This window comes from Lolium rigidum, chromosome 4 (assembly GCF_022539505.1).
Source record: "Lolium rigidum isolate FL_2022 chromosome 4, APGP_CSIRO_Lrig_0.1, whole genome shotgun sequence".
Classification (NCBI taxonomy): Eukaryota; Viridiplantae; Streptophyta; class Magnoliopsida; order Poales; family Poaceae; genus Lolium; species Lolium rigidum.
Genome location: NC_061511.1, coordinates 43,379,663 through 43,451,751, shown reverse-complemented (window position 1 = coordinate 43,451,751; position 72,089 = coordinate 43,379,663). Strand labels below are relative to the sequence as shown.

The window sequence follows — 72,089 nt, the reverse complement described above, 5'->3', positions numbered from 1 at the left end:
GGATTCGGTTAGCCATGGCTTGTGTAAGCAAAGGTTGGGGGGAGTGTCATCCATAATGAAACTAAAATACATGTGTAAACAAAAGAGAAGAGGAATTATTTACCTTGCTGGTAGAGATAACGTCCTTCATGGGAGCCGCTCTTGAAAGTCTGGTTGACGAGGTAGTTAGAGTGCCCACTACCATTCGTTGACAACAACAAACACCTCTCAAAACAATTTTACTCCTGTTTTTAAAATGAAAAAGCTCTAGCACATGTTAATCCCTGCTTCCCTCTGCGATGGGTCAATCTTTTACTTTTATGATTGAGTCACCTTCCTTTCCTTGAGCACCTTCTTGAGAGCATAATTGTCATTCTTAGTGTAATATGCTTGCCCCAGAATATGGTTAACTGTGGTATAACTTTGATGCTTTTATCTTTGATAATCTTTACTTCTAGTCTTTCCATGAAATTCAGAGGTGCCTGGGCATTTATGTTTTGCCAGTACAAATACGGGCAAGCGAGATACCACTTTATCATATCTTTTTATGAACATTGCAATCCTGTCGATAGATATGATTCATGATGCTTATTATTAGTTTGTTGGTATCTTTTTCATGATTGACATAACTATTAGATGACTTTATTTGCATGTATCTTATTGTGAATTGCCTAAGTACTCGTCCATATCATGAGAATATTTACATCATATGAACAAATGTGTTCGTGAAAGTTCTTTTATCGCACTCGCTTGTTAATCGAATTGCTTGAGGACAAGCAATAAGCTAAGCTTGGGGGGAGTTGATACGTCCAAAACGTATCTACTTTCCCGAACACTTTTGCTATTGTTTTGCCTCTAATTTGTGTGTTTTGGACACGACTAACACGGACTAACGATGTTTTCAACAGAATTGCCCTGGTGTCTTATTTTTGTGCAGAAACTCAACTTTCAGGAAAATCCCCGGAAATAATTGCAATGGGCCTATTTTCATAGAAGACCTACGGAGCCAGAAGACGAGACGGAGGGGGGCCACGAGGCGCCCACACCACCAGGCGGCGCGGTGGGCCCCTGGGCTGCGCCGCCCTATGGTGGCGACGCCTCGGGCAGCCCCCGACGCTCCCCTTTGGATTACTTAAAGCCCTTGACCTAAAAACGCACGGGGGTTCGACCAATTTTCCAGAAGACATCCAGAACTCCGCCGCCGTCGCGAAACTCAATCTCGGGATCAGAAACTCCGTTCTAGCACCCTGCCGGGACGGGGAATTGGAGGAGATCATCGCCATCATCGCCACCGACGCCTCTCCATCAACCATCCATGTTTCCCCCATCCATGTGTGAGTAATTACCCCGCTGTAGGCTGAAGGGGATGGTAGGGATTGGATGAGATTGTTCATGTAATAGCCATAAGATTGTTAGGGCATGGTGCCTAGTATCCGTGTTGGTACTTTTATGATATTGTTGCAACTTGTTATGCTTAATGCTTGTCACTAGGGCCCGAGTGCCATGATTTCAGATCTGAACATGTTATTGATTCATGATGATATTCATTGTTTTATGATCTTACCTGCAAGTTGTATACACATATTGCTGTCCGGAACCCGAGGCCCCAAAGTGACATAAATTGGGACAACCGAAGGGGAAGGCTGTGATATGAGGATCACATGTGTTCACGGAGTGTTAATGCTTTGCTCCGGTACTCTATTAAAAGGAGTACCTTAATTACCAGTAGTTTCCCTAGAGGCCCGGCTGCCACCGGCTGATAGGACAAAAGATGTTGTGCAAGTTTCTCATTGCGAGGACGTACGACTATATACGGAACACATGCCTATGGTTATTTAGTACTTGGATACTGTTTTATTACTATCTGCAAATGCCCTGCCTTGATTGTTACATGAGTTCTCTTATCCATGCAGCGCCCGTTCATCCATCCCTGTGCCTACAGTATTTTAATCCTGTTGTTTACTATAATCACTACTGCTGTCTTTATTACACTGCTGCTTATATTTCACTATTGCTACTGCTATAAAACTGTTGCTACTGATAAACTCTTGCGAGCAAGTCTGTTTCCAGGTGCAGCTGAATTGACAACTCCGCTGTTAAGGCTTACAAATATTCTTTGGCTCCCCTTGTGTCGAATCAATAAATTGGGTTTTACTTCCCTCGAAGACTGTTGCGATCCCCTATACTTGTGGGTCATCATTCCTCTCAGGGTTGAAACCCCCAGCAAGGCAGGCGGGACGGCCATGCGGCTGGCCGGACCCCGCCAGCATCATCGCCACCTCATCGACCGGCTCGCTCATAGGGTCCTCCACCTCTGGATGGAGCTTGGCGTACTCCTCGCAGTATTTTTCCTTGTTCTCTTTGGCCTTGCCGAAGTAGTTGGCAGGCACGGGCCGAGGCTCGTTCGGACCGGGTGTCACCAGCTTCATGTGCTCCCACGCTTCCATCTCACCAAGTTGCCTCCCGAGCTTCTTCCCCTGCATCACAAAACAAATGTTATGCATATCATCGAAAAACAAATAAATGCAGCTTGTTCCATTTTTATATGTACCAGATGGTCTCGATAGCGATCGGTGCTGCTGCTCCCCGCAGGGTGTGTTCCCTGATGCCCGCGGTTGACCTTGTTCCGATCGCTCACGGCCTTGAAATCGGGGTTTTCGCCGACCCAATTCCTGACCAACTCCATGAAGGCGGCCCTCTTATTATTATCAGCCCAATGTGGTACAACCTGCAAAATCAAAACTCATTTGAAGAACAAACAATATAATTGCAAATTAGCCGCAGTACATAGAATCGCATTGACAATTACTTACCGACATGAAGTCCTCTATCTTCATAGGCGGGGAGAGTCCCTGCACAATCTCAGGTTTTGTGTACAAGAGGAGAAGACAACCATCTAGCTACTGCTATGGACCCATAGTCCAAGGATGAACTACTCACGCATCAGTCCGGAGGCGGGCATGGTGATGTAGAGCCCTCCGGTGATGATTCCCCTCTCCGGCAGGGTGCCGAGGCGATCTCCTGAATCCCCCGAGATGGGATTGGCGGCGATGGCGTCTCCGTAACTTTTCTCGTATCGTGGCTCTTGGTAATAGGGTTTTCGCGACGGAGAGTTTAAGTAGGCGAAGGGGCAGAGTTGGGGGGCACTCGAGGGGCCCACCCCATAGGGCGGCGCGCCCCCCCTCTTGGCCGCGCCGCCAGGTGGGGTGGCCACCTCGTGGCCCCTCTTCGTCTCCTCTTCGGTCTTCTGGAAGGCTCCGTGTAAAATAAGACCGTGGGCTTTTGTTTCGTCCAATTCCGAGAATATTTCCTGTGTAGGATTTCTGAAACCAAAAACAGCAGAAAACAGGAATTGGCGCTTCGGCATCTTGTTAATAGGTTAGTGCCGGAAAATGCATAAAAATGATGTAAAGTGTATATAAAACATGTGAGTATTGTCATAAAACTAGCATGGAACATAAGAAATTATAGATACGTTTGAGACGTATCACATCCACAAGTGGTTGCATTAAGACACTCAAATTCTTCCCTGGATATTCAGGCCCTGGAAGGATCATCGACAAGAATATGTTCTTCCTTTGCATTACGACTCCAGGAGGGAGATTGAGCGGAATAACAAACACGGGCCAGCAGCTGTACGAGGCAGTCGACATACCATATGGGTTGAATCCATCGGTTGCTATCGCAATTCTAACATTCCGAGCCTCACTTGCCTCATTTGGGTGCTTTTCATCGAAGTGCTTCCATGATTGACCATCAGATGGATGTACCATGGGTACCCGTTTGAACTCGTCATCCAATCTTCTCCCGGTCTTATGCCATGTCATCTGTTTGGCAGTCTCCTCGAACATGTAAAGCCGCTGGATTCTTTTGATGAATGGGAGATAACGAAGAATCTTCATGGCTACTTTTGTCTGCCTCTTCTGACCATTGCCTACATCTACCTCATGATACCTAGAGGCCCCACACTTGGCACAGTACTTGTCATCCGCATAGTCTTTCCAAAACAAAAGGCAATGTTTTGGACAGACATCATATGTTACATAATCCATTTTCAACGCTTTCAAGATTTTCTTCGTTTCGTACATGGTCTTAGGCAAGCAATGATCTTCAGGCAACATGTTACCTATTGTGTTCAGAGTCTTATCAAAGGATGCTCGGGTACTCTCAAACATGCACTTGTCGGCTGGCAACTGCGTGATGCCATCAAGCTGAGACATTTTTGCACCCCGGTATAGAGGCCTCCTAGCTGAGGCCATCATATCAATGAAGGCCCTCGAGGTTGGCTCAGGTTCCTCCTCTGGAAGTTCCTCCGGTTGTGGCGGTCCCTCCGGTTCAGGCGGTTCCTCCTGTTCAGGTGGTTCCTCCGGTTCAGACTGTTCGTCCCATGGTAAATCTGGCATGTCAGCATCCCGAAGATCATCTAGCAAGTTTAAGATCCCATCGTTCTCATTGCCATCGATCCGCTGCCGCATCACCTCACCTCTGTCACGTTCGTGCCCAGAAAAGTCGACCGGCGGGTCGTAGTCACGCATATACCCATTCCACCAAAGGTGTTTAGTCATCTCTACAATGTCCTTATGATGACGCCTCCTGCAGACACTGCAAGGGCAACGGGGACGAACGACCCCCTTCGAACCACGAGCTAACTCCTTCACTAAGAAATTGGTCTTCCATTTCCAGTCATCTGTCACTTGAGTCGAACTAACACGGCCACTGTACATCCACTCATTATCAGCCATCCTACTTTATTGCGAGACAAACAACAAATAGTATCATGAAATTGAATGCATCATCTTTTTATTTTTCTACTGGCGAAAACGCGTGCATCAACCTACATCTCTTCTAGGTGGGCTCCTAGCAGCCGTCGGACCCGTAGTTGGGTACGTTTTCCACGTTCTGCTCGTTTGCGAGATAGAATTTCGGCAGCACCTCCCCGCTGCTCTCCCAATACACGTCTCGGCAAAAAACCGAGAGGATGTGCATCCGGAGAACAACAGGGAGGCGCTGACGAAATCCTGTCTCGCACCCGAGCAGAACGTGGAAAATGTACCCAACTACGGGTCCGGCGACTGTCCCGTAAATGCCACAAGCGTTACGGTTCAAAATATGTTGACCACTAATGCATATTTATCCGCGTAACGCTTGCGGACGGGAATTGACACCTAGGTTACGCGACTTGACGGAGAAATTAAATCTAGTGACATAAAAAATGCGGAGGGAGAATCGGCAATTCAGCTCACCCTCGGCTGTAGAGGAAGTAGTCGAACAACCGGCGATGTCGACGGCCGTAGAGATGCGCCGCAAGATCCGGGGTCAGCACGCGGGGTGCTCACTACGGGGCCTAGTTAAAATAATAAAACAAAATGTCAATGCAAATTCAATTTATAATGCGGGGTCGTCACGTGGGGTAATTCCTAATACTAAACACGTTGCTAATACTAACGCAGGGTCATTCCCCCTCCCTACATCTGCCAAACACGCTGCTAATTCCTAATACTAAAAAGCTTAAAAAAAAGAAACAAAAAGAGGGCCCGGGGCTTACCATATGGACGGGGGTGGCAGTGGCGGGGCGGTGCTACGCGCACGACGGGGCTTGGCCGGGTCGAGGGCCAGGCAGTGGCATGGCGGTGCGGCGCGCGCGACGGGCAGCTGCGGGCGCGGCGGGGCCGGCGTCGTGCAGCTGCGGGCGCGGCCGGGCCGGCGACGGATGGCTGCAGGCGGCGATGGGGAGCAGAGGAGCGGGAGGCGACGGGGCTTGGGGCTGTTGGCGGCGATGGGGAGGAGGCCGGAGCGGGCAGCGATGGGGCTGCGGGCGGCGATGGGTAGGAGGAGCGGGCGGCGGTGCGGGGGCAGCGCGGCAGCGCGGGGGCAGCTCGAGTTGGGGATAGAAAGGATCTGTGGGTGGCGGCCCGCGCGTGTGTGGTCGCGCGTGATTTGACCGGGTCGGTCAGTTTGCTGTGCCGACGGTGACAACTGTGCCGACGGTCACCGTCGGCACAGTTAGGGTTTTTTTTGCTTTTTCATTTTTTCTGTTTTTTTTCTTTTTACGTTTTTCAAAAGCTGATTCTTTTTAGACCCGATATTTTAAAATTATTTTAGTTTTTTCGAAATTTAAATATTTCCAAAATTTGAACATTTTTCACATTGGAACAATTTTCAAATTAAAACAAATTTTAAATTGGCACAAATTTTAGATTGGAACAAACTTAAATTGGAACAACATTTTATCACTTCTTATATATGAACAATTTTCGAATTTGAACAACTTTTATACTTGAACAATTTTCGCATTTGAACAATTTATATACTTGAAAAAATTTTGAATTTGAAATTTTCTCGAATTTTTTTAGATAGAACATTTTACATTTAAAAATATATTTAAATTTAAAAATTAAATCTTAAAAACGAAAAAATAAACAGAAAAGAAAAAGAAACAGAAAAGAAAAAATAGAAATAAAAAAGAAACAAAAATGAAAAAGAAACAGAAATGAAAAAGAAAAAGAAACCAATTCGTTTCACCTCCGAGGGAGTTCCCCCCTATACATCCAGAATCTGGTAGAACCCCCTGTCCGAGAAGCCGGACACAACTGGGAGGGTAGCCTTGGATATAAAACCATCTCAAATCACTTTTGTGCATGCCATGTGGACACACACAAGTTTTGGGGCCATTCCCACCCTCCGATGCTCGATTTCTGACGAAACCCTAGTTCTGTGGACCACGCGGTCTACCCCTTTGACTGCATCCCATCGTGGGTCCCCCGGTGGGCATATGCCTCCATTTGAGCTTGGCTAGGTCATAGGTACATGTGGTAACAAGGATCATCCCATATGATCCCAAGGTTCTCTCCGGTTCACCTCCGAGGGAGCTCCCCCCTATACATCCAGAATCTGCCTAAGTGTAGAACCCCCTGTCCGAGAAGCCGGACACACCTGGGAGGGTAGCCTTGGATATAAAACCATCTCAAATCACTTTTGTGCATGCCATGTGGACACACACAAGTTTTGGGGCCATTCCCACCCTCCGATGCTCGATTTCTGACGAAACCCTAGTTCTGTGGACTGCGCGGTCTACCCCTTTGACTGCATCCCATCCAGGGTCCCCCGGTGGGCATATGCCTCCATTTGAGCTTGGCTAGGTCATAGGTACATGTGGTAACAAGGATCATCCCATATGATCCCAAGGTTCTCTCCGGTTCACCTCCGAGGAGTTCCCCTATACATCCAGCATCCGCCTAAGTGTAGCACCTCCTGTCCGAGAAGCCGGACACACCTGGGAGGGTAGCCTTGGATATAAAACCATCTCAAATCACTTTTGTGCATGCCATGTGGACACACACAAGTTTTGGGGCCATTCCCACCCTCCGATGCTCGATTTTTGACGAAACCCTAGTTCTGTGGACCGCGCGGTCTACCCCTTTGACTGCATCCCATCGGGGTCCTCTGGTGGGCATATGCCTCCATTTGAGCTTGGCTAGGTCATAGGTACATGTGGTAACAAGGATCATCCCATATGATCCCAAGGTTCTCTCTCGGTTCACCTCCGAGGAGTTCCCCCTATACATCCAGAATCTGCCTAAGTGTAGAACCCCCTGTCCGAGAAACCGGACACACCTGGGAGGGTAGCCTTGGATATAAAACCATCTCAAATCACTTTTGTGCATGCCATGTGGACACACACAAGTTTTGGGGCCATTCCCACCCTTTGATGCTCGATTTCTGACGAAACCCTAGTTCTGTTGACCGCGCGGTCTACCCCTTTGACTGCATCCCATCGGGGGTCCCCCGGTGGGCATATGCCTCCATTTGAGCTTGGTTAGGTCATATGTACATGTGGTAACAAGGATCATCCCATATGATCCCAATGTTCTCTCCGGTTCACCTCCGAGGGAGTTTCCCCCTATACATCCAGAATCTGCCTAAGTGTAGAACCCCCTGTCCGAGAAGCCGGACACACCTGGGAGGGTAGCCTTGGATATAAAACCATCTCAAATCACTTTTGTGCATGACATGTGGACACACACAAGTTTTGGGGCCATTCCCACCCGCCGATGCTCGATTTCTGACGAAACCCTAGTTCTGTTGATCGCGCTGTCTACCCCTTTGACTGCATCCCATCGGGGGTCCCCCGGTGGGCATATGCCTCAATTTGAGCTTGGTTAGGTCATATGTACATGTGGTAACAAGGATCATCCCATATGATCCCAAGGTTCTCTCCGGTTCACCTCCGAGGGAGTTCCCCCCTATACATCCGAGATCCGCCTAAGTGTAGAACCCCCGTCCGAGAAGCCGAACACACCTGGGAGGGTAGCCTTGGATATAAAACCATCTCAAATCACTTTTGTGCATGCCATGTGGACACACACAAGTTTTGGGGCCATTCCCACCCTCCGATGCTCGATTTCTGACGAAACCCTAGTTCTGTGGACCGCGCGGTCTACCCCTTTGACTGCATCCCATCGGGGGTCCCCCGGTGGGCATATGCCTCCATTTGAGCTTGGCTAGGTCATAGGTACATGTGGTAAAAGTAAAAAAGGTGCTTAAGTTGCTAACCCTTTCCTGCTACTTCTCTCCCGCCCTTTTTTTCCCGCCCACCCTTTCCCGCTGCTTCTCTCCCGCCCTTTTTTCCCCGCCCACCCTTTCCCGCAGCTTCTCTCCCGCCCTTTTTTCCTGCCATGATTTCCCGCCATTATTCTCATGCCCATTCTCTCCCGCCAAGTTTTCCCGCCGTTTCAGCCCCTCGTCGGCCTATATATAGCCATGTCTTCTCCACTAACAGCACCAGCAACATTTCTCCCCTCATCACTTCTCTCATCCAACAGCACCACAGAATCCTCTGAGCTTAGCTACTGTTGAGATGGCTCCTCGTCGCCGTAGCAACATGGGCTTCATCGGCGTTCGCCTGCGGCCTGCGGGCCATTTCGCGGCTGAAATCACCGCCGGAGGTGCGCGTGTGTGGCTCGGCACCTTCTACACCAAGGAGGCTGCTGCCCGCGCATACGACGTTGCGGCTTGGAGGTTTGGCCGGCGGCGCCACGAAATGAACTTCCCGGAGGTCAGGTCTCTGACGGAAGCCCAGAGTCTATCTACTGGGCCGCTACTTCGCTCACAGGGTGAAGCGCGGCGGTACAGGTCTGGCCAGCGGCGGATTGATACCACCGAGGCGGACGAGCAGTTCATGGCACAGTGGCGCAGAGACCATCCCGGAGACATCGAGGCCACGCGCGCATTCTGGAAGGAGAAGCAGACGTACAGGAGAGAGCGGAGGGCGGGAAAGCGGCAGAGGAGGGCCGAATATGAAGCGGAGTATGCCAAAGGAGAGGCGTCGACATGGGGGGAGGATGATGAACGGTGGTTGTGGAACCTCTCAAGTACCGCTTCAGAGGACACCCCCAGCGAGGACGAAGATTTCGACAACTGATTAGTATGTGTGTGTCTCGAGTCCGTGTGTCTATCGGGTCATGTGTCGACCCAGTGTTAAGTGCTTTGTTCGTGTGTGGGTGTAGTTCTTTAAATGTTTTGGTTCGTGTGTGGGTGTAGTTCTTTAAGTGTTTTGGTTCCTGTGTGGGTGTAGTTCTTTAAGTGTTTCGGTTCGTGTGTGGGTCTAGCTCTTTAAGCGCTTTGGTATGTGTGTGGGTCTAGTTATTTAAGTGTTTTGTATCCTGTCTGGGTCTTAAGTTCTTAAGTGTATCATTCTTGTGGGTCCCCCGGTGGGCATATGCCTCCGAGGGAGTTCCCCCTATGCCTAAGTGTAGGAACCCCATGTCCGAGAAGCCGGACACACCTGGGGGGTAGCCTTGGTTATAAAACCATCTCAAATCACTTTTGTACATGCCATGTGGACACACACAGGTTTTGGGGCCATAACCCCCTCCGAGGCTCGATTTCTGACGAAACCCTAGTTCTGTTGACCGCGCGGTCTACCCCTTTGACTACATCCCATCGGGGGTCCCCCGGTGGGCATATGCCTCCATTTGAGCTTGGTTACGTCATAGGTACATGTGGTAACAAGGATCATCCCATATGATCTCAAGTTTCTCTCCGGTTCACCTCCGAGGGAGTTCCCCCTGTACATCCAGAATCTGCGTAAGTGTAGGAACCCCATGTCCGAGAAGCCTAGGATGTAAAACCATCTCAAATCACTCTCCGATCCTCGATTTCTGGGAAACCCCTAGACCGGGGTCCCGGCGGGGGATCTATACCGCCCTTATACATATATAGGTTTCCCGCAAAGGGGTTCACCAAAATAGCAGTGAGAAATAAATAAACAAATAAAAATGATTGGGATTAACAATTATATGGGTAATAATTATCTTTGTAGTAAAAAAAATGTAAAAATAAAAAAGTTGCATAAGTTGTGCCGACGGCCGCTGTTGTGCCGTGGGTAGCCGTCGGCACAACAGGAGAGGGGCCCAGCAGTCAGTTGCTGTGCCGACGGCCGTTGTTGCGCCGTGGGCTACCGTCGGCACAGCATGGACGGCACCGTGACGGCCTAACGGCTGGGCCCACCTGTCAGTTCTTGTGCCGACGGCTTCATCTGTGCCGAGGGTGACCGTCGGGCTCCACCTAGCTGTGCCGACGGCCGTGCTGTGCCGACGACGAGCCCCGTCGCCGGTATCTGGAGGCCTCTGTGCCGACGGCCCCGACATTTGGCCGTCGGCACATCCGCTGGCCGTCGGCACACGCCGTTTCTCCCGTAGTGTAGGCGCATGCACGCACACACGATGCCCACTTCGCTCCCGCTGTGCTCGCTCTGCCGCGCGCAAGGCACGCACCCATGCGCACGACGCGGCCAGCCTCCAACAGCTAGAACGCGATCACCTCCGCTCATGTCGCCAACGGCCCAGTCCCACTCGGCGGGCACCGCACGCACTCACGCGCCACCTACAGACACACGCACACACGTACGCGCTGGTAAACACCGACGTGGCTTATTCCTAACATTTTGGACGCTTTGCTTTGTGCAAGTAGGACTGAACATGATCTTACAATCATCTAATTAGCTTTCACACTTCTAGATTGGACTAACTACCAGTGTATTTTTCAGAGAGAACAATAACTTTCGAGCATAATATATTATCTCTCTAAAGATATTTTATTTGATTATTCGCAGGCATTATATTAGGAATCACTCTTGTGATGGTACTTTGGGCCCTTGGTCCTGACCGTGAAATTGACTACGACGGGGATGATTATATTGTGCCTGTGAGGTTGCCTGTCCTATGAAACCAGTGTAGAACTATGTTGAACTTAACTTCACTGGAGTGATTTGTGTACCGAGGTTAGATGCTTCCTGACAAGTTTTTCTTCCTTCTTCACACAGGTTTGCTGTCAATCTGTAAATCATTAATAAAGCCTTGCAATTGTTTCATTCCATGCTAATAAATATGTTCTTTTCTAACCATTGGTGAACCCTTTGGAAGTAGCACCGATATGTTCCGAGCTCTGATTGTTGAGGGTCATATCGAATCTTTAGCTGCAGCTGAGCCGAGGTACCATCCATTTAGCCTGGATGCACTTCTGCTTTTCATAATCTAAAAGGCAAAATGGAAAGCCTGAAAATGTGATTTTATAGCAGTAGATCACATTACACAGTGGGCTTTCATAGAGTAATTATCTCAACCAGAACAACAATTTGCATAGGAACGTCAGGTTGGACATACTCCTGGATTTCAACACGGTAGTACCTTAGTTCTTAATGCAAGTGTAACTAACCAGAGTAGTCGCGCATCAATAGATACTTAGGCTAGATGAAATACTTGCTCTACACCCTTGTCTTCCTGTACTTGTGCGGGCACCCTCCCAGTTTCAAGGTAATCTAGCGGTTATTGCCTTTACCTGAAAGATTGCATCCCTTTGTTGAGGATGCATTGACAAAAGATATAGTTATGCTCTTTCAGAATTATGGTGCATTTGCTCAGCTTGTGTTTGACAAAATGATGATGCACTTCCTCCACTGATAGGGTAATAACATCATATCATTTCTGAATGAATTCGAGTTGTCTCAGTTTCTGGTTGACTCGATAAATTTCTGCTCTTTTGCATATGGTGACATCCCATTGTAAATGGATAATTAGGTTTGTTATGTGCACTACCATGACCTCCGTCGATAATGCTACGATCTTCTACAATTTTACTGTTGTAAGTCGAGTTCTGCACACAAATCAGCAATGAAGGTGCAGTGCCAGAGCTGAAGTTTGAGGTGAGTGGCAAACAGAGGAGGAACGAATAGAAATGGAGGCGAAGCTGGTATATATATATTTTTTTAATTTGGGATAATGCTAGAGTGACTAGATCTAGGTTATGTTGAGCCTCCGTGTCTGCTATATATATGTATAGTACAGACGTTGGAATATCTTTCGTAAAATTGATTGAGATATGTTCAAATTTATGAATTCCTTTGTGTCATGAACTTTGCGCCAGTTGATATGGAATTTTGTTTCTTCACTACGATTTTGAATCTGTTCCTAATCTGGTCTGCTGGTGTTGTGTAACACCCCAAATTTCAAATCAATGAGAAATGGGGGTTTCCAAAATTTCAAATTTTAGACCTAACAAAAACTTTTATTTGCATATAGTGCTATGCATAAGGTTTGTGCATTATTGTATGAGATTGCCATGATGTTTGTTTGTGTGCTTATGCTTACCACATAAAACCCTAACTTTGATCCTTTGAAGGTCACAAAGAAAATCAAAGAGGAAGAAAAGAAAGAAAATAGAAAAATCACAAAACCCTCACATATGGTTTATGCCATTTTTGAAAATCTTCAACCTATACCATTTTGGCTTGCACCACTGGTTGGAGAATGTTACTAAACACTTATAAACACTTTTGGAATCAAAGAAACTCAAATCAAATCAAATTTGAAATCAATTTGTGCTCACATGCACTAATGGTCAAAACTGTAATTTTTAACCTGATGCCTACTTTAAGCCTCTGTATTAAGAGATTTTCAAACCAAACAAATCCAACTCTTTGCACCTCATCCAAGACCACATTAAGGTGAACAACTTTGGTAAAAGCACACCCCTGCAAATTCATGCTAGATTCAAAGTTATGCTCAAGCAAAGTTGGAACTTTTTAACAGATTCAAGATCATACCCATTTTGAAATTTCACAAACCAATTCAATTTTGCACACCACCACCACCATTGTGTGCCAAATATTATCCAAATCAACTCCACCAAAATTCATTTCAAAATTTGAAATTTTCCTTCTTGCGGCCATTGTGTCGAACACTTGGTGGGCAGGAATCAAATAAAACCAAAATCACTATTTGAAATAGTGCTCTGGCCAAATTTGGATCTCCACTTGATCAAACCTTGTCCCCTGGTCCCCTTCAACACAATGCCTCTAGCTTGCACCCCTAGAAATGGCTAGACATGGCAATGCCATGCCCATGCCGGCCATGCCTCACATGCACCTTGCCATCTCTCACTCCTCTCACCTCTAGCCTTGCCAGCCATGTCCTTCTGCTCCCCCTTGCTCTACTGAACCTAACTGGACTAGCCTTGGTCGGAGAGGAACGCCACAGCATCGGGAACACGTCGTGCCCACGACGTACAGGGCATGCCAGGGTTGGCATGGGCGCCGCCCACGGGCGCGCCAGAGCACGCGTCGCCCCGTCGACTCGCACCTCACCTGGACCCCGTCTTCCGCCCTGAGCTTCACCACGGTACCAGGAGCCCACCAGACATCCACTTGTCCCCGATCATCGCCCGCCATCGCCGGAGAAGAAACCGCACCCCGCCACTGCCGCGCAGAATGTTGCACGCGCTCGACAGCATTAGGCATCGCCCAGCCGTGCCATTGCCGCTAGGAGGACCGCCAGGAACAACTGAACAGTGCCATGCCCTCGCCTAGCTCGCTAGCACGCTGTAACCACGTCGCCGCGGTCGACTTCGCTGCAGTACACGGCCTCGATCCGCCGCTATAAAAAGGGAGCTCCCCCGCTCGATTTCTCCACACCAGCTCACTTCCCTCTCATCACTCAACCTCCTCGACCACCTCCCCTCTTTGATTGTCCACCGTAGCCACTCAATTTGATCACCGGAGCCCGTGACGCCGCCGCGGAAGGAGGAGACGCCAGAAGCCACCCCCGGACCTGCCGTTTGTTCCTGGAGCTTCGCCGTCGTCCACAACGCCACCGCAGCACCTCTCCGACGATCATCGCGCCGCCGGTGAGCCTCCGACCCCCCACCTGCGCCGCGCCAGTACCCCTCTCTCGTCGTCGATGACGATGGCTGTGAGCCGTCAGATCATCGTCTGATCGTGCGCCCCACACCGCGCGTACCGCTTCGCCGTTTATGAGGCGCTGACAGTGGCGCCCACTGTCAGGCGGCCCGCTCGCGCGAGACGCGTAGCTGGACCGGCCAGTTTTCCTTTTCTCTCGCGGGCCCGTTATTTTTCCCGCGCTGGCCCAGAAATTCAAATTCGATTTTTCAGTTTTAATTCAAATCCTTTTCAGATGCCAACTTCAAATTTAAATCTAGGGAGATCTACTGGGCCAAATTTGATGGATTTGGTGTTGTTGGAAAGCTTGTGAAAAGCTCTACCCAACCCCACTGGTCTCAACCCAAAATTTGTTGTAGAATTAATGTGACAAAAATAACAAGGCAGGGCCTTTTCAAACTTCAAACTTTTATTAAAAATCAACCAAAAATGCTTTTGAGTTGATTCCAACTCTCAAATTTCACATTTCATATTGTCTATCTGAATATGTAAAAATATGACATAGTTACTTTGTATGATCATGAGCTAGAATAAGTAATGTCTCTATGGCTATTTCTAGTCCATTTAAAATTTCCAAAACTATTTATTAAATATTATGAGGGGTGCTCCCTCATTTAAATCTTGTCTCAAGTAACTCAACATGAGGTAGTGACCATGGTCTACATAATCTCATATTGAATTATTTGGAGATATTAAATTATGATTAGGGTAGTGTTAAATTGCATGAGGTACCTTACCTCACTTAAATCTTTTTCCCAAATGATAATGATGAATTGTTGACCTTGGTCAACATGGATTCATACATTACTTATTTGAGGAGATTAAATCTTCACAAGATTCAATGAGAGGAAATTATTTCTCCGAGAACTAAAGAGAAGCCCTAATCAATAATTGTAATGAGAGGAAATTATTTTTCTTAAAAAGGAAACCAAGTCAACCAACATGTACCAGTATTGTGATGCTAGAATAGCTTGTGTGAACCAATTGTGTGCTTAGTCCAGCTCTTAAACCTTGTATGGTGATTGTTACCTCGTATCCGTTTTTAGACGCTAGTACCGAGGAGTACCAGGAGGAGGAGGTCTACTTCCAGGAAGAAGAAGAGCACTTTGATCAGTACGCCAACCAAGGCAAGCTATACTCTTGCAAGTCACTCTAATGCAAAGCTCTACTGGAGCAAGGCACCTTTGCACTCTTACTTTGATTATTAAAGCTTACTTTTATAGTTAACTTTGGTCTAAGTATAGAGTGTTACAAGAGTATCAAACTTAGCCTAGATAGCTAAAACTTAGTTAGCACCTCTCATGACTAGTGGCTAGTGCTAAAACTAAAATTGACTACCCTAGGTGGAGCTTGTGTTTTCAACTGAATTGAAAACCTTGGAATGATGAGTCATTCTATTGAAAAGTTTTGAAGGTGAATATGACCACTGAATGACAAGGTTATTTTGACAAAAACTGATGGTTGGGTTCGGATGCGATACCTTTCCAATTTTAGAGTACCCCCACAATACCTGATTATGGGTAGGGCTTAACTGGAAGTTTATGTACTTTAGTATGGGTTCCCTCTGAACAAGCGTCATAGGGGTTATGCCGAGGCTGCCTCCATGGAATGTGAAATGACGTGAAATTGAGGTGAATGTCCGGCCCAAGCCCTGTGCAGTTCCCAGGCTGACGGTTTGTCTTCACTGGGAGGCCAAGCTCATGGGGAGAGGTGCCTATACAAGGGTATGTAAGTGAAAGGTTATGGTTGATGCTCCGCGTACTGAGTTACGATTATTCAGGGTTATCCCTGACGGAGGTAATCAAAAGTTGTGGCACAAGTGTACAACCTCTGCAGAGTGTAAACCTATTCGAATAGCCGTGTCCGCGGTTATGGACGATTGGAAAGGCCATACTGTTCCGTTGTCAGATGTTTTCTCAGAAAGAAATGATGATTTGAAAGGTGACTTGATTTGAATCACAACTGAGTTGTGGGAATGACACTAATGTTCCCCCTTGAGTTAGTTAGCCATTGAAGAGTCTTTTACTAAATGCTTATGAACTAAAATTGGCTTTATGCAAATAAACCTAGAGCTTAGCACCCCCTTTACTAAAATTGATAGTACTTACACTACTACTAGTTTGCGAGTACTTTAAAGTACTCACGGCTGTGTCCCTGGCTATTCAAATGGCCAGGCTATGAAGAGGAGCAGCGGTACCAAGACGACGGCCAGCAGGACGTCTACGACCACTAGGAGTATCTTCTGACGTCAAGCGTTGGCCTGTGGATTAGATAGTCCACTACTACTACGCTTCTGCTATGTAATGTGTTCGTTGATCATTAGATCAACTACTTGTGTAATATTGGATCATGTGATCTCTACTTGTAAGACGACTATGGTTTGTAATGAATGATGACTTATGATATCAACTGTTATGTCTCGCAACAACAATCTTCCTGGGATTGCGATGTATGGCATAATAGGCATCTGGACTTAAAAATCCGGGTGTTGACAAGTTGGTATCAGAGCCATTGTTTGACCTTAGGAGACCCTAGTTAGAATAGACGTTCAGAAAAACTTAGTTTCAAAAACAAATGAAGTGAATATGTCTAGCAAAAATTATTCACTCTCTTTTCCTGGAGATCTTTTCAAAATGATAAGTCATGCTCTTCCTTATGAATCTACATAAAATTTTGACACACTTATTCACTCCTCGAACTTACTCACCCAATTCACTTTCAGATGGAGCCAAACAACACCAAGTTTTACTAGCTAGGCAATGGTGGGAGCTTGGTTTTCGAGAGGGACTTGGACGCCCTGTCTGACTTTCTCGGTCGCCCGCACCCGGAGTTTCACGGAATCGAAGTCAACGACCAGCCCGGAGGGGAACTTCAGTGGATTATCACCGCTGATCTGAGGGGCAAGATGGAGCCTCCTACCTCTGAGAGGATCCTCTTTTCCATCAGAGATAGCAACTGGCTGGATGGACTCGCTCTTGCTCTTCAGGAAGCACTTGCCCGTTTGTGCGGGCAGAATGTGATTAGGATCCAGGACTCTCGCTTTGCTCACTTTGCGAGGCATGATTCCACTGGAGGACCTATGTCACTATCATCACACCCGGTGCTGAAGTACCACGTGGAGCATCTGGACTTTATGCTGCACGAGACTCAAAAGGAGCTGGACAACGCTCGTGTCTACGCCAACCAGACCCACCTCCACCTGGCTCAGCATGCCGATGCTATCAAGATGCTTGCAAAGGACCGCAAGTCACTCCGCCAGTAGCGTGCCAAGAAGGATGCTACCATTGCGCGCCTTCGCGCAAAGATAGTATCCTTGGAGGCAACTGTCAAGGCCCAAGAGGACCAGCTAAGGGAGATGGAAGAAGATGGTTTCAGGGAGGAGAAGCCTTCCTGAGTGATGACGATGACTTTGAGGAAGACGAGTACACTGATGTTGAGGACTATGAGTTCCTGGAGGCCGGAGAAGATAACTTCATCCCGATCGATGTGGATGATGAGGAGTAGTTGCACTTGATCACTTGTGTAGGTGTGAGTTGTATCCCGTCACTTGTATCGTATCGCGAGTAAATGGTTCTTAAAACCATGGATGTGTTAGCTTGTAATATGTGATGTTTGAATGAATGAATGTGTGTTTGTGTTCAATATCAAAAGAATTCAAGTTTTAAATTTTCAAACTTACCCAAAATAAGCCATAGAAAATTCCCTCTTACCTCATGATCTATCTCAATGTTCAGATGGTCCCTCCAACTCGCAACAGCAGCCAAGATGCCATGATGCAACTGCTACAGACCTTGATGGCAGATCGAGAAGATGAAAGAGCTGAAAGACAAGCCAACATAGCTGCACTGCAACAGATCGCTAACAACAATCACGGCCATGGAAACCATGATCACCCAGGATCAAAACTCAAGAACTTTCAGAACACCAACCCTCCTATGTTTAGCAAAACAGAAGAGTCACTCGATGCTGATGACTGGCTCCAGACCATGGAGAACAACTTAGAGGTGGCGGGAGTCGAAGCCGCAGAGCAAGTCCTGTTCGCCACTCATTACTTAGCAGGACCAGCCAGAGCCTGGTGGACCAGCACCCGTGCCATGAATGCGGGGCAGATAATGACTTCGGCAGATTTCAAGCTCAAGTTCAGCAAGTATCATGTGCCCCGGGTCTGATAAAGAAGATGAGGGATGAGTTCCGGGAACTCAAACAAGGAAGGATGTCAGTAGTGGAATACCGCGACAGGTTCCTCACTCTGTCAAGGTACGCCCCGGATGAGACCGACACCACTGAGAAGAGGAAGGAAAGATTTCTGAATGGACTGCATGATGAGATGCAGACTGTGCTGGTCAACATTCCCTTTGCCGACCTTGAAGCCCTGGTGGACTCCGCCATCCAGATGGAGGGAAAACTCCACCAAGCCAATGAGAACCGCAAACGCCACATGATGCACCAGAGTGGGCCCAGCAATACCCCAAGGTCTCGCCCCAGCTCAAGTGGAGGTTTTGCCCCAAGAAACAACAAGCCGCAGATGCAGATGTCACGTCCGGGTTTTCAGAACCGGAGTGGAGGACACCCCAGGCCAGGAGGCCACAACAACAACGACAACTTCAACCGCGCCCCGACGAGAGCCCCCAACAACAACAACACCAACACTGCTCCGAGGACTGGGAGCAACGCTGTCCCCGTCGCCCCCAAGGACAAGTCCACCATCACTTGTTATGAATGTGGAATTGTGGGACACTACTCCAATGAGTGCCCCAAAAGGTTAGCCAAGACTGCCCCCAACACCGCTGCACCTGCTCAGCAGCAACGCCGTGTCTCCACCGGCAGAAAGTTCACCCCCAACAACCGCAACGGCCGTCTCTTCCACATGAATGCTGAAGAAGCTCAGGAAGCACCAGATGTTGTACTGGGTATGTTTTCTGTTAACTCGATACCTGCAAGAGTGTTGTTTGATTCTGGAGCATCGCATTCGTTTGTCACTGAAGATTTTGCATGCACTAGTAAAATTCAACCAATAAGTTTGAAGCATGTCATGATAGTTAAAATACCTGGTTCAACCACCAAAGCTAGACAAATTTGCAAAGATGTGCCTATCAGAATACATGGAGTAGATTTTTATGCCATTTTGATTGTTCTGGGAACAAAAGGTTTGGAAATAGTACTGGGTTTGGATTGGATGTCAAAACACCATGGATTGATTGACTGTGCCAAGAAGGCCATCACCATGACTAGTAACACCGGTGTGTTAGTAGAGCACGTATCTGAAAGGCTGCCCAGAACATTTACCTGCAACCAGAGTGTAGCCCAGCCAACTTTGGATCGGATCAGGGTCGTCTATCGATACCCTGATGTGTTTCCTGATGATCTACCCGGTATGCCCCCAGATCGGGATATCGAGTTTATCATCGAGTTAATCCCGGGAACAGGACCTATAGCCCAGAGAGCCTATAGTATGAACCCAACAGAACTAGTGGAGCTGAAGAAGCAACTGGATGATATGTTAGCCAAAGGTTTGATCCAACCAAGTGCCTCACCCAGGAAATCACCAGTTTTATTTGTTGATAAGAAGGACGGTGCCACTCGTTTATGTACGGATTACCGTAAGCTTAACGATGTCACCATCAAGAACAAATACCCCTTGCCAAAGATAGAAGATCTGTTTGACCAGTTGACCGGTGCCAAAGTGTTCTCTAAGATTGATCTTAGGACTGGTTATCATCAACTGAAGATTCGTGCAACGGATATCCCAAAGACTGCCTTTACCACCAGATATGGATTGTATGAGTACAATGTCATGTCATTTGGATTAACCAATGCCCCCGCTTACTTCATGAATCTCATGAATAAGATCTTTATGGACCTTTTGGATAAGTTTGTCGTTGTCTTCATCGACGACATCCTAATCTACTCCAAATCAGAAGAAGAGCATGAGCAACACCTGGAAGTTGTCCTATATACCCTTAGGGAGCATCAGTTGTATGCCAAGTTTAGCAAATGTGAGTTTTGGTTGAAGGAAGTAGGATTCCTGGGACATATCTTGTCTGCAGGAGGAATTGCCGTAGATCCCGCAAAGATCAAGACCATTGCAGAGTGGAAAGCCCCAACCACTCAGACCGAGGTCCGCGCCTTTCTTGGATTAGCGGGATATTACCGCAGATTTGTTGAAGGCTTTTCAAGCATAGCAAGACCAATGACTCAACTGTTGAAGAAAGACAAGAAGTTTGAATGGAGTGATAAATGTGAAGAGAGTTTCCAGCTGCTCAAGAGCAGATTGACCTCAGCCCCAATATTGATCATGCCGGACATCACCAAGCCATTTGACGTCTACTGTGATGCTTCCAAGATTGGTCTTGGATGTGTGCTGATGCAAGAAGGCAAGGTGATATCATATCTGTCAAGGCAACTGAAGCAACATGAGCAGAATTATCCAACCCATGACTTAGAGCTTGCAGCCGTAGTCTTAGCCCTGAAAGTTTGGCGTCATTACCTCATGGGTAATCGATGCGAGATCTATTCGGATCACAAGAGCCTGAAATACATTTTCACCCAGAAGGAGCTGAATATGAGGCAGAGGAGATGGATAGAATTAAGCAAGGATTATGATATGGAAATTCACTACCACCCCGGCAAGGCCAATGTGGTAGCGGATGCCTTGAGTAGACTGCCGTGTCAGTTGAACTCCATGATCACGGAAGAGCAACCTAGCTTGTATCAAGAATTTGAGCAGTTTAGACTGGAGGTAGTTAGTGAAGGATTCCTAGCCAGCATAGAGCTTCAGCCTACCCTGATTAGCCAGATCACGGAAGCCCAGAAAGGAAATGCTAGCATCGACGGAATCAAGAGCCAAATAGCTGCAGGGAAAGCACCTGGATTCACCGAAGATGAAGCAGGAGTTCTTTGGTACAACGGACGCCTATGTGTGCCAGCAGATTCAGAGTTGAAGCAAGTCATCCTGAAGGAAGCCCACGACACCCTTTACTCCATTCATCCCGGAGGAACCAAGATGTACCAAGATTTGAAGGAACAATTCTGGTGGCATGGAATGAAGAGAGAAATTGGAAGCTACATCGCCAAGTGTGATATCTATCAGAGAGTCAAGGCGGAACATCAGCGACCCGCAGGATTGCTGCAGCCACTGCAGATTTCGGAATGGAAGTGGGATTCGGTAGGAATGGACTTCATCACTGGTTTGTCCAAATCAAGCAATGGAAATGATTCTATTTGGGTAGTGGTCGATAGATTAACTAAGGTAGCCCATTTCATCCCTGTCAAAACCACATACCAAGGCCCTAAGCTAGCTGAGTTATACATCTCCAGAATAGTCGCCCTGCATGGAACCCCGAAGTCAATTGTGTCAGATAGAGGATCCCAATTCACCTCAAGATTCGCGAGTAAAGTACATGAAGGACTAGGAACCCGGCTGAATTTCAGCACCGCATATCACCCACAGACTGATGGACAGACTGAAAGAGTCAACCAGATACTCGAAGATATGTTGAGAGCCTGTGTGCTGGAATATGGATCTAAGTGGGAAGACTGCCTACCTTACGCAGAATTCTCGTACAATAACAGTTACCAAGCCAGCTTACAAATGGCCCCCTTTGAAGCCCTGTACGGAAGGAAGTGCCGTACCCCTCTGAATTGGTCGGAAGTCGGAGAGAGCCAAGTCTTTGGACCAGATGTTCTCCGAGAAGCTGAAGAAAAGGAGCACAAGATCCGCGAATACCTCAAGGCGGCGCAATCAAGACAGAAGAGTTACGCCAACAAGAGACGCCGAGAGATGACCTTCGAGATCGGAGATTTTGTCTATCTCAAAGTATCCCCCCTTAAAGGAATGCAGAGATTCCAGCTTAGAGGAAAGCTTGCACCCCGATATGTTGGACCCTTCAAAGTTCTGAGTCGCCGAGGAGAAGTATCTTATCAACTGGAACTACCGGAAGAAATGTCGGCTGTGCACGATGTGTTTCACATCTCCTTACTCCGGAAGTGTTTGGAAGTACCCGAGAAGACCGAGGTCTTCAAGAACATTGATCACAGATCAGTGGATATCAACAAGGACTTGACGTATCACGAAGTGCCTATTCGCATTCTGGAAGAAGCTTTCAGAACCACTCGCACCAGGAGTATCAAGTTCCTGAAGATTCAATGGAGCAACCATACCGAAGACGAAGCCACTTGGGAGCGAGAAGACTACATGAGGACTGAATACCCAGATCTCTTTAGTACCTAATTTTCTTTACGATCTCGGGACGAGATCTTTTGTAAGGGGGAAGGGTTTGTAACACCCCAAATTTCAAATCAATGAGAAATGGGGGTTTCCAAAATTTCAAATTTTAGACCTAACAAAAACTTTTATTTGCATATAGTGCTATGCATAAGGTTTGTGCATTATTGTATGAGATTTCCATGATGTTTGTTTGTGTGCTTATGCTTACCACCTAAAACCCTAACTTTGATCCTTTGAAGGTCACAAAGAAAATCAAAGAGGAAGAAAAGAAAGAAAATAGAAAAATCACAAAACCCTCACATATGGTTTATGCCATTTTTGAAAATCTTCAACCTATACCATTTTGGCTTGCACCACTGGTTGGAGAATGTTACTAAACACTTATAAACACTTTTGGAATCAAAGAAACTCAAATCAAATCAAATTTGAAATCAATTTGTGCTCACATGCACTAATGGTCAAAACTGTAATTTTTAACCTGATGCCTACTTTGAGCATCTGTATTAAGAGATTTTCAAACCAAACAAATCCAACTCTTTGCACCTCATCCAAGACCACATCAAGGTGAACAACTTTGGTAAAGCACACCCCTGCAAATTCATGCTAGATTCAAAGTTATGCTCAAGCAAAGTTGGAACTTTTTAACAGATTCAAGATCATACCCATTTTGAAATTTCACAAACCAATTCAATTTTGCACACCACCACCACCATTGTGTGCCAAATATTATCCAAATCAACTCCACCAAAATTCATTTCAAAATTTGAAATTTTCCTTCTTGCGGCCATTGTGTCGAACACTTGGTGGGCAGGAATCAAATAAAACCAAAATCACTATTTGAAATAGTGCTCTGGCCAAATTTGGATCTCCACTTGATCAAACCTTGTCCCCTGGTCCCCTTCAACACAATGCCTCTAGCTTGCACCCCTAGAAATGGCTAGACATGGCAATGCCATGCCCATGCCGACCATGCCTCACATGCACCTTTCCATCTCTCACTCCTCTCACCTCTAGCCTTGCCAGCCATGTCCTTCTGCTCCCCCTTGCTCTACTGAACCTAACTGGACTAGCCTTGGTCGGAGAGGAACGCCATAGCATCGGGAACACGCCGTGCCCACGACGTCCAGGGCATGCCAGGGTTGGCATGGGCGCCGCCCACGGGCGCGCCAGAGCACGCGTCGCCCCGTCGATTCGAACCTCCCCTGGACCCCCTCTTCTGCCCTGAGCTTCACCACGGTACCAGGAGCCCACCAGACATCCACTTGTCCCCGACCATCGCCCGCCGTCGCCGGAGAAGAAACCGCACCCGCCACTGCCGCGCAGAACGTTGCACGCGCCCGACAGCGTTAGGCACCGCCCAGCCGCGCCATTGCCGCCAGGAGGACCGCCAGGAACAGCTAAACAGCGCCACGCCCTCGCCTAGCTCACTAGCACGCTGTAACCACGTCGCCGCGGTCGACTTCGCCGCAGTACACGGCCTCGATCAGCCGCTATAAAAAGGGAGCTCCCCCGCTCGATTTCTCCACACCAGCTCACTTCCCTCTCATCACTCAACCTCCTCGACCACCTCCCCTCTTCGATTGTCCACCGTAGCCACTCAATTTGATCACCGGAGCCCGTGACGCCGCCGCGGAAGGAGGAGACGCCAGAAGCCACCCCCGGACCTGCCGTTTGTTCCTGGAGCTTCGCCGTCATCCACAACGCCACCGCAGCACCTCTTCGACGATCGCCGCACCGCCGGTGAGCCTCCGACCCCCCACCTGCGCCGCGCCAGTACCCCTCTCTCGCCGTCGACGACGATGGCTGTGAGCCATCGGATCATCGTCTGATCGTGCGCCCCACACCGCGCGTACCGCTTCACCGTTTATGAGGCGCTGACAGTGGCGCCCACTGTCAGGCGGCCCGCTCGCGCGAGATGTGTAGCTGGGCCAGCCCGTTTTCCTTTTCTCTCGCGGGCCCGTTATTTTTCCCGCGCTGGCCCAGAAATTCAAATTTGATTTTTCAGTTTTAATTCAAATCCTTTTCAGATGCCAACTTCAAATTTAAATCTAGGGAGATCTACTGGGCCAAATTTGATTAATTTGGTGTTGTTGGAAAGCTTGTGAAAAGCTCTACCCAACCCCACTGGTCTCAACCCAAAATTTGTTGTAGAATTAATGTGACAAAAATAACAAGGCAGGGCCTTTTCAAACTTCAAACTTTTATTAAAAATCAACCAAAAATGCTTTTGAGTTGATTCCAAGTCTCAAATTTCACATTTCATATTGTCTATCTGAATATCTAAAAATATGACATAGTTACTTTGTATGATCATGGGCTAGAATAAGTAATGTCTCTATGGCTATTTCTAGTCCATTTAAATTTTCCAAAACTATTTATTAAATATTATGAGGGGTGCTCCCTCATTTAAATCTTGTCTCAAGTAACTCAACAAGAGGTAGTAACCATGGTCTACATAATCTCGTATTGAATTATTTGGTGATATTAAATTATGATTAGGGTAGTGTTAAATTGCATGAGGTACCTTACCTCACTTAAATCTTTTTCCCAAATGATAACGATGAATTGTTGACCTTGGTCAACATGGATTCATACATTATTTATTTGAGGAGATTAAATCTTCACAAGATTCAATGAGAGGAAATTATTTCTCCAAGAACTAAAGAGAAGCCCTGATCAATAATTGTAATGAGAGGAAATTATTTTTCTTAAAAAGGAAACCAAGTCAACCAACATGTACCAGTATTGTGATGCTAGAATAGCTTGTGTGAACCAATTGTGTGCTTAGTCTAGCTCTTAAACCTTGTATGGTGATTGTTACCTCGTATCCGTTTTTAGACGCTAGTACCGAGGAGTACCAGGAGGAGGAGGTCTACTTCCAGGAAGAAGAAGACCACTTTGATCAGTACACCAACCAAGGCAAGCTATACTCTTACAAGTCACTCTAATGCAAAGCTCTACTGGAGCAAGGCACCTTTGCACTCTTACTTTATGCTTAATGATTCAATCCCAAGTTTTATCCTTCCAAGTTTTTCGTTTGATTATTAAAGCTTACTTTTATAGTTAACTTTGGTCTAAGTATAGAGTGTTACAAGAGTATCAAACTTAGCCTAGATAGCTAAAACTTAGTTAGCACCTCTCATGACTAGTGGCTAGTGCTAAAACTAAAATTGACTACCCTAGGTGGAGCTTGTGTTTTTAACTGAATTGAAAACCTTGGAATGATGAGTCATTCTATTGAAAAGTTTTGAAGGTGAATATGACCACTGAATGACAAGGTGATTTTGACAAAAACTGATGGTTGGGTTCGGATGCGATACCTTTCCAATTTTAGAGTACCCCCACAATACCTGATTATGGGTAGGGCTTAACTGGAAGTTTATGTACTTTAGTATGGGTTCCCTCTGAACAAGCGTCATAGGGGTTATGCCGAGGCTGCCTCCGTGGAATGTGAAATGACGTGAAATTGAGGTGAATGTCCGGCCCAAGCCCTGTGCAGTTCCCAGGCTGACGGTTTGTCTTCACTGGGAGGCCAAGCTCATGGGGAGAGGTGCCTATACTAGGGTATGTAGGTGAAAGGTTATGGTTGATGCTCCGCGTACTGAGTTATGATTATTCAGGGTTATCCCTGACGGAGGTAATCAAAAGTTGTGGCACAAGTGTACAACCTCTGCAGAGTGTAAACCTATTCGAATAGCCGTGTCCGCGGTTATGGACGATTGGAAAGGCCATACTGTTCCGTTGTCAGATGTTTTCTCAGAAAGAAATGATGATTTGAAAGGTGACTTGATTTGAATCACAACTGAGTTGTGGGAATGACACTAATGTTCCCCCTTGAGTTAGTTAGCCATTGAAGAGTCTTTTACTAAATGCTTATGAACTAAAATTGGCTTTATGCAAATAAACCTAGAGCTTAGCACCCCCTTTACTAAAATTGATAGTACTTACACTAGTACTAGTTTGCGAGTACTTTAAAGTACTCACGGCTGTGTCCCTGGCTATTCAAATGGCCAGGCTATGAAGAGGAGCAGCGGTACCAAGACGACGGCCAGCAGGACGTCTACGACCACTAGGAGTATCTTCTGACGTCAAGCGTTGGCCTGTGGATTAGATAGTCCACTACTACTACGCTTCCGCTATGTAATATGTTCGTTGATCATTAGATCAACTACTTGTGTAATATTGGATCATGTGATCTCTACTTGTAAGACGACTATGGTTTGTAATGAATGATGACTTATGATATCAACTGTTATGTCTCGCAACAACAATCTTCCTGGGATTGCGATGTATGGCATAATAGGCATCTGGACTTAAAAATCCGGGTGTTGACATGTTGCAACATTATATCAACAGATGCTATTTTAATTATATATGAGATATTCTTTGGCCATATTTTTTGTTTCTTTTTGGATGACCAATAGGGAAGTATCTCACCGAGGAGACATTTGCGTCTAAAAGGAACAATATTTGTACCGACAAACACTAAAACCCAAAGTTGACACTTTGATGTTTGGTTAAGAGCGTAAACGAATGAGATGTTCATACGAATAAATATTTTTATATGTTTCATTGTTTTAACCCGTAGGGGCAATTTACCAGTACCACAGAAAAATCTTCAACTCCGATACCGCCGTCACCGCTGGGGCTCATGCTCCCGTCTTAGGTACAAGACAGTCGTCGCAGAGGGATGCAGATATTGTGATGCTAGATCCCTCGACCAGGAAGGAGCTCATCCTGAACGCCGTATCGAGGAGGACGAGATGGCAGGCACCACCTTGCCCTTGGCCGGCTTCCCCGTCGTCTAGCCGACGCGCTCGCCGGAGGCAGAGGTGGTTGCCACTGAGATTGCTAATCGAGTGCGTGCGAGCTCGTGCAGGACCACGGCGCCGCACCGACGGAGGGCGTTCTCCTCCGTGGCTCCGTCATGTAGGCCGCCACCGTGCCGTCCCTATGAAGCTCACGCTTTAGCCGCCGTGATTTCCAGAATCTGAATCGAGAGAGGGAGATACGGAACAGTCACGAGCAAGGTGGGGATGCCTAATATTTTGAGGAGCGATCGCATGTATCTATCAGCTTGTTGTCATCAGAAACCCACCGGTGGGCAGCGACGGGCAACACCGTAGAGCCGGGAACAACCTAGAGCTGCGGCTGGCTGAGGTCCCTCCGAGCGACGGCCCGCAAAGCCTTCTGGTCACACGTCCGATGCTGATGCAAGGGCGTGCCACCTGACCTATACCTGGTCGGGAAGGTGATGGAGATGCCTCGCTTAGTTTCCTGCATGGCATACACGTAAACATTAAATACGAGCCTCGATCGGCTCTCGGGTTATCTCGTGAATCGGCTCAAGGAGCCGATCCACCCATGATTCGTACGGGGTGCACGAATATATGGTGGTCCTGCTTGATCAAGATAAAGCTAATTAGATCTACGACGATTTAGGGTTTTCACCGCATAATCGGATCATCCTACTCCAGGTTGGGCCTCGCGGCCACGCACGGTGATCGTAAGCCGATCCTAAACAAGGCCTAAAAACCAACACGAAGTTGATCCCCGAACATCCCGTTTAGGACTAGCGAACGACACCCTACGTGCCGCTGGATCCTCCCCCTTTGTAAGGCCTAACTATTGCGGATATTAAACTAATCCTTGTAGAACAAGGAGCAATCGTAACGGATCAGATCTACTAAATAATGATCAAGCGGGGTGCCGCCCCCACACCTAAGATAGGTGTGAGGGCGGCTAGACATGCAAGGGTTGCACTACGATAGCATGTTACGTTAAGAACTATGCTAACCCTAACATATCTATGATAACTACGTTGCTCGCCATCAACAAGGCTTCAGTACGAGCAACGCATGAACAACGTGGAGCTTGTGCTGCCTAGATCGCAAGATGCGATCTAGGCAGCATGTCGCTTACCGATAGAAACCCTCGAGACGAAGGAGTTGGCGATGCGCCGAGATTGATTTGTTTGGTTGAACGTTTGTTGTTGTTTATTCCATAAACCCTAGATACATATTTATAGTCCAAGGGACTTTCTAACTTTAGACGTGCACCTAACCGTGCACGGGCAAAACTCTAACTAATCGACACGTAACCTAATATATTACAGATACAAGGGCAAACTAGCCCAAACTCAGCATAACGAAGCCGATTCACGTAATTCTTCCATGTATATTTCCTTAAGTCCATCTTGATCGCGGCCCACCTCTTGACTCGGTCAAATTCCGGTGATAACACATGCCCCCCTGGTTTTGGAATTGGTAATTCCAAAATCACTCTGCTTTCCTTCGTCGGGTCATGTCGTGGCAGAACCGTTGCAGTATCCTTCATCATGATGCCTCGCCTTCTCAACTTCTCCGCGTGACCTGGCAGTTTTTTTTTTCTTTAGGCACCACTTCCTCGGAAACTGCTGTGGCATTGAATTTTCCACTATATCCCCTTTTATTTAACCACTATGAACAGTTCTCCTCTGCATCTCCTTCGCATTAGCACTCCAACAACCCTCCTGTGCCACCATGTCTTCTTCCTCCTCTGCTCCATCGGATCTTTCCAGCCAGTCCTCCCCTTCCCGTGAGCCGACGCCGGAGCCGACCCAGGAGGAAGTCCACGCGGCGAACACCCGCCGCGCCATTGAAGCTGGGGAGGAGTCCAGCCACGACTTCTCCGTCTGGTCTGAGGACGATAAGTCCTTGACCGACGGGGAAAGCGACCTCCGCTTCCTCGCCAACGGGGAAACGGAGGAGGAGGAGGAGAGGGATGACGATCGCTTCTCCTGCGACTTCACCTCTTCCGAGGAGGAGGAGGAGCCGGAAGAGGAGGAGGATGACACCTCCTCTGACGAGCCGCCGGCCAAGCGGTTCTGCCCCTGGCCGGGCAACCTCAGCGACTTCGATAGCGACGATGATGCTGATGAAGAGGACGAGGACAATGAGGGCCCGGTCGGCGGCCATTGGAGCGACGACGAGCCCGCCGGAAGCAGCGCCGACAGCGGCGATGACGGCGACAACGAGGGCAGTGACGGCCCGTAGATAGGACCTCTAGTATAGGGCCAGTAGTAGTAGATGGGGCAATGTATCCCCTAGTACTTCCTTTTGAGAGCAATCAGCTCTTTATGTAAGAAATCTCGCCTATCAATGAAGAACTTTCCCCAATTTGATTTTGCCGATTTCCCTTGAGCTCAATTTAGCCGATTCCCTCTCATACTGACCTTGCCGATTTGTCCCCTTTTTGCCAATGCGTAATGAGCCGATAGCAACGCATCGGTCCTTTAAAATTCACCCTTCCATCCTTCAACTGATGATTTTAAAATCTGGTGGATAATGTAGAATCTTCAGGGAAGCCTTTGAATTCTTCCAACCAAACCTAATGGTCTTCTTTAATACTCATCATTTGTGAAGAAGGTGGCGACGAAAGACCAGCCGATGGTACCCCAATCGGCTCCTAAACAGAGTATCCACCAGGCCTGCTGCCCCCCGAGCCTTACTCGGGGCGAGAATGTCAGAGAGGACGCACCAAAACCGATCACCTTTCCTCCTTAGAAAGCCGACCACCCCTTCCGTCAACACGGCTGAACTAGCACCAAAGATTAGAAATCCTCGCCCAAAAGATTCAGGAACCCGGATCGGCTCGAAGCAGCTGAAGAAATTTCCATTGTTTTACTCTTGCGAAGAAGCAGAAAGCACCACAGTTGGCCTGGATTTGGTGGAGATTCGGTGAACCTCGCATAACTCCACTAGAGTCGATGGCTGCGCATCGGCTGCTTCTCAATTCTAAAGTCGATGCCCTTGCATCGGCTGTCAGTAAAAATTTTTTTTTTACTGGCCGATTTTCTCCTATCGGCCCCAATATTTCGCTGCACACATGTCCTCCTGCACCTGTTCCCATGTTCATCGTGTTTAGGTGCCCCCCGAGCCGAATCTATCAGGGAATGGCAGATATCGGCTCTGTAATTCATACGTCGGCTCCGGTAGGAACAAGGACGAACACAAGCAGAACATGTGGTGAGGATAATTTTGGCCGATTGCTGGGATCGGCCTCCATGATGATTGAAGCATTGACTGAAGGTTCTGTAATGTTCCTTCATAATTTTTGGGGCCGATCACAAGGATCAGCCTCGCCCCGTTTGCTCATTGCTTTGCCTCAGCTACTTGGTCAGGCTGGATAAAACCAGCCCACCCTCTGACTTGATGCGCCTGCTGTCGTCCACCTTGAGTGCATCGTAGAATCGTGGAGCACTAAGCTCCGTCGGAAGGACGAGCACCATGTTTGTGCCAGCCGATGTTTCATCATCGGCTTTCCTTTGCTTGGGGCGCCACTCCATTTTCCGTGGACGACCCTCTTCATCCAGGGTTCGCTGAACCTTTGCAGCCAGATCAGGTCGTGCCTTCCTTAAAGTATGCAGGTATAACCTTTCGGCTTCCTCCAGGCCGCGCAATCGCTGAACCCTGCGCTTTTGTGAACGGCTGAGTCCGTCAGGGCACCACCTTGGACGGTGGTACCTGTCTTCTTCTTCTTCTTGCCCCTCGTCTTCGGAATCCTCGAGATCTGCCCAGCGAGGGGACTCAGCGCGTTTGCTCTGTGGCGGGAGAGGCCCTAAGCGCTTGAACACAGACACGTTGGCTACCTCCTTCTTCTTCTGGTTGCATTCTGGGCAATTGCCGATTGTGGGCAATCGGCTCATTCCTGAATCCCAGCAGTGTCTGAAGAAGGGGCAGTCCCAATGCCTGGCATTGTCATCTTGCTCCCTTGGTTTTTCTATGGCACGGCGCTCGTGCTCCTCCTCCTCATGATCATGCCGACGGTATCTTCTGGCTTCTCTAGCCAGACGATCTCCTTCATCATCATAGCTGGACCGTCGGCGTTGGTCATACTGACTTACATACTTGTTGAGGAGGTGATCAGAGAGGGTCGCTGATATCTTATGTTCTTCACCTCTCCCTCTGTGACGTAGCGCTTGCCATCATGATGGAGCCGATCGCGTGGAGCGGCCTCCTCTGTGTCCTTGCTACGAGAGCGGCTGCCCTCGTCTCCATCTTTGCCAGAGTGGTGCCCGAGTCCTACCATGTTGATGCTGAACGAGGATCCTGGCTGGCAACCTTCAGGGTAAGTGCACTCCACCATGTTAACGGCGGGAAAGGGCTGGGTGTCGACCTTCATGGCGTACTGGTTGAAAATTAGACGCCCTTTTTCTATCGCCGCTTGGATGTGCTGACGCCATACCCTGCAGTCGTTGGTGGCATGGGATAGCGAGTTGTGCCATTTGCAGTATGGCTTTCCGTTCAGCTCTTGCACCGTGGGGAATTTGAGACCTTCAGGAATCGTCAACTGTTTCTCCTTGAGCAGGAGGTCGAAGATTTGCTCAGTCTTGGTCACGTCAAAATCAAATCCCCTGGGTGGGCCTGGTGGCTTTACCCATTTGCAGGACACGGGGGTTCCTCCCCGAGTCCATTCAGCCACTGCTACCTCTTGGTCTCCCGCAGGAACTTCGTCTTCCTCTGCATCGACCAGGACTACTGCACGCTTGAACTTGTCTTGGTACAGGTCCGGGTGGCGCTGTTCATATGCCGATAGTTTCTGAACCATGTGCGCCAGTGAGGGATAATCTGCTTGGGAGGCCATGTCCTTGAGCTGTGTTGCAAGGCCTGCTACTGCCAACTCGACTGCTTCTTTTTCAGTTATACGAACCGAATAACATCGGTTCCTAAGATTCCTGAAGCGCTGGATGTATTCTGTCACAGTTTCTCCGCGCTTCTGACGTAATTGTGCTAGATCGGCAATGCCAGACTCGGAAGCCTCTGAATGGTACTGCATATGGAACTGCTCTTCCAACTGCTTCCAAGTCCGGATGGAGTCTGGTGGCAAAGAGGTATACCATCCGAAAGCCGATCCCGTGAGGGACTGTGAGAAGAGCCTCACGCGTAGTTGATCCGACACTGAAGCCGGTCCTAGTTGCGCCAAATATCGGCCGACGTGCTCGATGGAGCTGGACCCATCTGATCCACTGAATTTGGAGAAATCAGGGAGCCGATATTTGGGTGGTAGCGGGATCATCTCGTAGTCGTTGGGGTACGGCTTGGAATAGCCGATTGCCCTCCTTTTCGGCACCATGCCGAATTGGTCTCTCAGTATGGTACTGATCTGATCCGCTGTGCTGGCTGCAGGAGTTGAATTCTGAAGATTCGTCGGGGTGGCGTACTTAGCCAGCCATGTTTGCTTTTCCAGCTCCGAGCCAAGCTGCGGGAGCTGAGCTATGGAGGTTCGTCGGGGTGGCGTACTTAGTTAGCCACGTACGCTTCTCAAGCTCGTCGGCGACGTCCCTCCTGTTTTCCCGAGAAGTCCCCGATGTTGTGACCTGGTTTGTGAGTGCCCGGTTGCCACAATCGGCACATACGTGCACGTGTACCCGTGAGGGATCTCCTTAGGCGCCTCGGGCAAGAACTGGTAGTCACTAGGGTCACCACCGATCTTGTAGACGACGAATGCCGGTGTAGCCGGCACTTCTGGTGCTGCCAACGCATATGGCAGCGGTGGACGGGACTGGAGTGGCAACTCTCCTTGATGCGTCCCGAGAGCCGGTCCTGACGGCGAGTACTGGTGCCTCATGATCTCCTGGATCACGCGAAGAGCGACACGCTCCAACGTGTTGACCGGGTTCTCGGAGTGGCGGTGTAGCGAGTGAGCCACCAAGTAGTTGATCTCCTGCCGCGGGGACCTGGTGCGTTCCTCCGACGGGGCGAGAGAGGTCTATCCCATCGAGTGCACCTTGCGGTGAGAACCCCTTCCATCTGATGCCATGTGAACGGGTTCTCTGAAAAGAGCCGATGAGGTCGGCTTCGAGGGTGACTTTGATCTCGTCATACCTCTTCTTGAGCTCGTCGGGCAGCTCCTCGTAGGTGACTGGCGTGCCGTCCGCCATCTCAGATGTAGATGGCGATGTGGTTGATGTAGAAGCTTGTCCCACCGGGCGTGCCGAGAATGTGTTGTCGTCAGAAACCCACCGGCGGGCAGCGACGGGCAACACCGTAGAGCCGGGAACAACCTAGAGCTGCGGTTGGCTGAGGTCCCTCCGAGCGACGGCCCGCAAAGCCTTCTGGTCACACGTCCGATGGTGATGCAAGGCCGTGCCACCTGACCTATACCTGGTCAGGAAGGTGATGGAGATGCCTCGCTTAGTTTCCTGCATGGCATACACGTAAACATTAAATACGAGCCTCGATCGGCTCTCAGGTTATCCTGTGAATCGGCTCAAGGAGCCGATCCACCCATGATTCGTATGGGGTGCACGAATATATGGTGGTCCTGCTTGATCAAGATAAAGCTAATTAGATCTACGACGATTTAGGGTTTTCACCGCATAATCGGATCATCCTACTCCAGGTTGGGCCTCGCGGCCACGCACGGTGATCGTAAGCCGATCCTAAACAAGGCCTAAAAACCAACACGAAGTTGATCCCCGGAACATCCTGTTTAGGACTAGCGAATGACACCCTACGTGCCGCTGGATCCTCCCCCCCTTTGTAAGGCCTAACTATTGCAGATATTAAACTAATCCTTGTAGAACAAGGAGCAATCGTAACGGATCAGATCTACTAAATAATGATCAAGCGGGGTGCCGCCCCCACACCTAAGATAGGTGTGAGGGCGGCTAGACATGCAAGGGTTGCACTACGATAGCATGTTACGCGAAGAACTATGCTAACCCTAACATATCTATGATAACTACGTTGCTCGCCATCAACAAGTCTTCAGTACGAGCAACGCATGAACAACGTGGAGCTTGTGCTGCCTAGATCGCAAGATGCGATCTAGGCAGCATGTCGCTTACCGATAGAAACCCTCGAGACGAAGGAGTTGGCGATGCGCCGAGATTGATTTGTTTGGTTGAACGTTTGTTGTTGTTTATTCCATAAACCCTAGATACATATTTATAGTCCAAGGGACTTTCTAACTTTAGACGTGCACCTAACCGTGCACGGGCAAAACTCTAACTAATCGACACGTAACCTAATATATTACAGATACAAGGGCAAACTAGCCCAAACTCAGCATAACAGGCCGATTCACGTAATTCTTCCATGTATATTTCCTTAAGTCCATCTTGATCGCGGCCCACCTCTTGACTCGGTCAAATTCTGGTGATAACACAGCTTAGACCTATTGCGCTGATCAACGTCATTTTCAAAATTTTCGCTAAAGCTTATGCTATTCGGTTCTCTCCAGTGGTGCATAGGACGATTAGTAGAACGCAGTCGGCTTCTATCGAAGGTAGACACATTCATGAGGGAGCCCTTTCTCTACAAGAGATCATCCATTAATCTAAATCAACGAAACTTAGGGGAGTTTTCCTGAAGCTCAATTTCGAGAAGGCCTACGACAGGGTGGATTGGTCCTTCCTGCGGGAAGTGCTCCTGGGTAAAGGTTTTGAACCCGCTTGGGTTCACATGGCAATGGGTCTGGTCTCGGGGGGCCAGACTGCCATCGCCCTCAACGGTGACATCGGAAACTACTTCCGGAACGGTCGCGGGGTGCGCCAGGGAGACCCTCTGTCTCCTCTCCTCTTCGACTATGTTGTCGAAGCACTAGCCACCATCCTGGATAAGGCTAGAGAGTCGGGCCACATTGCGGGTGTGGTCCCACACCTGATTCCTGGGGGAGTCTCTCATTTGCAATACGCAGATGACACCATCATCATGATTCAGCCAGATGACCTCGCCATTGCGAACCTGAAGTACATTTTACTCTGCTTTGAGAGCATGTCAGGTCTCCGGATCAATTTCCACAAGAGTGAGGTCATGGTGATGGGGGTGGAGGCGGCGGACGGCCTAAGGATTGCACATATGCTCAATTGCAAGCAAGGCGCCTTCCCCTTCACCTACTTGGGTCTGCCGGTCAGTGACCGGGCCCTCTCGGCAGCGGATTGGGGTCCCCTGATGACCAAGGTGGGCAAACGCGCTGAACCTTGGATGGGAAAATTGATGTCCTCGGCGGCACGTTTAACCCTTATCAACGCTTGTTTGTCTAACTTGCCCCTACACGCTATGGCAGTCTGCCTGCTGGGAGAGGGTACCCATAGCACTTTGAACAAACATCGCTCGCGCTTATTTTGGGAAGCCAATAGCACGAAACGCAAGTACCATTGGGTACGTTGGTCGGCTATGTGCAAGCCGAAAAGCCTAGGGGGGCTGGGGATAGTCGATACGCGGCTAATGAACATGTGCCTCCTTGTAAAATGGATTTGGAGGCTGTACGACGGGGAGCAGGGCCTTTGGGCTGACATCATTCGAAACAAATACCTTAGAGATAAGGATCTGCTGCTGGATGCCCATCGGGCCGGTTCGCAATTCTGGAATGCGGTCCAGAAACTCAAACACCTGCTCCGGCTTGGGGCCAAACATGTGGTGCATAACGGGAAGGCGACCAGTTTTTGGCGGGACTGGTGGCAAGGGTCGGGGCCCCTGTGTACTAGATTCCCTGCTCTTTTCGCCATTGCGGAGGAGCCAGAGGCCTCGGTTGAGGTGGCGCATAGGGAAGAGAGCTGGCACATCCCCTTCCGACACCAATTGGGAGTTGGGGAGCGCATTGATTGGGCCAATCTCTATACCCCAGTTATCCCAACAGCAGGACACCATGGTTTGGGCGCTTGAGCCTTCGGGGAGGTTCTCGGTCCGATCACTATACCTTAAGCTGTGTCAGGGCACCCCTAGCAAATATTTCACCGACCTTTGGTGGATTGCGGTCCCCATGAAGATGCGTATCTTCCATTGGCAGCTTGCCAGGAAGCGCCTCCCATCTAATGAGGACATTAGGAGGCGTAGGGGACCCACGACGGGCGCTTGTGCCCTCTGTGGGGAGACAAAAGACAATAACCATATCTTCTTCTCCTGCCCATTGGCCAAATTCCTGTGGAGCGCAGTTAAGGAACTGCTTGGTCACACTTGGGATCCATCTTGCTTTGCGGATATTTTCCAGCTCCTTTAGAACCAAGTGGGGCAAACTAGACGAGTTCTTTGGATCGCTTGTGCGACGCTTCTTTGGACGCTTTGGAACCTTAGAAACAAGTTTAATATCGATGTTGTTTTCCCGAGCCAACCTGCTGACGGGCTGTACAAAATGACTATTTATATGCAGGTGTGGAAGGCAGTGGCTAGGAGCCAGGATCGCGCGGCGGTGGAGGAGGCGATCACCCGGATTCGCTCTCTTCATGCGACTACCAGGGACCAAGACTAGGCGGTCTCCCTTGGGTCATGTATCTCCGGAGTAGTACTGTAGCGAGGTGTTGGGGCACTAGCTGCTGTACTGTACGGTGTGTGGGCTCTCATGTCTAGAGCATTGTGTTGTTTCGCTAGACTGGACCTCAGCTTTGTTTTTTCTTGTCGGTGACCGTGTTGTTGAGAACCTTGTTTACTCCGGCCGTTGTGGCTTTATTAATTTAAAGCCAGGCTCTGCTCGACCCTTCAGTCTAAAAATGTACTATGTATCAGCTTTTGTACAGAAAAGGTATCTCAGGTGGACTGGAAAAAGCTAAAATATCCGGAACCACGGCGGTCATCTCACGGCGAGGCGGACGGCGGATTCCACACCTGTACCTACCGGTGAATTTAAAATCGCCGCTTTCCCCTCCACCATCCCCCAGCAAAGACTTGTGGGATAAAAAGACGACTTGGTTAAAGAGATAAGAGAGAAGCGGTTTAGGAGCAAACCAAGCTCATACACGTACTTCATCCAACTATCAAACCACAAAGCTCAGCAAGATGGAGAGAATCAATGTAGAAGAAGCTGCGGCTGGCAAGATCAATCCCCTGCTGCTGGATTCGGCGCGCGTTGGCTCCTGGGTGGCGCTGGACTTCCTTCTGAAGCATGATCCGCCAATGATGATTCGTACCGAAGAATTTCTTGCGTTGGTAGCGAATGCCAACAGAAGAACTGCTGCTCCTGATGTGGACCCGGGCATCGACCAGGAGCCTGCTTCCCTTGCAGCAGGAGCACTCCTACGGGGGGTCCTGGAAGCTGATGTTGGCGACATCAAACCCCCGCTGCTGCTATCGGCGCGCGTGGGCTCCTGGAAGGCGCTGAAACTGCTCTTCGACCGGGAAGACCCACAAGATCCACCAATGGCGATTCCTTCTGAAGAATTTCTTGCGTCGCTAGGGATAGCCAAGGGAAGCGTCCCGGTTTCGGTTCCAGCTGCTCCTGATTCACGACAGGGCGTCCTCCGGCATGTCTCCCTTGCAGCCCGACAACTGCTCAAGGGCGTCACTCCTGATGGGGATAGCGTGCTACATGTGATCGCCACAAGTGGCGATGACAAGGATTTCTTGAAGTATGCCGGTATGACCTGCGGCAGGGAGAGGGGCCTCCTGTTTCTGAAGAATCGCAATGGTGAGACACCATTGCATTGTGCTGACCGAGCTGGGAACTCCAAAATGGTCTCTCATCTTATAGATCTAACTGGACGTGAAACTTCTGCTGGGGAAATCAATCCCCCTCTGCTGCTATCGGCGCGCGCGGGCTCCTGGAAGGCTCTGAAACTCCTTTTCGACCGGGAAGACGCACAAGATCCACCAATGATGATTCCGACTGAGGAATTTCTTGGGTCGCTAGTGATAGCTGAGGAACCAGCTGCTCGTGATCTAGAACAGGGCGTCCCCCGGCCTGTTTCAATTGCAGCACGACAACTCCTCAAGGGCGTCACTCCTGATGGAGATAGTGTGCTACACGCTGTCGCTGGAAGTGGGGACGGAGAGAATTTCCTCAAGTATGCTGCCATGATCTGCGGCAGGGACTGGGACCTCCTGTTTACCAAGAATCACAATGGTGACACACCATTGCATTGTGCTGCTCGAGCTGGGAACTCCAAAATGGCTTCTTGTCTCATGGCTCTAGCTGGGTCTGCACGCGACGACGACGGTCCTGATGGGAAGCTCACGCTCCTGAGAATGCAAAATAAACGTCACGAAACGGCCCTGCACGAGGCTATCCGAAGCGAAGACGGTAGACTTCTGGGTCCTGAGGACAGACAGGCTTTGTTTCAAGCTAACCGCCCAACAGCAGAAAAGATTAGAGATTTTGTACTTCAACAGAAAGGAATGACTATAGTCAAGCAGCTAATGGGTGTTGATCCCCAATTGGCTAATTATCCCGCAAACGGCATTTCACCGTTGTACCTGGCCATCCTGCTGGAGAAGGGTACCATTGCACTGACTCTATATCAGAAGAGCGGTGGCAAACTTTCCTACTCCGGAGCAGATGGACAAAATGCCTTGCATGCTGCTCTTATTCGAGACAGAGACACAGGTACCAACTAAATGCATCTGTTTTTTATGATTGGTACATATACACTATGTGTCTATTATTTTTCACCAACTATATATATCTGTATGTTGGACCAATAAATAACCATAGTTTAGAAGAATACAATTATCGTTATTTTAACTCACATGTACCCCATTGACTTGCTTTGAGTTGTTATCAAATTGATATGAGCGGTCAATTTGATGTGATGCAATGGCTGTTACCTCTTAAGTATACATTTTTGTGATCAAACATGGTCTTTATTAGAGACGAATAATGAGCTTTTGCATCATCTTACCTCCATAGAAGTAAGACAAAGTTTTAATCTGTTCCAATGGTTGATCCAAGTTACTTTTGCCTTAACACAAGTAATGCTCGTAAGGTAACTATTAAATTGTTTTGTAAGGTTTTAAATAGGCGCATATGATTCCATAACAACCATCTCTGGTGACTCGAGCTATAAAACTAGCCCTTAGAAGTTGTAAAAAGGCATTTACCAAGGAGATACGAATTCTTAACTTCTGGCCATGTAAGTGGTTTGTAAGACTTTCTAAAACCTCCTTCTTAATCAATGAAAATGACAAATCTTTTGGCTTGTATAAAAAAGCGAATTCTTAACTTCTAGGTCGTGAATACCATGACCCCCTCATCTTTTGGACGATATACCACATCTAATCTAGCCAGTCGGTTTCATTTTTACACGGTCTCATTGCACAAAGTATCTAGATGGGAACTAATCCAATCAATGTAGAACTTATTTTGGCAGCTAAAAGAATAATATCATACACAATAAAATATTGCTTAGTACTAAATTAGGGAGAGCCCATCTTTCGTCAACGTAAAGTAATTTTTCTTTCCAACAACATAATTTTTTCCTAGAGACACCATGTTACCATTGGGCATTTTCAAGTCTCTTATAGTGGATCGGAATACCCAAATACCTAATTAGAAATTGGCCATCCGCACTGCAAATGTTTCGGCATATTTAGCAGCCATGTGTCACCGGCTTTCCCGAAACAAATGAATTCACTCTTATAGAAATTAATTTTCATCCGATTCTTTCATTCGCGGTAAGAGGTTGAGTAGAAATTCCTCGATTGGGTAAATTCTTGATACACCGACTGTTTCTATCTCAATGTTAGTTTAAAATATCGCAAGCAATAGGTGTTCGGATAGTTTTGTTGATAGAGGTTGCTATAAGCCCTTGATTGGGGAGGCCAAGGGATAACTGCTCTAACATTACTATTTTAATTTCAGGTTTTTAGCTATTTCGAGATAATAATCCATAAATAGAATCGTGTTATCTGCATATAGATAATCCACCATCCACTAGGTGTGAAAGTACACTGTCAGTTTGACCATCTACCTTTGCATACCCAATCCTGACGTCCGGCACTATGTTACATAGTATGGGAGATATTGAGTCGCCTTGTCTTAATCCCTCTTCTGTTTTGAAGTAGTGACCAACATATCATCGTTGACTTTATTGGCCACACAATCTCGAGTGACAAAATAATAGATACAAGCATGTCACACTTCTAAAAATACATTCATTCTCGGGGTTTTCTACAAAATGACCATTTGATCTTGACATATACCTTTTCAAAGGTATTATAACACATGGATGTACAAAGTCAACAACATATTGATGTTAAATTACTCGAGGATTTACCTGTCTATTTTGGGTTCCAAAGATAATAATATTTTTTTTACTTTTTTGAATATCTAGTTTGGCGTTTTGTAATAGCAATATCAAAATAAAAGTTCTATTGACACCATGTTCTAAGAAGAGAAAGAAGCAAATTCAACATATTTTAATGTACAATGTAGTGTATGTGCGATACACTTTTGTAAGAATGATCTGTATAGTCTATACAAAAGTCATTATATTTGAAAGAGAGAGAATATTAAATCTGGAAAAAAATTCCCTTCCAATGTTGTGTTACACTTACTACTCATAAAGTTGGATTCACTATTGATCAATGGACGGGAAGGATCGAGTTTTAATCTTACCGCGCCTTAAAACATCTCGTTGTCTTGGATATAAACGTTCAGTTCTACGGAATGCTATTGAGATTCAGATAATTGATGCAAGATAAAATACACATATTGCAGCCTTTTCTGATTCACTAACACAAAAGGCATATTCTTCACAGTGATGGTGGAGCTCCTACTGGATTGGAACAAGAATCTTACCATGCAAGTTGACAAAGATGGGAGTGCACCGCTTCACTTTGCTCCAGCGAGGAACTATTGGACTGGCTCAATTCTGCGTATTCATCTCCAAAGACCATATAGGTATATTTTTCACTGGTTTCCCTGTACGTCTTCACGTACACTTGAGAAAGTATTCAAAGCGAACCCTGCAGCATTATATCAGGCAGACAAGAACGGATTTTTCCCCATACATGTGGCTGCCTCTATAAGTGCCAGAGATGCCATAGGATTATTCGTTCGGGAGTGTCCGGGTAGTGCCCGACGCTAAAGGAAAAACGTTCCTTCATGTCGCCATCGAGAAACGAATACTGGGCCTAGTTTATTATGCATGTGGAAATCCATCTTTAGCTTCGATTCTGAATATGCAAGACAATGACGGGAACACTGCATTGCACTCAGCTATCCAAGCTGGGAGCTTGAGGATGTTCTGTGCTCTGTTTGGGAATCCGGAGGTGAATCTGAATCTAACAAATAACATAGGGGAAACTCCCCGTGATCTATCCAGAAGTAAGCTTTGGCGTGGAATCGGTTATCCTTTGGTAATACACTCTCTGCATTACTTTCCGTCACTGGTGGAAAAAGGGCCTTTGGTCGCGGTTGGCAACTGCCATTAGTCGCGGTTGCGCAACCGCGACCAAATAAGCGCGACTAAAGGCCCCCCCCTTTAGTCGCGGTTGCTTACGAACCGCGACTAAAGGCCCGTCCACGTGGGCGCCAGGCGTCCGTCGGGGCGGAGGACCTTTAGTCGCGGTTCGCCTGGCCAACCGCGACTAAAGGCCTCTGCGGGTTATTTTTTTTTAATCCATTTGGTTTTCTAATTATTTTTTACTCCTTTTTTTTTCTTTTTTTTTTCCACAATTTCTAGTATTTCAGTTATTGGCCAAGTTTAGTCACTAACTACACTTAATCTCTAGTCAAATTCCTTACCTGTGGTCAAACTTCCCGCTCGGTCACCCATCCTCCCACTACTCCAGCACTAGCACGCTTAACTTCCAAGTTCCCTTCCCATCCTCCTTCCAAGTGCTTCGCGCGCATGTTGTTGATACTAGTATCATATCAATCCTATTAACATGTTGGGTCGATGTCACACTTCTTTATTGTTTGAATTTCAAATAATTATTTTAATAAACAAAAGTAATGATGTAATAATAATCTTGAATAAATAAATAAATATTAACTTTTTAAATTTATATTATAATTAATTTTTTAATTTTATAATTTTTTAAATATTTTTTTTGCCAAACCTAAAACCTGAAAATTTGAAAATCTAAAAATTGGCTAACTTTATGGTTAAGTAATAGTAATCTTTATGCAAGATGCAATTATTAATTTAAAATTAAAAAAAAATATAAAATACTGAATTTCTGGCAAAAACTAAAATCTTCCTGCTTTCATATTTTCATTTGGAATTTTGAGAATCTAAAAATTTTGAGATTCTGCGGTTCGAATATTTCCGCGACTAAAAGGGGCGTCTGGAAGCCTCTTTTTCTACTAGTGCGTTTCATTCCTTGAATATCATAAATCAATCTTGGCAAATTTTACTCACATATTCCTGCCCGTTTTTCTTTCAGAACTCTGAGAACATAATATGCTACGCCTTGTCGTCTGTTGGGGCGAACCACGGTGCCCTTCGTCGGGATAAGACCGAGGAAAAGTATAGTCTCCGTACAAACCCGGAGGACGAGGACAGAGAATCACAGAGGGTGAAAGATGCAACACAGACGTTAATCGTTGCTTCAGTCCTAATAGCAACTATGGCGTTCACTGCAACTTTTGCCATTCCTGGAGGTTACAGAGCTGATGATCGTACAAATGGAGGCACGCCAACGCTTGCTGGGGGATATTTTTTTGACGCGTTCATTATGGCCACCGCGTTAGCTTTCATCTGCTCCTTACAAGCCACCACAGGCCTCATGCTAGCTGGAATTCCCATAATTAACTTGACCACCCGCAGAATCTACCTTGCCACGTCCGACGTTTTCTTTTCGTGGTCGGTCACATGCATCTCTATTGTTTTTGCGCTGGGTGTGTATATGGTGCTAGCTCCCGTTGCTCGTAGTACCGCTGTCATCATTTGTGTTATTACTCCGGCCATATTGGTGATAGGTAAAGATATGGGGTATCTTTTTAAAATGGCAACTCTTGCACGACCGTTATGTGTTAGGAAAGGGCTATTCCTAGGAATGTTACATTTGCTAGACGGGATAATATTCAAAATGGCATTTGCACTTTGGCCCTTCGTAGTTATCTTCGGTTGGGGCGGGTTGGCAAGAATCCACCACCGCCGCTAAACCATACATAAGCATGGGCTTCTCCAGAACTTGCGTCGAGTTTGTAAGACTGGTTGAATTTGTAACTTCGTTTCTGCAAGACTGGTTGGATTTGTAAATTTCTTTATGTAAGATCGACTTGTTGAATTTGTAAGACATTACCAGTGTTACAATATTTTCCTACATACGTATACAGCTCCATGTGCTCTGCATGAGTGCTAGTCTTCCAACGTCTCTCTTTGGAGAGTACCTGTGATTCTAATTTGAATGATCCAACATCACAGATTCTAGACCTAGTTAAATATTTGACTGGTTTAGAAATCCAAAATCTTTGCATCAAGTGATAGGTTTCCCATTTTTTGGAAGTGTTAATGAATGAAAAATAATATTTTGTACTTTGGAACCTTTGCCACAAAAAATGGCACCCAAGTTAGGTTTTGGTAGGACACATGGCTAGACAGAAGTATGTTTTTTTCTCGAAATGGGGGAATTATCACCCCAGCCTCTGCATCCAAGGGATGCACACAACTTGTTTATTAGATTATTCACAACATCTTACAAGAGAAATTACAAAGATCGGACCAAAGCCACCAAACTAGCGACAACTCGCTAATCCTACAACACCGATGAAGGGGGAGTCCATGACTAGAGCCAACACCCTGACATCACACCAACGCGCATCATCTATAAATCGAAGGCCTCAACAAGTCGCCCAATAGCGATCAAGTGGCACAACCGGTCCGGCAGACCCTAAACGCGTACCATTATACACGCTCAAGAAGTCCTCGCCGCCACCGTCTTCCGCGTATCCATCTTCAGGAGAGATAAAAGCAATGACCTTGCGAGACCTGCCACCAACGCCACCATGACGCTAGACAGCTCCACCACCCTGCGCACGTCGAACATGATGTATCCGACGCTGAGACACTGCTGCACCACGCCACCGAGACTCGCCGTCTTCAACACGAAAGAAAATTAAACGCCGCTCCAACTCAGGACCCCTCCAGCTTGCATCTGCTCCATAGACGATGACCCCATCAGGGAGAACGACGCCATACGCCGCCATCGTCCGATCCGGGAGACCCGGATCTAGGGTTTCCCCTAGAGCAGTCTGGGCTAGGAGACGATAAGCATCATTTGTGACAAGATATCCAAGATGATGCCTCCACAGGGGTATGACATGGTGTGCCACCATCGACTGATCTGAAGGATCTAGGGTTTTCCCCGGAGACTCTTGGCCGCAGATGGATGACAAACTTCCCGCAAGCTCGACGCCGACAATGGCAACCGCCACCACATAGCGAGGACGATGTCGACGAGGCTTCAGGAGGATCCTTACCGCCTCCATCGCCGCCCATAGCCGCTCCTCCCGGATCGATTGATCGGAGGGCGTGATCCAGAGAGAAGGAGTGCAATTGTTGGGGATGCAATTGGGGAAAAGGGCGGCGACATACGGGGAGAGAGAGAGAGATAGAGAGGAAGTGTGGTGGCGTGCGCAAAGGATCCCGAGGCCGCGGTGGTGTCGTCGTCGTCGTCTCCCGCAGCATGGAGGAGGAGTGCTCATCAAATGGAAGAGGAACAGAAGATAGAGGAAAAGGAGAAGAGGAAGGATAGGAAGAGGAAGGAAAGGAAGAGGAAGAGGGGGAGAGGAAGAGGAGAGGGGGTGCAGGCTGGCTGTTTCCTTTTTGATTTTGATGAATCTAGAAAATCGGTAAACGGCCGTAGGCCGTTAAAATCGGATGTAAAATTTTCCGTAGATACATTTTCATATAAAAAACGTTTTCATCGGAGGTCGTATGCAACCATAAAAGCCAATTTACCGAAACATGACGCTATTTTGCAAAAAAAGTCAAAATTCTTGTTTGTTAATTTTGCTAACAACTAGATGCCATAACCATTGGACATCTCGAAGGATTTTATTTTTTTAAATTTCTATCATTTTCTTTTATTTTTTCGAAAACTGAAAAGGTGATCAATGGTGGGTGTGTGTGTGGGGGGGGGGGGTGGAGAAAAAATATAGTGGTGCGCCGGTGGTAATCAATTTACCACCAGTGTCCCACTATAGAGGTGCACCGGCGGTAAGGCGGCTCAGATTTTTGCCCTGGTCCGGGCCTGGTCTACCCTTATCCCCGGCGCACCGATTTTTCGCTGTGCCGGCGCTATTTGGGCACCACCGACGCACCAAATATTGGTGCGCTAGCAGTAATATAACACCGACGAACTGTTTTTTTTTGTTGTAGACATATCGAAGTTGACTCATCGTATTGAGCTACTTTTTTCATAAAATTTTGTTGCAGGAGATCATTTGGAACATCAAGAATATCGTGCGTCTCTGCAGAGACATGTCCCTCAATGTTTTGTATGGAGCCCATTGCATGTATCACAATAATGATTCTTGCTTAATGCTTGGACTAGACTTGACCTCTGAGTAATTTCCCAAAACAATCTATTCTAGCGTTGTGAACCTAACAGTTTGCTACAAGATGCTTATTGTGCACTACGGTGTACTCGGGTTTCTCTCGAGCCAACAAAGTCCAATGTAGCGATCTGGACTGAACTCGGGAGAGATGGAGTCTGCCGACGGCCACCAGCCGTCGGCACAGCACGGAAGGCCGTCGGCACAGGCTGTGCCGACGGTGACCGTCGGCGTAGCATCGTCGGCATAGTTCTGGTCGGGGACTGCCCAATCACCGTCGGCACAGACTGGCCGTCGGCATAGTATTTCAAAATTTTCAAATTTATTTTTGAAAAAAATATTCAAATTATGTTTTTTGAAAAAAAAATTTATTTTTTTTCACTTTTCTTCTTCTTCTTTTCTACTTGTTAATCTTTCACAATCACACTTAGTACACCTAATCTTAGATCAAATTGCACTTGTGGTCAAACTTCTCAGTTGGTCACCCATCCTCGCACTACTCCCGTCCCGGCACGCTTAACTTCTTGGTTCTCTTGGGATGAGCTTCCATCAAAGAAATGACACCTTGTTGTTAATACTATCATATCAATCATATTAACCCTTTGATCGTGATGCCACACCTCTATATTTTTGAATTCTAAACAATTACTTAAGTAAAAACAATGAATATATATATATAAATAATAATAATATAGAATTTCAAAAATAATTAAATAATTTTATTTTTTGTCTTTTTTATTTAATATGGAATAATTAATATCAGTAAATGCGAATTTGGCAAATAATATGTCTAAATTGATCAGAAAAATGAGAGGAATACAAATATGACATCCATATCATCTTTTGAACCTACAAACTTAATTTACCCAAAAATCGTGAGCACTAGATCAAGTACCTCTAGTTTAAATTTGACCGACTTTATCGAAAATGAGGTGAGAAACGGCCTCGGTATGGCATAGTTTGCCGAAACGAGGTCATATTTGGCACGTGTGTAGGCCCTAGGATGGGAAGCAAGACCCCGGACGCGGATTTCTAATCCGATCCATAGGCGACCATTTTTCATTTTTAGCGTGCCCAAAAGGTTTTTATTGTGAAGCAGCTACATGGGGCGCATTTTATTATGACGTGAAACCTTCGTGCGGTGATAGCAGACCACCTACGCACCACCTATCACATGCCATGTGCACGAGTTAGCTTTTTGGGAACCCGTACGGCTTTCGGCGGTGTCCCACCGAATCCGCTCGAAACTGACCGGATTTGAACTAGGGGTCAACTATCCGTCGCTCCAGAAATTCCAGAAAAAATGTTTTTAGTTCTACGACGCATCATTATATATGCTAATTTTTGTCCGTTTAGTTTGTTCGCGAATGGGTGCACCCGCACGCCCCGTACGGCGATACCGCATGTCCCGGGGGCCCTGTTTTGGCCAGATGGCAATTTGAACGAAGTCAAAAAATCCCACGGAGCCGCGTGGCGTCATTTTATATGTCATAGTAACTATTCCGTTTGTCAAAATTGGGATACGGCAATTATTTTGAAAAACCCTTCACGAAAAGGGCTATCACGTCCGGAGTTCTATGGATTTCAGGGGAAATGAGGTGGGAAACGGCCTCGGCATGGCATAGTTTGCCGAAACGAGGTCATATTTGGCACGTGTGTGGGCCCTAGGATGGGAAGCAAGACCCCGGACGCGGATTTCTAATCTGACCCACGGGCGACCATCTTTTCATTTTTAGCGTGCCCAAACGGTTTTTATTTGTGAAGCAGCTACATGGGGCGCATTTTAGTATGACGTGAAACCTCCGTGCGATGATAGCAGACCACCTACGCACCACCTATCACATGCCATGTGCACGCGTTAGCTTTTTGGGAACCCATGCGGCTTCCGGTGGTGTCCCGCTGAATCCGCTGGAAACTGACCGGATTTGAACTAGGGGTCTTCGTTTCCCTTGGCCTCCTCTTCGTTGGTGTATAAAAGGGCAGCCATTGCTTCCTCTTCTTTGAACCAGCTAGCAGTTCTGGCCATAGGGCGGACGAAAGTGTAACAACCCTAAGGCGACATGGAGAAGCAAGGCGAGGTGGAGGGCGTCCACGGCGAGGTGGATGTCGTTGAGTTCAAGTATTTCTCTAACTAGAGACTAATAAAACAAAAAACATGGACTCGAGATGTTGAGTTCAAATATTTCTCTAATCTACCATTACAACTCATGTTGAGTTCAAGTACTCAATTGCCCGCTCAACATATTCTCTGTCAATCGTCAAACGAACCGGTAGAAGACCTTGTCTCTCTAGTGCTTTTTTCTTCAAGTGAGGAACCGCGTAGTGGATAGACCCCTTGTGCTTGATGATCTCTCTCATGCACGCTTGATGACTCAACCAGATCCTATTGAGCCTTTGATGGGGGTACTCAGCTAGGGATTGATTAACCTATGACACATGACATGAAAAACTCAAATCAGTACATAAACAAATCAGTATATATCACATAAAAAAACTGAAATCAGTGCAATACCTTTTGGACAATCTCGGGTAGGGTCTTGGGAATCTTTCTATGGAACATTGCTTGAATTGAGGCAAACCAACCAAGATCTAATATTTTTGTGTCCGGAGAATTAGGTGGTTGGTATATTATCCTAATATCCCAACCACCCCTAGCAGCTTCCTGTAAAAAAAGTGGATCATCTGGTTTTATATGAGTCTTAGCATTGTCCTGCTGTACGTAGATTGTATTCCATCTATCGCTCTCAGGCCACTTCTCCTTGATAGCCGGCAGTACATATTTCACTAAGTACTCTCGGATTTTCTCCCTGTCCACTTTATCTGCAGGCTTCAGCTCCCATGCCCCCCTCAACCTATGGATATAGAAACAAATATAGTCAAACATAGCACAAAGTAGTAAATAATGAGAACAAATTTTTTTAGCAGAAAGTAGTAACAAGAACAAGTACCAACCTATTCTGACTTCTCTTTTTAGCTTGCACCCACTCTGTGTAAGCCCAAACCCCTATCTTGCCATCAAACACACAATTGCCTTGAGCATCATACCTTGGTCTAGCCATTGCGGACAAGAACATAATTTTTTGAATGTGGTTTTTATTTTTGCATTCCCGGTTTGGTGCCTCCTCTCTATGACTCAAATACATGTTCTGGGTCTTCCGCGTGCGATAAAACCATTTCTCATCTATATGAACCACATCCATATCAGCCCTAAATGTGGGATTAATACCACCTAGGGCTGTTATGCTACATCGCTCAAGATGCATAAGAGCATACTCCAGACGAGCCCTTTGATTTGCATCAGTCAAGGCGGGTTTCAATTCACTTGTTATTCGTCGAATTTCCTTCATCTTCAACCTATCATTGACATGTCGAAAATTGACAACAATTAAGAATGTTGACATGTAGAAAATTGACATGTACAAAAATGACAACAATTCAGTAGTATAACTCTCACCTCCGCCAAACAGTCGTAGTTGACATGTTCAGATGTCCAGCGACTTGTTCTAATGTTGTTCTCTCTCCAGGTGGGATGGCCTCCAATGCATCTATGTTTAAATTTATCTTTTTCCTTCCTGATTTGAGCTTCCGATTGTTTTTTACCCCTGTAATGCCTCCACCATTTTTAGCCTGCTGCCATACCCTTTGCACTATTCTCCTAGGACATTCACAAGCTAGTGCAACAGCTTTCGAAACTCCATGCTTCAACCTATTACCCCTACCATTACGGGCAAGGATCTCAGAATATATGTGTCGCTTCTCATCTGTACGGTAGTGCGTTCTTGTCTCCTTGTTCGACATAACATCTGAATGCATTGGACAGAATAATTAATTAGAGAAGAAAAAATATTGAATATTACTGAAACACACAATTGCCATCGAAATGTGCTTACTCAAATCGAGAGGTTCTTTTTGGGTTTGAACATGCTCTTGACTAGGAGGGTATTCATCAGCATGGTCAAAATTTGGGTTGTATCCAACCCCTCTGTAGCCAATTGTACCCTCATTTCCACCAATACCTTGTAATAACAGAAAATGAAGCATATTAACCATGAGATTTTAGTTGATAATGAACATGAAAATTACTTTGTATGTTCACAAGGCCGAACCTGTGGTGTTCTCCCCGTTCATCATGTTCTGCCCATTGTGTCCACCAAGACCGCTTCCAGTTCCTTAGAACATGAGTACATGATCAGAAAGAGGAGCAAAAACTGCTTGATGATCTACGTGACTAGAAGAAACTTGCCATGGGTTTATACAGCAACAATTAGCAGTAAAAGGAACAAGAAACTTGAATCAAGAAAACAAGATCAGAAAGAGGAACAAAAACTTGATGATCTACGTGACTGCAATCTGCACCAGCAAATCATGCAAGTCAAGAAAAAAAGATTTACAAATGTGCAAAGCAAGTACACTGGAGCACACATACACATGAGCAAAGGGCTTGAGTACGCACTACTTGCAATGTTCAACCATATTGCAACCAATATGTTCTTACTAAGCCGAGAATTTAAAAGCACACACGCATTATTCTTTAAAACCAAAACTGAGGATTTACGCGTGCATATCACTCATAGTCTAGGTAATTAGTTTAAATGCAAGAACCTCTGGTATATCTGCAGATCCACTACAGAAATAAAAAGGTGTTTGTGATGCATGTGACAAGCAAAGCTGAGAAAGGTTTAGTGTACTACAAGTGTGCCGTGCATTGGAAACAACGTTTTCTAACTAGGAACTTGCTTAATATGAAGATAAATTGCATGATCTACGAGAGTAGAGGGTTAGGGTTTACCTTCTGTGCTCCCACCATGGGAGGATCCTTCTCTCCGATTGCCACCGGCGCCGGTACATAACGTGAAGCCCAGGGACTCGCTGCCGCCGCCGCCAAACGATATCCCGCCGCCACCGCCAAACGAGATCCCGCCGCTGCCATTAGCCAGACTAAAACCCACGAAAGAAGATCGTGCGCTGCCGGCACTGCCACTCCCGCTGCCGATGGAGGTGGCCCAGTTAGACGAACCGGCCTCATTAGGTGCCGGAGGGCGAGATGGCCGGGGTAGGCCGACGCGTCGCCGTGGGAAGGTTGATGGACCCGCTGCCACCCGCTCGAAGGCAGCCGTACCAATGGAGAAGGAGGGCAGCGGTCCGCGTCCTGCAAGACCAAGAGGTGGAAGTCCTCCTGGCGCCGGCGATCTGGGTTGGAAGGCCACCCGTGAAAGGCCACGCAGGCCAAGAGGAGGAGGCCGGCGATCTTCTTCGCCTTGATGTGGATGCGCCATTGGAACGAGAAGGAGGAGAGAGGTTGGGTGCCGTCTGTTCGAGTGCCGATCTCCATAGGTATAAAAAGAGCAGAATTGGCGCGTCTAATTTCAGCCGGAATTTGGATTTGGGAGCGGGGATCATCGGCGGGAGCTTTGGAGGCGAAATTTTGATCGCAAATTTCTCTCATCGCGCGGGGGAGAAGGAAACTGCGCGGGGGAGAAAGAAACTCGCTAAAATTTCGCTGCTTACCGTCTCCACCAATGCATGCGGTTGTTTCCTTCTTTTACTGGATGGGGAGGTTACAAAGCGTTAGTTTTGGAAATAATTAGGCGCATCTCCTTCAATATCGCAGCTCCAGCGCCTTGTTGTTTCCTGCCAATCGTGGAGTACTTTGGGCCCAGAGCGGCGTGAGATACGCCCTTTAAACAAAAATGGAGGGAGTACTACTTATGATATTTTTATTGTGGCTAGTCTTACACCGTGAGCTTGTGAGTAAACGGTTGAGCTTCTGGTTGATTGTGGGGTCAGAATGGTTCGGAATAATGACATTTCATCGGGATGTACATATAACTAGATGACCCGTTGCGCTATCGCGCAAATGGCAGAATCAAGTCAGAATTTAAGCCATAAGTTTTACCTTATTTTAATATTAAGAATTAACTCGAAATTTAAGTACTTTAATATCTTGCAGACACATCATTCTATCAAGGTGTCATAGTAAGATATGACAATTTAGTACGATTTCGCACTAATATTTTCAGTTTTTATGTTTTTGTATAAGCTCCTGCACTAAATTATGGTTATTGTACCAAAAGAGGGAGCATTGTAAAAGAAGCATGAAAGGATAATTACTAATTTCAAGATAAATGTATCTACTTCAAGACAAAAGAGTTGATACCACATTTTTTATGGTTAGAAGTGTCAATTTCGAAAACATATCTGATATTGAGTAATGTGTGCGCTTCCACTTTTACATTCTGATCGTGCTTGATGTACTAATATTATTGATAGGAAAAACACGGTGAAAGACATATTTGTGTTTCTCTTGAATCTTGTTCCACTAACGAAGAATATTTGAACCAAACAGTTGCAGGCATTATGAAAAGTATTTATGTTGTAGCATATAACCAAACAAAATGACATACAATGGAAGACTTTAAAAAAAATTGAAGTGTAGTCTCAAGTATCAAATAAGTGATATAGTAATGATATAAATAATAGGTAGGATTCAAAGCATCGCATTCCCTTTGGAAATGCATCGCACTTCTGTTGAATGTAAGATCAATTCCCAAATTGCTCATTTGGGCAGTATTCGTGCGGGTGAGTGACTATTTGAAACATATTCGTGTAGCTGAGTGCCAGAATCGATATGGAATTAGAAAGGGTGTGTCACTTGCGCATATACGAGGGTTGGTCCTAAAATGATTGGGATAATCGGCTCCTTGTTCTCCGTTGTCTTGAGAAGAGAATTCTAATTATTTTGTAATAGAGGTAAATAAATTAGTGGTGGTTATTAATTTTCGAGGCACATACTATAACCAGTAATGCAAGGAAATGGAAAAAATGTCCCTAACGCCACTTGGGATAATGGTCCAATTTTCATACCGGCTCCATATAAGAAGGATTGAGATCAAAGCGGCTCCATATAAGAAATGGATTGAGATCAAAGCGTCCCCTAGAAAAAATAATGAAATCTCCTAAGCGGAATGATATAAAATTATTCATCTTGCATCACCACACTCCTTCCGCTTGACAGACGATCAACCAGATTCAGAGGATGAACATAGATCATAGAATACTCATGGGAAGGAGAAACTTCATAACTCCCATAGCTCTTGGAGCGCATGCTTCCGACAAGTTTAAATGGTTCAACATTTCTAGCATATTTTTTGGCTTGTCACATACACATATAGAATCAGCATGAAGCACCGAATGCTTAGCACACTCATGGATTGAGGATGGTGACATGCTCACCCTTTGAAGCATGTGGTATGGTGAAGGAACAAGCAACATCTCCACTGTTTCACAAATGTTAATAAGCCATCTGAAAAAATTATTGCCCTTATACTTTGCTACAAACAAGAATACATGAAAAACTCATTTGCTTCATTTGCCACAACTGAGTCAAACAATCATGAACTTCTGCACGATGCTCTTAATACATTTCTTGAAGATTAATTACTGAATGATTTGAAGTTATGAAACCTCATGCTGGTCCTCGCCTCCTCCGGCAGAGGACTCGCTGACCACACCGCCTCCGGATCAGGCCTGACTGCTGCCATCATCCTTGATGATGAGCCCAAGGTAAACCGAGCACGGTACTGTGCATGGCAAGCCGCCATACCTGGCCATGGAGCGGCAAGACGGCGAACAGTGGCAGGATGCAATATCTTGGTGCTTGATTCTTCAGATGACATCGGCTCAGCGCAGTCAGTGTCCCCTCCCTCAGCGGCAGGCCGCCAGTCTCTTCATGACATGAGCGAAAGTAAGCGCACTGAGGTACTCAGCTGTGGTCACCTGCACCTCTGGCACGCCTGCATTTAGTTATATAAGAAGCTCCTACTTAATACCACAAATTAACTCAATTTACATATTCACTTTGAGCACTTAACATGTTATTTGTAGATTTCTCTTTGCAGTTACAAAGGACCATAGTATCATAAAGTTTGAGAAATAGCAAAACTAAGGTAGGTACTACATGGTGAAGCAAAAAAAATGTTCCAAATTAGCTCACAGTCTACCAATCAGTGATTTCTCACACTATCTGTAAGCTAATTCTGCCATTCACGATCCCCTACAATGCACAAGAGCCAGTAATCTACATGACATTAACTATGGAAAGCAAACACACACAAAATGATTTCAATTACCCAAAAAGCAGGAATCATTAAAATCTACATTAATTTGTTTGCTGCTTTTACCTTTTATTAGCATGGGGTGCATATATATAATACAAATAGAAAATGGGAGTGCCCTGAAAGGATGGAAATATATGAGAATCCCATTTTCATTCTAGATGCATGATGACAATTATCTCACCCTAGGCCATATAGAAAGTGTCTAGAGAGCTTCAGCACAGGTTATGATATATCATAATGGATAATTTGGTGGACGTCCGTTCTTTTAGGAAAGTAAAATTTCAAAGCAACCACTTCAAAATATGCCCGGATTGAGGACACAACATAAACAACAGTATTTTGAGCTGCATCTTGGAGCTTAAGCGAACATAATGAACAGAAAAATAGGAAAATAGATAAATGGACATGCTACAGCTAGTGCTTTCCTAAACAAAGAAAATTTAAACGGAAACATATTTACAAGGGTAATAAAAATGATTTGCATAGGAGAGACACGCTATGTCAACCCCTGAATCATCTGATGCGAAGAATGCATTGTATGTCAACAAACCACCTGCTTCAACAAACAAGGAATATTGGTAGATCAAGGAAATATACCTACTGTTACTCCGATGTCTTATTTGATAAGAAGCATTTGTGAAGTAATATTATTATTCTCCAGTAAAGATACATCAGGATCATCACTAAAAAGCATAGAACAAACACCAAGATTGTCAACACCCGGTTTTTTAAGTCCAGATGCCTATTATGCCATACATCGCAATCCCAGGAATATTGTTTTTGCGAGACATAATAGATTGATATCACAACACATCATTCATTACACACATAATTGTCTTACAACAAAGGATCACATGATCCAGTCTCATTACAATAATAGTTGATCTATTGATCAATTACAAAACACATAGCGGAAGCGAAGTAGCGGTTGTGGTCCATCTTTTCCACAGGTAACTGTTGACGTCAGGAGTGGTCCTAGTTATCATAGACGTCCTGCTGTCCATCTTCACGGTACTGGTTCTCCTCTTCATAGTCTGGCCATTTGAATAGCCAGGGACACAGCCATGAGTACTTTAAAGTACTCGCAAACTAATACTAATGTAAGTACTAACAATTTTAGTAAGAGGATTCTAAGCTCTAGGTTCATTTGCACAAAGCCAGTTTTATTTCGTAAGCATTTAGAAATCAACAACTCTTCATTTGCCTAATTTAACTCAAGGGGGAACATTAGTGTCATTCCCACAACTCTGTTGTGATTCGAGTCCAAATTCCTCTTTCAAGTTTAAATCACCAGTCACCAGTCGCATGTAACATTTTTGAAAAGTTCTGATGACGGAACAGTATGGCCTTTCCAACTGTCCTTAACAGTGGACGCGGCTATTCGAATAGGTTTACACTCTGCAGAGGTTGTACACTTGTGCCACAACTTTTGATTACATCCGTCAGGGATAGCCCTGAATAATCATACTCAGTATGCGGATCATCAACCATAACCTTTCACTTACATACCCTAGTACAGGCACCTCTCCCCATGAGCTTGGCCTCCCAGTGAAGACAGACAGTCAGCCTGGGAACTGCACAGGGCTTGGGCCGGACATTCTCCTCTTCGTTAACGTCGTTTCTTTTGTGGTGGAGGCAGCTTTCGGCATAACCCCGATGACGCTTGTTTAGAGGGAACCCATACTAAAGTACATAAACTTCTAGTTAAGCCCTACCCATAATCAGGTATTGTGGGGGTACTAAAAAATTGGAATGGTATCGCATCCGAACCCAACCATCAGTTTTTTTGTAAAATTCACCATGTCATTCACAAATCATATTCACCTTCAAAATCTTTCAATAGAATGACTCATCATTCCAAGGTTTTCAAAGTCATTGGTTTTTCACAAGTTCCCATCTAGAGTAGTCCATTTTAGTTTAGCACTAGCAACTAGTCATGAGTGGTGCTATCTTACTTGTAGCTATTTAGGCTAAGTTTGATGCTCTTGTACTACTCCATACTTAGACCAAAGTTAACTATAAAAGTAAGCTTTAATAATCAAAGTAAAAACTTGTAAGGATAAAACTTGGGATTGGATCATGAAGCATAAAGTAATCGGTGAGTGTGCCTTGCTCTGGTAGAGCTTTGCACTTTGCAATAATATTAGCTTGCCTTGGTTGGGGAATTGGTCAAAGTGGTCTTCTTCTCCTTGGAAGTAGACCTCCTCCTCCTCTTGATACTCCTCGGTACTAGCGTCTAAAATCGAATACGAGATATACAATCATCATACCAAACTTAAGTACTAGACTAAGCACACACATGAGTCACACAACTTAAGCTAGCATCACACATTACTATTAAGTTGGTGGATTTGTTTTCTTAATTGAGAAAAATAATTTCCTCTCATACTAATTAAGGTGTTACTTTTAATTCCTTAGAGAAATAATTTCCTCTCATTCTCTTATTACAATTTAATTTCCTTCATGAAAAAGATATGACCTAGGTTGACCAAAGTCAACCTCTTCATACTCATCATTTAAGGAAAATGATTTAAATGAGGTGTAGCACCTCATGCAATTTAATCCTAACATGGTAATGATTTAATATCATCAAACAAATCATATGAGCCCTATAGACCAGGGTCTCTATCTCATTTTGAAATGTTCATGACAAGATTTAAATGAGAGAAAAACTCCCATGTGATTTTTAAATAGTTTTGGACAATATCTTTGACTAGAAATAGCCATATAGTCCTTTAATTCAACTAGGCCATGATCATTCAAAGTAAGCATGGCATATTTTTGTAGAAACAATTAGTGCTAGTGAAATGTGATTTATAGGAGTTGGAATCAACTCAAAAGCATTTTTGGTTGATTTTTAATAATTATTCTAAGGAAGAAAAGTCCCTGCCTTGTTTATTTTCTCACTTTAATTCTATAATAGATCTAGGGTTCAAACCAGTGGCAAAGTGTAGATAATTTCCTAAGCTTTCCAAATATAAAAAATTTGTAAAATTTGGCCCCGTAGATTTGTCCCTATTAAATTTCAAAGTTGACAACAGATTGCATGTATTTCTCTATTTGGATTTTTGAATTTGAAACGTGGGCTGGTGGGAAAGAAACGGGCTGTGCCACGCGAGGGAAAATGGGCCGGCCCTGTATTGCTACGGGCCAGCTGACAGCGTGGGGACCACCTGTCATTGGGGCGTGGCCAGCGAAACGGTACGGGGAAAGGAGAGCCGTGCGATTAGACGATGGATCGACGGTCGAGGTGCGTCGTCGTCGCCGGCGAGAGATGGACTTACTGGCGACGGCGGTAGGGGGTCGGCGAGCTCGTCGGAGCTCCGGCGATCGTCGGAGGGGTGCGCCGCGTCGTTGTCGTCGATGAGGAGGCGCCTGGAAGCAGTTGCGTCGCCGGGGGCTGCCTCCTTCTCCGGCGAGCTCCGTGTACTGGCGGCGGCGACGAGCTTGCAATTGGAGGTATACTGTGGCTAATCGAGCAAGGTGAGAGGCCGAGGAGAGTCGTAGTAAGGAGGGGAAGAGATTGGCGTGCTCAATTTGGGCAGAGGAGTCCTCCTTTTATAGCAGATGGAGGTGGCCGTGGGGCGGAGCTAGGGTCGCCATCGTCGTCGCCGTTCCAAGGTCGCGAAGAGGCAAGGCATGGGTGCGTCGGGTTCCTGGTGTCCTGGCGAGGCTGACGCGCATGATCGTGGCGCGGCAGGGGCTCTGTAGCGATGACGCGCTTGATGGGAGCGCTCAGCACCGTGGCGGGTGATGGTCGTCGTAGTCGTCGACTGCGGCGTTCCCGCGGGCAGGTGGCCGTGTCCAGGCGCTTCAGCGTGTCGTCGTGCGTCAACTGGCGTTGAGAGGGAGGGTTGAGGTGATGCGAGGGCGTCGGCGTTCGTCACGCTCTGGTGCGTCCAGGGTGAGTGCCATGCGCGCTGCGGCGAGGCACGGGCGTGTGCAGGCGCCCACTGGGCGCGCGTGTTCTGGCGTCTCCAATGCAGGGATTCGTCGAGTCATGGCCTGGGCAGGGTCAGGTGAGTAAGAGGAGGCGAAGTGACATGGTAGTGCAGGCCAGAGGTGACCAGAGACGGTGATGGCATGAGAGTGGCATGCCATGCCACGGCATGGCATGTTCTGGTTGATTTGGTCAAACAATGGTGAGTGCAAGTGGTGACACTGGTGCTGAAGGGTGAGAGGAGGTGCCAGAGCATCAGAGGAGGGCCAGAGTTGGACCAAGTCCAAGCCAAAATTCAGTATGGGCACTTGTTTAATCCCTGCCTGCAAGGTGTTTGTGAATATGGCCGCAAGAAAATAATTTTTGAATTTTGCAAATCTTTTTGGTGGGTTGTAATCATATATTAAGAGAAGCATTTTGGTGGTGGTGGTGGCAAAAATGGAATTTTAATGCAAAATCACCTTTTGCATATGATCTTACTTTTGTTTCAAAGTCCCTACTTTACTTGCTTGCCATTTGAAATTGAGACAGAGTTTGGGGTTGTGGTTTTGAGCAAAGTTGTTCTCCTTGATGTTGTCTTGGATGAGGTGCAAAGAGTTGGCCAAGTGTAGAAGAGAAAAGTCAAAAACCAAGGGCTCAAAGTGGGTATCATGCTGAAATTGTCACATATGACCATAATCATATGTGAGCTCAATTTTGATTCAAATTTGATTTGAATTGGGTTTGATTGTTTCCAAAAGTGTTAATAGGTGTTTAGTATCCATTTACAACCAATGATGCAAACCAAAATGGTCTAGGTTAGGTTTTTGCAAAAATGGCATAAACACATGTGTGTGTGGAATTGGGTTTTTCTTATTTTTCCATTTTGGTTCTCTTGATCCAATTGGGCATGTGTGAGGATCTATTTATGGTTAGATGGAGTTTGATAAGAGTTCCAAACCATTTGGGGAAAGTGTGGGTGCCTAGGTCAAGGTTTGGTATTATGGCTAAGTGCCACATATGCCTCTATGCATATGTTTTATTTTATTTTTGTTTCTCACTTGGATTTGTTGGTAAGTACCTGGTTAGGTGTGTTGAGGTATTTCAAAACATCTACATAAGGTAGCCATGGCAAAAGTTATTGTTTGCGAAAAATAGCCATAGGCTTACATAGGCCTTTTTCTTATTTAAGATCATTTCTTTTTATTTTGTTTTTCAATGGATGGTGATAAGAGGGGCGAGGTTTAGGGTTTAGTGGGGTTTACAATGGTTCACCACCATTTAGCAAAGTAAGAAATGGTAGGGTTCAAGATTTACATATTAGGGCTATATGCCCACATATGTCTTTTTATTTTATTTTGGTTTCTCAAAATTGATCCACTTTGTTTGGAGAAGGTTAGGGTTTAGGGTTCATGGCAAAAGCACAAGGATTAGGTATGAGCACTATGCATAGCACTCTATGTAAGAAAAGTTTTTGTTGGTTCTCATTTTTGAAAAAGGGAATTTCATTTTCTCTTTGTTTTAAAAATTTGGGATGTTACAAACCCTTCCCCCTTAAACAAATCTCGTCCCGAGATTTTAAGAAAAGTTAGGTTCTTAAGAGAGATTGGGCAATATGATTATCAGGAAAACATACTTGGCATGGCCTGAGGTGCTTCCTGGGCTTCAGTTGCAGTCATGTTGTAGAGGCGGCCGTTGTTGTTGTTCTGGTTCCTTCTTGCAGCAAAGCGGCGCTGGTTCTGAGCAGGTGTAGCGGTATTGGCGGCAATCTTGGCTAACCTTTTGGGGCACTCATTGGAGTAATGCCCAACCACTCCACACTCATAACAAGTGATGGTGGCCTTGTCCTTGGTTGCGACGGGGATGGCGTTGCTTCCAGTCCTCGGAGCAGTGTTGGTGTTGTTGTTGTTCCCATTGTTGTTGTTGCTGTTGGGGTTGTTGTTGTTGTGGTTGTGATGGTTGTTGTTGTTGCCTCCGGGCTTCGGGGGTCCTCCGTGGTTGTTGGTGTAGTTTGGGCGGTAATTCTGAGCTGGTGGCCTGTTGTTTCTTGGGGTGAACCCTCCAATTGAGTTGTTGCGGTACTTCTGGGCATTGCTGGACCCATGCTGGTTCATCATCCGGCGTTTGCGGTTCTCGTTGGCTTGGTGAAGCTTCCCTTCCATCTGGATGGCGGAGTCCACCAGGGCTTCTAGGTCAGCAAAGGGAATGTTGACCAGTACAGTCTTGTAACATCCCAAATTTTCAAACAAAGAAGAAATTCAATTTCCCTTTTTCCAAATTTTGGAACCAACAAAAACTTTTATTAATTTAAGTTTGATACCTAGTGATCATACTTATATGTTGTGTTATTGCCATGATTGATTGTTGAAGTATTTTGAAATACATAAAACCCTAAACCCTAACCTTCTCAAAAACCAAATAAGATCAAATAGGAAGAAACTAAAAGAAAATAAAAAGACACATGTGGGCATGTGGCCCTAATATGCAAATCTTGACTAATACCCTTTTTACCTTTCTAAATGATGGTGAACCATTGTTAAACCACACTAAACCCTAAACCTCACCCCTCTTCTCACCATCCATTATAAACAAAATAAAAGAAAGTAAATTAAAAAGAAAAGGCCTATGTGCCTATGACTATTTTTGTGAAACTTTTATTTAGACCTTTCTACCTTTGCTAGATGGTTTGAAAATATTAAGAAACCCTACCTAGCACTCAACAAATTCAATCCAAGGTGAAACAAAAGAAAATAAAGAAAAATCCAAAATGTCCATAGAGGCAAATGAGAGGAAATGGCCAAAAATGCAAAATTGAGCAAAAGGCCACAAAACTTGGTTTGATGGCTTGGATTACATTCTTATACCCTTTTAACACTCAACCACATCAATGGGATCAAGAAAAACCAAATCAAAATAAAAATAAATGCAATTTCCAACTCACATATGATGATGGTCCCTTTGGTGATTTATATCATCTTACCCACTTTGAGCCTTGTTATTAAGAGATTCTTAAACCAAAACCCCTCACTTCTTTCCACCTCATCCAAGACCATGTCAAGGTGAACATTTTTGGTGTTGACCCTCATGGTTGACTCTGCCTAGTTTGACCAATATAAATGAGACAAGTTGCAACATTGAAACAAAGAGAAGATCAACCCCCATTTTGAAATCTTGCAAACCTGCACCAAATTGACCACCACCACCACCATTCTACTCCTCTAATTATATAAATGAGATACACCAAAAAGATTTCCAAAATTCAACAAAAATTCTCTTGCGGCCATTATCACAAACACCTTGTGGGCATACTCTAGATATGTGCCCATACTGATTTTTTAAAGGTGGACTAGGTCCAACCCTGACCCCTCTCGCCTCCCTCTCGCACCCCACTAGCCTCTCATGACCTAACCATGTCCTTGCCAACACTATGCCAAGCCCATGTCATTGCATATGTCACTCCTTTTGGCCATGATCAATTGTGCACCCCCTAGCCTCCTCTAGCTTTGCTCACCTTGTCAATTCACCTGGAATCACCCCACTTGACCAAGCCATGGACTCAGAGACCAAAATATTGCACAAGAACTCACAAATCCTGACCATGCCGGCCCTCATGCTCACCACCATGCCACCCCTCTCTCCCTTCACCTCAGCTGAGCCACACCATGTCTTTGAGCTTGACCTGACCCTGCTGACCCTGCCAGACATGATCTTTGGTGGAGGAGAGCAAGTGGTTGACCAAAACAAGCATGCCATTGCCCATAGTCACCAACCCGAGGACATCACCCTCCCTCTGCGTGCACACTGCATCCCATCGCGTCCCACTGCGCCACTAGCTTCCTCTCACTCCCACGCAACTACTAGACATGACTGTTGACCTGCCCACGCACTAGGACGATGCCATGACACGAGGACGCCCACGTCGGCCTCGTCCTCGTGTGCCCTGCACACGACATCTGCAAGCCAGCCACTGCGCACGCGTCACCACCTACCCAATGCCTACCTTCCTACACCGTAGCCCTGACCAACGACGACTGCACACGACGCGCCCGTGACGTCGTGGCCATGCCGGCCATGCCGCGCCTCCCTCCCCTGGAGCCTATAAAAGCAGCCCTCCGCGCCCTGGACAGCACCACACAACCCAGCAGCATCCCCTTTCTCCTCCTAGCACCTCCCTCTCGCCCTCCCCACAGCTCACCGGAGCAAAACCTCGCCGGCGTGCACCCGGCGGCCACACTCAAAACCGCCCAGATTTTCATCACCATAGCCACCGAGCCCTACACCAAAGTTGTAGCCCTTGAACAGACCTTTCCAACGCACCTAACCACGCCTCAATCCGAGCTCCGAGGTGAGAGTTATCGCCCCCGCAAGCTAGGCTGCGTCGGGAGGAACACGACGGCCCAGCGCCGTCGAATCCCGATCCGACGCGCCGCGTGGTTCGCCTGCACCCGACGTGCATGCGCCATGCATGCGTGGCCCAGGCCGCAGCTGGGCCGGCCCAACTTCTTCCGCCCCCGTTTGAAATTTGAATTCCGTTTTATTCTTTTTTTCTGTAATTTACACACTCGATGCTGTGCTAAATCTTTAATAACTACAAATCTACTCGGCCAAATTTGATAAAATTTATATATTTAGAAAGATCATGAAAGGCTCCATCCAACCACACTGGATTCAAGTCAATATATGTTGTAGAATTTGAATGGTAAAAATGACAAATCAGTAACTTTTCAGAGTTCAAACAATTATCTAAAATCAACCATAAACTATTTTTAAGTGATTCCACCTCTGATAAATCACATTTGAGGTTTTCTAATTGATTATGTAATAAAATACCATAGTTGTTTGCATGATCATGGCCTAGTCTAAAAAAATAGCTCTATGGCTATTTCTAGTCCATTTAAATGGTGCCAAATTATTTATTAAATAGTATGGGAGTGTTTCTCTCATTTAAATCTTGTCACAAACAATTCAAATTGAGATAGAGACCATGGTCTATTAAACCTCATGTGAAATTGTTTGATGATTTAAATCATTGCTAGGTTGGTATTAAATGGCATGAGGTGCTACACCTCATTTAAATCTTTTCCTAAATGATGAATATGAAGAGGTTGACTTTGGTCAACCTAGGTCATATATTATTCATGAAGGAAATTAAATCTTAAACAAGATAATGAGAGGAATTTATTTCTCTAAGGAATTAAAAGAAACACCTCAAGTAGTGTTTATAATGAGAGGAAATTATTTTTCTAAAAGAAGAAAACCAAGTCACCTAAACCTTTTAGTAATGTGTGATGCTAGCCTAAGTTTGTGTGACTCATGGGTGTGCTTAGTCTAGTACTTAAGTTTGGTATGATGATTGTATACCTCGTATTCGATTTTAGACGCTAGTACCGAGGAGTATCAAGAGGAGGAGGAGGTCTACTTCCAAGGAGAAGAAGACCACTTTGACCAATTCCCCAACCAAGGAAAGATAATACTCTTGCAAAGTGCAAAGCTCACCAAGAGCAAGGCATCACCACTTTTACTTTATGCATAATTATCCTATCCTAAGTTTTTACTTTACAAGCTTTATTGGATTTTATTTATCAAAGTTACTTTTTGATTTATGATTCACTTGGATAGTTATGGAGTAGTACAAGGGCATCACACTTAGCCTAGAGAGCTATAAGATAGTTAGCACCCCTCATCACTAGTTGCTAGTGCTAAATATTAAAAGTGACTACTATAGTTGGGAACTTGTGAAGTGAAATGACTTTGAAAACCCTGGAATGATGAGTCATTCTATTGAAAGATTTTGAAGGTGAATATGACTTGTGAATGACTTGGTGAATTTTACAAAACTGATGGTTGGGTTCGGATGCGATACCATTCCAATTTTGCAAGTACCCCCACAATACCTGATATGGGTAGGGCTTAACTGGAAATTTATGTACCTTAGTATGGGTTCCCTCTAAACAAGCGTCATCGGGGTCATGCCGAAGGCTGCCTCTACAACAAACGAAATGATGTGATATGACGTGAAATGAGGTGAATGTCCGGCCCAAGCCCTGTGCAGTTCCCAGGCTGACTGTCTGTCTTCACTGGGAGGCCAAGCTCATGGGGAGAGGTGCCTATACTAGGATATGTAAGTGAAAGGTTATGGTTGGTAGTCCGCACACGGAGTGTGATAAATCAGGGCCGAGTTAACCACGACGGATTATTGCAAATGTTGTGGCACAAGTGTACGACCTCTGCAGAGTGTAGAACTATTCGAATAGCCGTGTCCACGGTTAAGGACGGTTGGAAAGGCCATACTGTTCCGTCATCAGAACCTTTGAAAAATGTTACATGTGACTGGTGACTTGGGATTTAAACGTGAAAGAGGAATTTGGACTCGAATCACACCAGAGTTGTGGGAATGACACTAATGTTCCCACTTGAGTTAGTTAGCAAATGAAGAGGCTTTTACTAAATGGTTGTGAACTAAAATTGGCTTTATGCAAATAAACTTAGAGCTTAGCACCCTCTTACTATAGTTGATAGTGCTTACACTAGTATTAGTTTGCGAGTACTTTAAAGTACTCACGGCTTTGTCCCTGGCTATTCAAATGGCCAGACTATGAAGGAGAACACCAGTACGAGGAAGATGGACAGCAGGACGTCTACGACAACTAGGACCACTCCTGACGTCAACAGTTGCATGTGGAACAGATGGACCACGACCGCTACTTCGCTTCCGCTATGTGTTTTGTAATTGATCAATAGATCATCTATTATTGTAATGAGACTGGATCATGTGATCCTTTGTTGTAAGACAATTATGATGTTGTAATGAATGATGTTCTGTGATATCAATCTATTATGTCTCGCAAAAACAATATTCCTGGGATTGCGGTGAATGGCATAATAGGCATCGGGACTTAAAAATCCGGGTGTTGACAAGTTGGTATCAGAGCCATTGTTGACCTTAGGAGACCCTAGTTAGAATGGACGTCTGAAAAACTTAGTTTCAAAACCAATGAAGTGAATAATTGTGAAAACTTATTCTCACTCTTATCCTTGAGATCTTTTTCAAATAAGAAATTCATGCTCTACTTTTCCTTGAAATTTCTACATAAAAGTTTGCACACTTAATCACTTCTCTAACTTACTCATCATAATTCTTCACAGATGGAGTACCAATGTGAGTCCTATCAACTTGGTCATGGAGGAAACCTGATGTTCGCGAAGGATTTGAAGCAACTAGTGGAGTATTTAGGACGCCCGTATCCCGAGTTCTTCGGAATACCCCTCAACAATCCATCGGGAGGACCACCTCGGTGGGAAGTTACTGCAGATCTGAGAGGAAAGCTTGGAGCCCCAATATGGGAAACCATCTGGTTTTCTGTAACGGGAAACACATGGAAGGAAGGAATAGCCAAGGCCATGCAGGAAGCAATTGCCCGTCTGTGCGGACAAAATGTGAACAAACTCAAGACTACCCGCTTCATTTACTACCCAAGACATGATCCCATGGGAAGACCAATAACCATGCCCCCGCACCCGGAGATGAACCACTATGTTGCCTACCTCGACTTCATGTTGTACAAGACCCGCAAGGAGTTGGACAACGCCCTCGCCTTTCGCCAAGCACATTACCCGTGAAGACGAAGAATCCACCCTGAAGAGTAGTATCACTAAAGCACTTGAGTAGGTGTGAGTTTGTATCAGGATCCCCTTGTATCGTAGAGCGAATGAATGGTTCTTCAAACCAACGGTGTGTTAGATTTGTAATGTGTGATGTTTGGTATGAATGAAAAAAAAAGTGTTGTTGGTTTTACCCCCGCAACACTACTCAAAATTTCAAGTTATGAACTTTTTAAACTTTAACAAAACAAACCATAGAAATTTCCCTCTTATCTTATCATCTACCCCACTGTTCAGATGGCCCCTCCCACTCGTAGCGCAAGTCAAGAGGCCATGATGCAGATGTTGCAAACCATGCTGGAAGATAGGGAAGCTGAACGAGCTGAACGCCAAGCCAACCTTGCAGCACTTCAACAGCTTGCCAACAACAATCAGGGCCATCATGATCACCCAGGATCTAAGCTCAAAAACTTCCAGAACACCAACCCTCCAATATTCAACAAGACTGAAGAACCCCTAGATGCTGATGACTGGCTCCAGACAATGGAGAATAACCTCGAAGTTGCGGGAGTTGAAGCCGCAGAGAAAGTGCTGTTTGCCACGCACTACTTAGCAGGACCCGCAAGAGCTTGGTGGACCAGCACCCGTGCCATGAATGCAGGACAGATGATGACCTGGGAAGACTTCAAACTGAAGTTTAGCAAGTACCATGTGCCCCAAGGACTGATCAAGAAGATGAGAGACGAGTTCCGCGAACTCAAGCAAGGAAGGATGTCCGTGGTGGAATACCGCGACAGGTTTCTTACTCTGTCAAGGTACGCCCCGGATGAGACCGACACCAACGAGAAAAGGAAGGAGAGATTTCTGAACGGACTGCACGACGAGATGCAAACTGTGTTAGTGAACATTCCGTTCGCTGACTTGGAAGCCCTGGTGGACTCTGCCATACAGATGGAAGGGAAGCTACACCAAGCCAATGAGAACCGCAAGCGCAGGATGATGAACCAGAATGGACCCCACCATACCCAGAAGTACCGCAACAACTCTGGAGGATTCACCCCAAGGCACAACAAGCCAACTACTCAGAATTATCGCCCCAACTACACCAACAACAGCGGAGGACCCCCGAAGCCCGCAGGCAACAACACCAACAACCCCAGCAACAACAATAACAACCACAACAACAACAACAATGGGAACAACAACAACACCAACACTAGCCCGAGGACGGGAAGCAATGCCATTCCCGTCACTCCCAAGGACAAGTCAACTGTAAACTGCTATGAATGTGGAGTTGTGGGTCACTACTCCAACGAGTGCCCCAAGAAGCTTGCCAAGATTGCCGCCAATACCGCAGCACCTGCTCAGCAACAGCGCCGCTTTGCAGGACGAAGGAACCAGAACAACAACAACGGCCGTCTCTACCACATGAGTGCTACAGAAGCTCAGGAAGCGCCCCAGGCCATGCCAAGTATGTCTTCCTGTTAATCCAATTGCTCAATCTCTCATAGGAACCTAACTTTTCTTAAAATCTCGGGACGAGATTTGTTTAAGGGGGAAGGGTTTGTAACATCCCAAATTTTCAAACAAAGAAGAAATTCAATTTCCCTTTTTCCAAATTTTGGAACCAACAAAAACTTTTATTAATTTAAGTTTGATACCTAGTGATCATACTTATATGTTGTGTTATTGCCATGATTGATTGTTGAAGTATTTTGAAATACATAAAACCCTAAACCCTAACCTTCTCAAAAACCAAATAAGATCAAATAGGAAGAAACTAAAAGAAAATAAAAAGACACATGTGGGCATGTGGCCCTAATATGCAAATCTTGACTAATACCCTTTTTACCTTTCTAAATGATGGTGAACCATTGTTAAACCACACTAAACCCTAAACCTCACCCCTCTTCTCACCATCCATTATAAACAAAATAAAAAGAAAGTAAATTAAAAAGAAAAGGCCTATGTGCCTATGACTATTTTTGTGAAACTTTTATTTAGACCTTTCTACCTTTGCTAGATGGTTTGAAAATATTAAGAAACCCTACCTAGCACTCAACAAATTCAATCCAAGGTGAAACAAAAGAAAATAAAGAAAAATCCAAAATGTCCATAGAGGCAAATGAGAGGAAATGGCCAAAAATGCAAAATTGAGCAAAAGGCCACAAAACTTGGTTTGATGGCTTGGATTACATTCTTATACCCTTTTAACACTCAACCACATCAATGGGATCAAGAAAAACCAAATCAAAATAAAAATAAATGCAATTTCCAACTCACATATGATGATGGTCACTTTGGTGATTTATATCATCTTACCCACTTTGAGCCTTGTTATTAAGAGATTCTTAAACCAAAACCCCTCACTTCTTTCCACCTCATCCAAGACCATGTCAAGGTGAACATTTTTGGTGTTGACCCTCATGGTTGACTCTGCCTAGTTTGACCAATATAAATGAGACAAGTTGCAACATTGAAACAAAGAGAAGATCAACCCCCATTTTGAAATCTTGCAAACCTGCACCAAATTGACCACCACCACCACCATTCTACTCCTCTAATTATATAAATGAGATACACCAAAAAGATTTCCAAAATTCAACAAAAATTCTCTTGCGGCCATTATCACAAACACCTTGTGGGCATACTCTAGATATGTGCCCATACTGATTTTTTAAAGGTGGACTAGGTCCAACCCTGACCCCTCTGCCTCCCTCTGCACCCCACTAGCCTCTCATGACCTAACCATGTCCTTGCCAACACTATGCCAAGCCCATGTCATTGCATATGTCACTCCTTTTGGCCATGATCAATTGTGCACCCCCTAGCCTCCTCTAGCTTTGCTCACCTTGTCAATTCACCTGGAATCACCCCACTTGACCAAGCCATGGACTCAGAGACCAAAATATTGCACAAGAACTCACAAATCCTGACCATGCCGGCCCTCATGCTCACCACCATGCCACCCCTCTCTCCCTTCACCTCAGCTGAGCCACACCATGTCTTTGAGCTTGACCTGACCCCGCCGACCCTGCCAGACATGATCTTTGGTGGAGGAGAGCAAGTGGTTGACCAAAACAAGCATGCCATTGCCCATAGTCACCAACCCGAGGACATCACCCTCCCTCTGCGTGCACACTGCATCCCATCGCGTCCCACTGCGCCACTAGCTTCCTCTCACTCCCACGCAACTACTAGACATGACTGTTGACCTGCCCACGCACTAGGACGATGCCATGACACGAGGACGCCCACGTCGGCCTCGTCCTCGTGTGCCCTGCACACGACATCTGCAAGCCAGCCACTGCGCACGCGTCACCACCTACCCAATGCCTACCTTCCTACACCGTAGCCCTGACCAACGACGACTGCACACGACGCGCCCGTGACGTCGTGGCCATGCCGGCCATGCCGCGCCTCCCTCCCCTGGAGCCTATAAAAGCAGCCCTCCGCGCCCTGGACAGCACCACACAACCCAGCAGCATCCCCTTTCTCCTCCTAGCACCTCCCTCTCGCCCTCCCCACAGCTCACCGGAGCAAAACCTCGCCGGCGTGCACCCGGCGGCCACACTCAAAACCGCCCAGATTTTCATCACCATAGCCACCGAGCCCTACACCAAAGTTGTAGCCCTTGAACAGACCTTTCCAACGCACCTAACCACGCCTCAATCCGAGCTCCGAGGTGAGAGTTATCGCCCCCGCAAGCTAGCTGCGTCGGGAGGAACACGACGGCCCAGCGCCGTCGAATCCCGATCCGACGCGCCGCGTGGTTCGCCTGCACCCGACGTGCATGCGCCATGCATGCGTGGCCCAGGCCGCAGCTGGGCCGGCCCAACTTCTTCCCGCCCCCGTTTGAAATTTGAATTCCGTTTTATTCTTTTTTTCTGTAATTTACACACTGATGCTGTGCTAAATCTTTAATAACTACAAATCTACTCGGCCAAATTTGATAAAATTTATATATTTAGAAAGATCATGAAAGGCTCCATCCAACCACACTGGATTCAAGTCAATATATGTTGTAGAATTTGAATGCTAAAAATGACAAATCAGTAACTTTTCAGAGTTCAAACAATTATCTAAAATCAACCATAAACTATTTTTAAGTGATTCCACCTCTCATAAATCACATTTGAGGTTGTCTAATTGATTATGTAATAAAATACCATAGTTGTTTGCATGATCATGGCCTAGTCTAAAAAAATAGCTCTATGGCTATTTCTAGTCCATTTAAATGGTGCCAAATTATTTATTAAATAGTATGGGAGTGTTTCTCTCATTTAAATCTTGTCACAAACAATTCAAATTGAGATAAAGACCATGGTCTATTAAACCTCATGTGAAATTGTTTGATGATTTAAATCATTGCTAGGTTGTTATTAAATGGCATGAGGTGCTACACCTCATTTAAATCTTTTCCTAAATGATGAATATGAAGAGGTTGACTTTGGTCAACCTAGGTCATATATTATTCATGAAGGAAATTAAATCTTAAACAAGATAATGAGAGGAATTTATTTCTCTAAGGAATTAAAAGAAACACCTCAAGTAGTGTTTATAATGAGAGGAAATTATTTTTCTAAAAGAAGAAAACCAAGTCACCTAAACCTTTTAGTAATGTGTGATGCTAGCCTAAGTTTGTGTGACTCATGGGTGTGCTTAGTCTAGTACTTAAGTTTGGTATGATGATTGTATACCTCGTATTCGATTTTAGACGCTAGTACCGAGGAGTATCAAGAGGAGGAGGAGGTCTACTTCCAAGGAGAAGAAGACCACTTTGACCAATTCCCCAACCAAGGCAAGATAATACTCTTGCAAAGTGCAAAGCTCACCAAGAGCAAGGCATCACCACTTTTACTTTATGCTTAATTATCCTATCCTAAGTTTTTACTTTACAAGCTTTATTGGATTTTATTTATCAAAGTTACTTTTTGATTTATGATTCACTTGGATAGTTATGGAGTAGTACAAGGGCATCACACTTAGCCTAGAGAGCTATAAGATAGTTAGCACCCCTCATCACTAGTTGCTAGTGCTAAATATTAAAAGTGACTACTATAGTTGGGAACTTGTGAAGTGAAATGACTTTGAAAACCCTGGAATGATGAGTCATTCTATTGAAAGATTTTGAAGGTGAATATGACTTGTGAATGACTTGGTGAATTTTACAAAACCGATGGTTGGGTTCGGATGCGATACCATTCCAATTTTGCAAGTACCCCCACAATACCCGATATGGGTAGGGCTTAACCGGAAATTTATGTACCTTAGTATGGGTTCCCTCTAAACAAGCGTCATCGGGGTCATGCCGAAGGCTGCCTCTACAACAAACGAAATGATGTGATATGACGTGAAATGAGGTGAATGTCCGGCCCAAGCCTCGTGCAGTTCCCGAGCTGATCTGTCTGTCTTCACCGGGAGGCCAAGCTCATGGGGAGAGGTGCCTATACTAGGATATGTAAGTGAAAGGTTATGGTTGGTAGTTCGCACACGGAGTGTGATAAATCAGGGCCAGTTAACCCTGACGGATTATTGCAAATGTTGTGGCACAAGTGTACGACCTCTGCAGAGTGTAGAACTATTCGAATAGCCGTGTCCACGGTTAAGGACGGTTGGAAAGGCCATACTGTTCCGTCATCAGAACCTTTCAAAAATGTTACATGTGACTGGTGACTTGGGATTTAAACGTGAAAGAGGAATTTGGACTCGAATCACACCAGAGTTGTGGGAATGACACTAATGTTCCCACTTGAGTTAGTTAGCAAATGAAGAGGCTTTTACTAAATGGTTGTGAACTAAAATTGGCTTTATGCAAATAAACTTAGAGCTTAGCACCCTCTTACTATAGTTGATAGTGCTTACACTAGTATTAGTTTGCGAGTACTTTAAAGTACTCACGGCTTTGTCCCTGGCTATTCAAATGGCCAGACTATGAAGGAGAACAGCGATGACGAGGAAGATGGACGAGCGGGACGTCTACGACAACTAGGACCACTCCTGACGTCAACAGTTGCCTGTGGAACAGATGGACCACGACCGCTACTTCGCTTCCGCTATGTGTTTTGTAATTGATCAATAGATCATCTATTATTGTAATGAGACTGGATCATGTGATCCTTTGTTGTAAGACAATTATGATGTTGTAATGAATGATGTTCTGTGATATCAATCTATTATGTCTCGCAAAAACAATATTCCTGGGATTGCGATGAATGGCATAATAGGCATCTGGACTTAAAAATCCGGGTGTTGACAAGTCTGCATTTCGTCGTGTAATCCGTTCAGAAATCTTTCCTTCCGCTTCTCATTGGTGTCGGTTTCGTCCGGAGCGTACCTTGACAGAGTAAGAAACCTGTCGCGGTATTCTACCACGGACATCCTTCCTTGTTTGAGTTCGCGGAACTCGTCTCTCATCTTCTTGATCAGTCCTTGGGGCACATGGTATTTGCTAAACTTGGTCTTGAAGTCCTCCCAGGTCATCATCTGTCCCGCATTCATTGCGCGGGCGCTTGTCCACCAGGCTCATGCGGGTCTTGACAGGTAGTGGGTGGCAAACAAGACTTTCTCTGCGGCTTCTACTCCCGCAACTTCCAGGTTGTTCTCCATTGTCTGGAGCCAGTCGTCTGCATCGAGTGGCTCTCCAGTCTTGCTGAAAACAGGGGGATTGGTGTTCTGGAAATTCTTAAGTTTAGACCCAGGATGATCATGGTTTCCATGGCCTTGATTGTTCTGAGCTATCTGCTGCAGTGCGGCAATGTTGGCTTGTCGTTCAGCTCTTTCTACTTCTCGGTCGGCCATCAAGGTCTGCAG

At 46.0% G+C, this 72,089-nt stretch overlaps 1 pseudogene; it reads left to right on the top strand.

The window, feature by feature from the left end:
• The first annotated feature begins 37,195 nt into the window (after nt 1-37,195).
• Nucleotides 37,196-43,243, top strand: LOC124646969 (annotated as a pseudogene).
• Nucleotides 43,244-72,089: the final 28,846 nt, after the last annotated feature.